Consider the following 63,855-nt stretch of genomic DNA (forward strand, 5'->3'; position numbering starts at 1 on the left):
CCACAGCAGATGTTGTCCATGTCTGAAGCGCAATCGACCACTTGGTTTAACTGCTTTTACAATCGGAGGTGCCTCTTTCCATGCATAACTCATCATTATGATGAGTTATGCCTCCGATTTACAATCGGAGGTGCCTCTTTCCATGCATAACTCATCATTATGATAGGCGTTTGCGCCCCAGATTCGAGTTACAGGTTACGTTAAACCAATACTAAGCCTATTCACAATTCCTTGAGCTCGCAATGATTAGCTATGCTCTCTTCATTCGCGCGTCTTTTGCCAAATGCAATGCTTTCTTGCATTATTATCAAGCATAAATTACTGTTAATTGTTCAGTTCCTTGGTACTTTCGGTATCCCTTAAGTCGTTACAGCCGTTAATTTATGATAGCATCACGCGTCGCGCAATCTTTGACAGTTACGGCTCAATTTGCCACTCAGGTAAACCGCTCTCATCTCCATACATTCGCCGATTTATTTCTAGTATTGCTCTAAAGTAAGTTGTTACTCGGACTCCTCCTTCGTGCCATTGGCGAGGCGAGTGGTCGCCCTCACTGCGGCAAGTACGCTACCATTCAAAAGCGAACTAGCAATTAATTAACTGGACGGTGCGTACGAGTACGAGAAATGCAATCAATGAGCTGACATTTAAATTTTCTAGAATTGATTTGTTTTCTTGAAACGGTTGGCAACCTCTTATAATGATCACAATGTAATAAAAGGGGTTAGTTAATTTCGTCCTAGACAAATTACGACTGGGCAGTAGATAATAACGACAACTTAGTCTTAGCATTCTACTGTCACATCAACCGACCTCAGTGGCCGAGTGGTTAAGCACTGGAACTGGGACCGGGAGGTAAGTGGATCGATACCCGCGGAGGGCGGTACGATGACACATCGCCGGAGATAGGCTAAAAAGCAGACGAGCAACCATCCAATTGATGGCCGCCCTGCCAACCCGCACCGAAGGTGTGTGATAGTTGGGTGGGAGGAGGCCCTGTAGCCGAAATTCCCCATAGTGTAATGAGGGGTGCGGGGTTCCAATAAGAGAACTTCGTCAAAATTGAATCTCTACTGTCACATCAGTTGGCTCATTTGGCTCGTGGTAAATTTTGGTGCTTTTGCAATTATTTTGGTGGTACACATTAATTGTTGGTACTTTGGGATTCAGCCTCGTTCGGTTCAAACAGACCTTCTTCCAGTAGCCGATCCAGTTCAGCTCGCACCCGGGAGAAATCGATTATATCATATTGATCGTCTACTTCATTTTCAATTGGTACAATGTCATCCTGAGCCACAAGAAGCGGAGAATTAGGAGGCGGGGACGGATATGCGATCGCTAATACATTGGGTATTTCAGATTTCGCGGAAGGTCTCGATAAAGCGTAGGCCAGCATAATCGTCGGCGAAATTTACTTGAACAGCGTAGTCTTGATCCCTACAAAAGTGGAATTGTAGTGATAGTTGTCGTGCAGGGAACATATTCCTTGTCAATATCTTTCAATCAAATGTGGAAAAGCGCTTATTGTTGTTTTGAAAAGCGATCTTGTTCTCACACTCAAGGCTTGACCCGCCTTAATTGAATGTTAAAAAAGCGAAGGTTTAGAACAAAATCTCTTTGAATGTTGAGGCATAAATTGCTAGACGGGGCTCGCTCAAGTCAAAATTGGGCTTATCTTATTCAAAATGTCATCACGCACATCTGTCATAAACTTGCTGAGAGGTCGATCTAATTGAAGTAGCGTCTGTATTTTTATTTATAAAGCTGTCCTAGCTGACAATATGTAATGGGGCACACATCGGTAGGTGAACCGTTGTTGTGGTACATTGACTTGATGGGTAAAAAAACCTTTTGTTCTCGGCCAAAATCTGTTTTAAATTAGATAAGGTAAAGTTATAGATTTAAAGGAATAGTAACTAAAATTAAGTTTCCCATTTGATCTTAAAGCGTTTAGTGCCTTCCTTAAGGCAAGGTGTATACTCTCGGGCACTAGTTGCCACTTGGTTCTACGAACCCCTGAATCCCTTGAACTAGGATTCACTAAACTTTAATATCTTGTACGACTCATTGAGTTGCCAAACCTATTATTTCTATTTCACTCGTAGTCAATCTGCGCCTGTGTCTTTATAAGACTAAGCCTTTGAGGTATAATGGAAACGTTTCCAGAGCTTTCAGAGGCGAAACGAGCAGCTTTTGAGAAGCTCAAAACATTGTTTGGGCTAGAATACATTGTGTAACGGGGCACTACGACTCGTACTGCTTCAGTACAAGTCCACTTCGCACTGCTTCAGTACAAGTCCACTTCGCATGGCTTCAGTACAAGTCCACTTCGCACTGCTTCTATAATGGGGCACACATCGGTTGGATAACCTTTGTTGTGGTACGTTTACTTTATGGGTAAAATACCTTTTTATCTAATTTTAAAATAGTTAGTTACTTAAGTCCCATTTATTATGGGTAACAAATGTGTCGCCGCCAGATATAATTCTGGCGGCCAAAATCTATTGTAAATTAGCTAGGGTAGGGCTTTTAGATTAAAATAATTAGATGTAGTGCACTCCCCCTTTTCATCTTAAAGCGTTAACTGCCTTCCTAAGGCTTGCGCATTGATCTGTAAGAGATAGTAGCCTTTCTAAGGTATATCATCTTGGGCACTGGTTGCCACTTGGTTCTACGAACCCCTGAATTCCTTGACCTAGGATCCCTTAAGCTTTAATAGCTTGCACGACTCTCTGAGTTGTTAAACCCAATTAGTTCAATAGAACTAAGTGACTCTCTCAGTCTGAAAGTCTTCCTCTAACATTAGGAGCGAGGTAGCTCCGCTACACCTGGTAGCACTCGTAGTCAATCTACGCCTGAGTCTTTACAAGACTAATTTCTCACGAAAATGGAAGAGGTTCCAGAATTGTCAGAAGTGCAACGCGCCGCTTATGACAAGCTCAAAACCTTATTCGGGCTTGAGCACGTGGTATTTATTATCTCCCAGGGACCAGAGGTCCTGCATGCAAGGCTTGAAGCCTTCATGCGGTATGAAGCCTTCCTGATCGGTCAGGTACAGGACCATTTAGCGGCAACTATGCCAACCCGGTACATCTCTGTACCTGGCTCAGAGCCGAGGGCTCGCCCTTTGACTGTAAATGTGAAGACCTTTGAGATAAAAGAGGGAGAAAATCTCCTTTTTGGATTAAGCAGATGGAAATGTCCATTGAATCCGCCTTGTTCTTAACAGAGCGGCAAAAGGTGGCTATGACCATTTCCAAACTTGGAGGTAGAGCCATGGAGTGGGCACTATCGTGCAGCACGTCCATGAACGACGCTTTTCCCTCATGGGATTAGCTGAAACAGCAAATGACCAGCATGTTTGCACCGCCTGATCAGGCTTTTTGCATGCGAGCTAGGCTCCTAGCGACTCGACCGGGTAAACGAACCCTAGGGGACTTTGTCCAGGAGTTGAGAACTCTCATTGCATCTATGCATCAAGACCCGGTGCAAGAAGCAATTGTAGCGACCATCTTTATGGGGGGGTCTCAATGAGGGCGTTGCCCGGACGGAATTGTTCCGATCTCATCCGGCTACGTTCGAAGAGGCAGTTGACATAGCGCTACGCGCCGAGTTTAACTTTAAGTCTGCTCGCGTTAGCACGCCTGTCTACCGAACAAGCTCTTTGAGCACATGGGTTCCGTCTAATAGAGCTAAACCTATGAATTTAAGCCTCGTTGAGGAAGGAGAAGAGGCTCTTCAAGCTGTGGAACAGCATAAGACCATCCGTAGATGTTATATGTGCGGAAACACGAAACATTTACGCCCTGTCTGCCCTCTTCGAAATTCGCGTATAGCGCGGAAGAGCTCCAACTTTGACCTATACCAGAGATCTGGTACGGTGCGGGAAACCGTCGATACCCAGTAGGTGCGGGGCCCTACTGGGGAAGACCTAGGCTCTGTTGAACCTCCAGGAGGTGAAAATTAACTGAACCTAGCCCGAATTATCTCGATGCTCAATGGCACGGGGCGGTAGTGCAAGCCTGGCTTGCTAGTCGCTCAAGCGACTGTAAAGGCTTTGATAAGCCGTGGTCAATTTTAATTGACTCAGGAGCGTCTTGCAATTATGCTCGACGCCTTTCCCTTGAAGGAAGTCAACAATACGTTGAGGCGCTTAGAGCGCATGAAGGTGATACAATCACTGTTCGCTTAGCGACTGGGACTCGTGTCACTGTTCCCAAAGTTCCATTGAACTTAGGTATAAAGTTTCTGGACTTTGACAGTATGGAACGCTGTCTCGTCCTTGATTTGAATCCGAGATATGATCTCATCCTTGGTATGTCCTGGTTAGAATACCATGAGCCATGAATCGATTGGAGGTCCAAGACCTTAGGCGCCACGCGCAATGTTCCTAGCAAAGTTTTGGAGAATCATGAACCCACCTTTGCTAGGCAGCAAAAGCGCTATTGGCGCGGATCATTGAATGAGTATGTCAGTGTTTTAGGCATTGGCATGTCTGAGTTTATAAACTGTAATCTTAAAAACATTGATTCTGAGCCCGACTCAGCAGAAATAAGTGGAACGGCACGTACTCCGTCGAGTGACACTCGTTATAATAACGATTCACTAAATGCTGAAAGCATTGTTGGCCTAAGGCCAAATCATCAAGGGTGCAATATCCCTGAGATACGTGGAGTGGCACGTCTAGTCCACCGAGTATGGTCGGCCGAGGTGGCATCATACTGAGGGTCAGTAATGAAACTGTTGGCGGTTCGGCAGGACCTCAAGGGTGCAATATCCCTGAGATACGTGGAGTGGCACGTCTAAGTCCACCGAGTGTGGTCGGCCGAGGTGGCACCATACTGAGTGTCAATAGTGACACTATTGGCGGTTCACCAGGGCATTTCGGGTCAAACCCTTTTAACGCTCGTGAAGTGACACGTAATCGGTCGCCGGACAAGGAAGTTGAGTTACCTAACTCCTCGTCGAATGTCAAATTAGACGCCATCTCTGGTATAGAACCAGTACATGCTTGAAAATTTGGGTACGTGGATGTCCCGGCCTCTAAGAGGCGTATTGTCTCTACTCCGCGACAGGGAAGACGCGAAGCGATTATAACCTCACCAAGTGATACGATTGAGCAAGTACATACGCTTGTATATGGTGTAACCGGTAACATTGAGGGGGAAGTTAGCCTTGCGGCAATCCTTTCCTTACATGCTCTTTTAGAGCTAGACGAAATGTCTATTGATGAGTGCGGTGGAGCTTTAAAAGCTGGTGACTTTTTCTGAAATGGTGGTCATTCGACCTATGGCTGAGTAAAATTCATCGTCACTTCTAGACGAAGCTGTCCTAGATGACACAAAAGCTGCACTTAGTGCGCGAAATAGGTCATCGATCCTTAAAGTTCCTACGGACCCCTTTTATTCCTTGATTAAGGAATTCCAAGATGTGGTATGTAATAACCCACCATCTGTTCTTTTTGCCTCCGGATAGAGATGTTCGTCATGAAATTGACTTGGTTCAGGGAATCAAATACTGTGTCACAAGACAATGGCCTTTACCAAACGAGCAGTGTGACGTCATTGACGATTTCTTCCGTGCTCAAGCACGAGGCTGGAATGATACGACAGAGCAAATCTCCTCATTCGACACCGACATTTTGTGTCAAAAAGCCAAATGGTAAATGACGCATTGTACATGCTTATAATAAGCTTAATGCTATCACTATACCAGCACGAAAACCCCATTCCTAGAAAGGATGTTCTTCAGAATAATATGGTCGGTTGTACAATGTGCAGTGCATTGGACTTAGTCGATGGTTACTACCAATTGCTCATGCGAGCTAGTGATATCCCGCTTACAGCGGTTAGTACCCCAGCGGCATGTTATTGGAGTGGCTGGTTATGCCACAAGGGCTTTCCAACGCCCGGCAACATTTAATCGTCTAGCGACGCAACTGTTTCGCCCTCATCGAGGTTATTCACAGACTTATTTCGATGATATTTTTGGGCCGGTCGAATATGGAAAACCATTTAGACCATTTGCGAGCAGTGCTCGAGTGCATGCGCACAAACAAATTGTACATCTCTATAGATGGGTGGCCAACTATATTCGCTCTTGCGAACAGTGTCAGCGCATTAAGCCTGCACCGTCCAGCAGTGCGCCACTGAAGCCGACCTACACCGATTTCAATAAAGTAAAAGGCCAAGGTCCCATTTTAATAATTTATGGAGGTGATAATTTTAATTTAATTAACAATGAAATTATTTTAAAAAATTAAAATGTTGTCAGCTCGTGTTGTGAAACGTTTGAATAAATCCTTTAACGAGCGCAACCCTTACGCGTTAGCTGTTGTGTCTAAAAACTCTGATAAATTAATAACAATAGTTTCTGTAAAAGTTAAATCAGTGTAAGGTTAACTTGTGCTGAACAGTACTAGTAAAAGGTGTCCCGTTACACTAAGAGCGGAAGCAGCTGGCTCACGACAAATCTCGCAGCAATTTTGATGCATCGAGCCGGTCCACGATCTGTAGTGCTTCGCGGTATAGCGCGCGCTGCCACCGCATCTGCACACCAGGTATGACGTGCCAGTGCATGAATTTGATATGACGCCGCACAAAGTCGTCGTCGTTCGGCCATTGACGAAAGTCACTGAGTGATCGAAGTACGAAGACATGTGATATATGCAGTCAAAATCGAGTTGTAGCTTGGGTACCACGCCGAGACACCTGCGCAGCACTTTTTTCGTTGTCGACCGCTTGCTCATTTAGAAGTGAGCTCAGTGTCCACGTGGCCCGAGTGGTTGAGAGAGACCATAGGCTGCTCATTCGTCCAACCACAAGTCGTGATCTCCCATTAATTCTCGTTCCAACACGTTCATGTTGCACGCCACCAGAATGTTGTTCGTCTTCACTCGAGTAGCTCGCCATGTCGAAGCGGGGAGGTTGTGAAAAACGCTAGCGCGTGACGTCTGTCGAGACGAAGTAGCACAGACGTGAGAAGCTCGGTGCTTGCTGACGTCCAGTTGCGCTCGCCCGTGACAATTGCCGCTTGAATATATTGCAACAGCACGTGAGTCGTTGTCGCTTAAACTGTATCAAGGCGCGGGATGATGAGGCCACCGACGGTGCGTCGTTGGTACAAAACCTCGACTGGGATCAATTGCACGTTTCGTGCGTCTCGTACATATTTGACTCAGAACGAACCGGCCAAGCATGGACTGTGAGCGCTTCTTAATTGCCGATGGGGCCGTCACGTATTGTGCGAAATGTCACAGACGCAAGAGGACCATCGTCTGCGACAAGAACTCGGCCGCGAAGTGTACATACACGCCTGTACCACGCCTTGATACCGTCGAAAATTGTTGATCAAGAGACTTAACGATTGTGTCTTTAGCAAGAGCCTTGCTAAACGGAATACCAACTTTCTTCACCGTGTCCTAGCGCATAAGCACTTGGAGACCAGGAAAAATCGGCAATCGGCGTTGTGGTCAGCGCCATCAGTTCCGACTTCGACAATTTTTGTTTTGATCCAGATCATTTAGAGTATTCGTCTACGATCTCGAGTGGTGCCTGTAGACGACCGACATAGCTCGCAAACAGCGTCGATTCGTCCGCGGAGAAACGTACTCGTTGCTGTGTGATCGGTGAGCATACATTCGCCGTGCTCTTCATGTGCAAGCAGCAGGTTAACGAGCGGCTCGATCGTCAGCACAAACAGCAGCGCCGAGATTGGGTCTCCTTGTTTGACGACGCGCGTTAGGAGTAGTGCCGGCTTAGTGCTTCCGTTTAGTTTAGTAAAGGTGCGTGCGGCCTTGTGCACATCAGCTTGATCCATTTGATGAGTCCGCGCCCAAAGACCATGCGAGCGAGCAGTCTAAGCATGTAGGTCCAATTCACGCGGTCGAAGGCATCTTGGAAGTCAAGGGTACAATGCGTACGTTTCTTCTTCACGACTTGTGACGAGGTCTAGCAAGTCGGCAACGAAGCGTAAACGATCGACCTTTCACGAACTACTTCTGATGAAGATTAATCAAGCCGAGTATCATACCTTGTAGTTGGTGAGTCCTATACTGTTTTACCAACTGAACTAGACAATGAACGAATCGGTAGTGACTAACATTAATCGGAACAGTATCACGAAATGCTTTGGGTGTGGCAGAATAGTAAGAAATTGCCTGCCGCACGCATTGTACGCATGCACTCACGCATAATAAGTCATGCCCAAAAAAATGAGAGCTCCTTAGCTGAATGATAAGAAAAAGAATAATTCATCACGCGGCAGAATACAATCACTCAGTATGAATTTGCGAGCGCTGGAGTCGAATTTAAATGGCTTTTGATTGTCTTTAGGCCAAGGAACTTTTCTAGTCGTTGATGCGTGTACCAAGGAATTAAAACATTACCCACAACTTCGCAATGAGGTACTGAAGAAAGCACACGCGGTATTCCGACCTTTAAAATGTTCGCATCAGCCCAATGATGTCTCTGAATTATCATAGCGCTCACTGCACACATCTTCAAAAGTAAATATGTCCTTGTATTGTATCCTTCCTTTACTTGCTGGCGATAGCATAGTCACGTAGGAGTGGGATGGGATTTTTAGGGCGGTTTTGAACTTCCTTGCAAATAGCAATATGCTGCTGGGCCCCTGAGGGAGCAAACTTTCGATGACAGCATGGACAGAGCACGAGCGTGGCTTGATGCTCCTTAAAGCTTTGTTGTAATGTGTGGTCTTTCAATTTTTGCCCTTTGGCGGTCATGGAGCCTACAGAACTTGGCACTGCACCAACTCGGGAATTCTTCGGCTTCAAGGGAGATGCTAGATGTGATGGTACGCCTCTACCCCAAGAACCTTCGTTACCGAACACGCGAGGGCATACAGCTTCATGCTTTGCAAGCCGACCTTCGGCAAAGCTTCGGCTGCAATACCGACACATTTCCATCGATTGAGTCGAAGGGCCAGACAAGAATGTATTGTTGGTAGCCTGGGAATTTGAATCCATAGAAGTGTTAATCTTGCTCAAATTGGCAACAGAAATACCACTAGCTTGGCGATGCGAAAAAGTGCTAAACCTTTCTTGATCCACTAGGTGGTCTGGTGACACTTTAAAATCGTTTCCGGATGTACCAAAATATCGGCTTTGACCTCTAAGCAGCCTTTGCGGTGTACTATCCGCAGAGCTACATTTTTTAGCAGTATTTCGCCGACGACGTGAACGCAGCAATGACAAGCTGTCTTGCACCGTTGAAGCCTCTGATCGCGGATGAGGAGTAGGATCTGGGAACGATGAGGCATAATGCAAGGCGCGTAGCGTTGCGTCCTCGGACATGACTACAAGTGCGCGCTCAAAACTCCTATACAATGGAGACTTTTGTCGCTTGTGAAAAGTTGCCGATGCACATTCTTGAAAGTGCGCCGCGAGTCGATCTGACGGTTGCTGGTCGCCACAAAATGTGCAATACAAAGCATCTTGCCGCTCCATCGTCGTGCCTGGCGACGCAACAGGTGAAGCAGATGCGTGACAACCATGACTTTGATGGTTAAGGGACCGCTGAAGGTCTAATTCGTCTATTTCAGCTGCGTGTGTGGGCTGTGAACTAGCAAAGCTCGAATTGAAATGCTTGGGCCTGTCATACCATTAGGGAAATAAAATCCTACCCGCATTTTTATCAACAAGAAACTTACCTTTTCCAAGACGACTCGCGTGTGCGTCGATTATAGTAGTAAACACGTCCTTTGGCTGTGTAGGCCTCTTGCCATTCATCTGGTTCCTCCATCTCCTGCTGACTATTTTCTTTCTTCATTCGGCTCTTCTCGACATCATCGTCCAATGGCTCTGCCGGCGTTCTCCAATGACAAAACTCATTCTTTTTATCTTTTTGCGTCCATCGCTCATTTAAAACCTCTTGCACAAAATCCATATAGCTAACGTCGGTTCTTCCAGCCTCTTTTTGGTCCCCCTCTCGCTCATCATCGCTCTTCCCACCATCTTCACCATCGCTAGAAAGATCCAGCATCCGCAAAGCCTCCCGAACGCTAGCCTCAACGTCTGCTTCGTTTTCTTCCATTAAATCATGAGATTTGTTGCAATATTCGGCCAACGGCGTGACCATCCAACCTTCGTCTTCTTCTTCCTCACTCTGGTGAGAAGCCCAACTGCGCCGTTCCAGCGTCGCATTGTCCAGCTTCAAGTATGTATTGGACCCATTAGTTTTCTCCATAGTTGGCGTAACCTTCAGCGGCGCTGGTTTGTTCGATCTCGACAAAGGCAAAGAGATATCGCCAAGACATGCATCGTCCTCCATTTTTAATTTCAGTAAAATGTGAAGTTAGGTAAAAGACACAATGGCTAAAATAAGTAGGGCTACTATAATTCATAGGAAAATTTAAAACTCCTCATAGCACAGTATTTCAATCAAAATTCACTAATTTTTTCGGTGAGCGGTTCTGTAAAACTCAGATCAAGCTGATGACCGGACAATTGTAATCAGTGCCAACACGACAATAAATGGCAACCAGGACTTTATGAATCCAGCCACACTTACGTACTTGCCACAAAAAAACATCCACCAGCAGAGTTCCACCATATTCCAACGCTTCCGACCAGCGTAGTTCATCTGCTCCAAACACACTGCCACGTGCGAGTGACAGTTGTCACAACACAGATTGTGCATTCGTTTCTCGTAAATTTTGCATCCCACAGCTATTGCTTCATCCCACTTGTCTGCATTTTCAGGCTCTACAATGCACTGCAAGTAGCGTGTGGCAGTGCCAAACGTGAAGTTATCGCGATTAATAGTATATGGGCCAGCAAAGTCAAAAATGGTCCTGCAAAATGAATATGAGACACACGTCGATGCAATTTGCCCTTTAAAAACAAATATTACCCTTTGCTATCAGCAAGGCCCATATGCCCGATAAAGGGCAAAAACCACGTGAGAATAGGGATCGGAGACCATACAATGCAGGTAGGAAAGCGCAGCGTAGACGGTTCGATGACATTGCTTCTATCCTTCCAAGACATCTGAAAATCATCGGCTTGGTCTGGTGAGAGAAGAAGATCATCGTCGTCGTTGATGCGCAAAGAAGCGACGTTAGACTCGACCATGCCAGGTATTTGTTTTTCGACAAATAAAAGCATCAAATATTGATGAGCTAAAATAATTATATAATTAAAGCGCAAAGCCTAAGCAGAAAAGCGCAACACCGCTCAATAAATTGTTAGAGGAAAAAATGTTACCGGCACTTAACGGCATCCCACCATTAAATGACTCCATGATGTTCATCTCCCGCCTCAATTTTTTTTACAAAGAGCACTCTTTCCGGCTAATTTTTCTACATACAATTGTGTTCTCGCTTCATACCTTCACGCATAACCATAGGGACTCCATTACTGCCAGTATGGCGCCACGCGCCTACTGGAGTTGCTGGGTTTTTTGGCGGGGTCTTACTGGGCACCTTTGCTATTTACTGACAACAGCACTAGCCAACCTACACTGATGACGATGAAGGTGAGGTGCCACGATAACTTCACGTACACGACGTGCAGAAGAAGGTTCTATGTAACGGGCTAAAGTTGCCCTAATATTACACAGTTCCCGTTAAGTGCACTTAGTGTCCTTCAGGGGATGGTCAACTACTTAATTAAGCAAGTAGACCCAGCACTCGGGTGTATATGTGATACACATAGGTGCATTCACATTAGGAGGGACGACGCCTAGCGTCATCCGTTAGTCGAGGTATCTAGAAAGATACGCTCGCAATGCATATTAGTGTTATCTATACAGAGGACATTTTGATTGGTAAAAATAGGTATTTATATTTTTCGTTATTAAATATGAATCAGTCTGAAAACTACTTTCTACTTAGTAAGTGCGCACGAGGAGCCGGATTACCGCTTCCGTGACGACACTTTGCGAGAGGTAATCGCGCTATCAGACAAAATCAGGGGTTAATTAGTGCGTTGAATGATGTCGCTATCGCGTCCACAACTACCTCACTGCATGCATGAGAAGCTGGTTTAATCGCTTTATCACTGTGCTAGGGTGTGTGTCTAAGTTAAGCGTGGCCGCATTACGACGTGCCCACCTACACTTGGTAGCACTAGAAATCCTTCTCACGATTCGCATCTCTGCGTGTGTACGTGAGGATGAGCCTCAATATTGATTGCGCTTATTTTGCCCCCCTCTCCGAACATCATCGGGAGGTGGAAGGGCTTATGGCGCAGGGACTTGGTGAACAAGCCCTGGCCAGGCTCCGGGGTAGTCCTCCTGAGCAACATGCTGCTCAGTTGGAGCAGTTTGAGGCATTCGCGCTCGGACAGCGGAGGGCCGCGTCCGAGGCACAGGCCATGCTGCGGCGGAGTCCGTCACTCAGGCTGAGGATGAGCTGGGGCATGAGCAGGCTCGGAGCGAGGCTTTCACCAGGACTGTTGAGATGTTCTCTGCCCGGCCGCATCAGCCGACGCCCATTCGGATGGATTTGCCCAAGTTCGATGGAACTGCAGTGCACACGAAAGTCAGTGGACTTTGAGCCGTGGAGCAATGCGGTGTCGCGCAGCTCATCGAGGACGACAGCGGGATGGTGTCGTACGCCATGTCGCATCTGCGCGGTAAGGCCTCTGAGTGGGCTTACTCGGCACTTATGGCGGACAGAAAGGCGTTCCTACATGGGCGATCTTTAAGACAAAGATTCGCGCCATGTACCAGCCGCCGAACAACAAAGTGTTGCTTCAGGCGCGCTTCTTTGGAGCGCGACAGGCGAAGCGATCTCTGCAAGAGTATGTGCAAGAGATGCGCTCGCTGTCGGCGTCCATTACCGTAGGTCCGATTCCGGAGCACATTAAGGTGCCCACGTTAATGAACGGACTACGGCATGGCCCATCGCGGCAGGCCCTTTTTAGAATGGTGCCGTCGAAGATGGAAGAGGCAATCCAAATTGCCTTAGTTGAGGAGCAATCCTACAACAGTGCCTCGGCAACAGCTTGGTATAAGCCGTCGGCCGAGAGGACAGATGCCACTCCCATGGAGTTGGGCAATGCAGACGTAGTCTATGCCAGGGTCCCTGCTGGAGCGAAGACGCCCAGCAAGAGGACTCGTTACCCAAAGGGCGATGGCAAGAATCAGCGTGCGAGACGCATGAGCTCTGCATCGACCACTGAGGGGTCAAGAAATGCAGGAGCGCAGTAGGGGCGGGATGCTCTACTGACGCGGACTCTGAAGCTACCCTTAAGGTCAGAGTTGTGGAACAAATGGGTAGCATAGTCCTTGAGGTCTCGAAATTTTGGACCTCAACCCTGCTGGTCTATTGCGCTCTAGTACGAGGCTATGACCATTCTTGTGGATTCGGGTGCATCACAAAATTTTGAAAAACTCGCGGCTCTAAGAAAAAGACCGGCGATGTTTGAGTCGCCTTGCCAGGATTGCAAGCGAGAAAGAGACGACCGTTCGTTTAGCGAACGGCGCGCTCGTTAAGTCTGAGGGAGTTCAGGTTAAAGTCGTCTTCAGCTTTAGTGACTTCTCATGTAAAGAGAAGGTCACAGTGCTAGGTATGGAGAGTCCGTATGACGAAAAAAGACGAAATTGCGGAAGCATCCTCAGTTGAGGTGCTCCGGCAAGTCTTTCAATCTGACGAGGAGATAGTAAATCTCCCGGAGCTGTCGTGGGATCTGATGACTGTTCCTTGCCGAATTAAAGGAAGGAAAGATTCACGAAATAGTCGCACCAGTTCCAGAAGATAACTTGGTGGACTGTTGCTCGTCGTCCGCAATGGACGAGAGCGCTCTAGAAACGAAAAAAAGAAACGGTTCGCTGCTCAAGGCTGGGATGCCTTGATAGACAGTCCGTTCTTTGAGGTTCTGTGGAAAGATCGCTATGTGTTCCCCGAAGAAGTGCCGAGCCGCCTATTATCAGATAAGGGCATCGGCCACGAAAAAGACCTCGAACCTGGCAACAATTACTGTGTGACCAGGCAATGGCCGTTGCCAAAAGAACAAGTCGATTATATCGATGAGTTCTACGACAAGTGAGCAAAGGCGGGACATATGCGTGATAGCAAATCGCCTCACTACATCCCGGCCTTTTGTGTGCGTAAAGCACAGGTGGATGGCGCGTCATTCATGCTTACAATAAGCTGAATACGGCGACCATACAGGCGCAAACGCCAATCCCGCGGAAATATGTCTTGTTGAATACCATGGTAAAGTCAACTTTCTTTCCGCATTGGATTTGAAGGATGGCTACTGTCAGGTACTCATGATGGAGTCCGATGTAACTAAAACAGCGTAAGCACTGTAGCACCCCAAGCGGTTTGCTGTGGGAGTGGCTTGTGATGCCCCAAGGGTTGAAAAACGCACCGGCGACATTCAACCGAGTGGTGGCTCACGTAATGTGTCAGCACCGTGCCTACGCGCCCCATTACTTTGACGATATATTCGTGCATAGTAGGGCCGAGGACGGGCAGAGCGCAATAGAGTTGCACAAGCGTCATTTAGACGCTGTGTTGCAGACTTTAAAGGACGCCCAATTGTACGTCAACTTGCAAAAGTGCGTCATAGGGGTCCCTGAGATACCTGTGCTGGGTTGCATCGTAGGTACACATGGTTTACAAACAGACCCAGACAGGGTAAAATCAGTAAAGGAATGGCCAATCCCACGGCATGTGAACGATTTGCGCCAATTACTAGGGCTCGCTAATTACTTGAATAAGTATAGCAAGATTATGCGGAGCAAACTAAACCATTATCTGATCTCCTTAAAAAGGACACAGAATGGGTTTGGTTGAAAGAACAAGAAGATGCGTTCACATCAGTAAAGCAATCTCTTGTAGAGGCACCGGTCTTGGCATTGACAGATGCGGATAAGCCCTTTAGCGTCGTCTGCAATGCAAGTAATTTTGCAATCGACAGCGCGCTCATGCAGAAGGATGACAACGGCGTTGACCGCGTCATCTCTTTTCAGTCCCGGCATTTATAAGCCGAGGAACTAAATTACCTCGTGCATGATAAAGAGCTACGATCAATAAAGTATGCTCTTGTCAAGTTTCGTGTGCACCTACTAGGCACCGAGCCATTTGTAGTTTATACGGATCACGCATCACAGGGGACCGCAATAAACTCACCGCACCTGTCGCCTAGAATGGCAAGATGGCTTACATTCTTCTCTGAATTTAATTTCAAAGTTGAATACAAGCCAGGTAAGTAGAAGATCTTGGCTGACGCTTTATTGCGCAGACCGGACTTCAAGGTAAGACACCAGGAAAGTGTGTCTAGTGCAAAAGAACATTTTCAGCCGTCAATGCTGGCAGCCATGAAGGCATACCACGTGACGAGCTTATTAGCTCTGTAATAAAAGAGAGCTACAGTCAGGACGACCATTGTCGCCTGCTGTTGGATCCTTTTGGTGGACGAAAGGTAACCCTTCCGCCGCACCTGAAAGCTAAGCTTAATTGCTTTAGCTACAGCAGGGTCACTAGGCAAGTTTCTGTCTTTGACATGATACCCTCGCGGGTCATCGCCATATTAACGAAGCTTTGTCCCTCTTTCGCAGCGAGCATAGTGAGACCCCCTCACTAAGACTCGGGCTACGCACAAACGAGGCTGGCGTCCGAGGATGGTGCAGTCTGTTAATATAAAGCGGTGTCTTACCCGTAGTGGCGTGGACACTGTTATTTGTAGCGAACTCTACAAAGGGCGATTGCTTGCTCATTTCTTTTAGAGTTGCTATAGTGCGTAAGACACCGCCACGACACGATTGGCACGTTCTGTTTGCCCATTGGTCTGGGGATGATCTGCGGTCGACATGCGGAGCTTGCTACCTAGCAGCTCGAACACATGTCGCCAAAAACCAGACGTAAAAGTGGATCCCGGTCGGATACTATTGGACTCGGGCATCCCGTGTAGTCGGTAAACATGATCCAGGAGCAAGAGAGCTGCCTCCTTGCCTGTGATCGATGTCTTACATAGTGCTAAATGCACCATCTTGCTCAGTCTGTCTACAAAGACGACGAGCACCGTCCGACCCTTATGATCAAGCGGCATGCCAAACATGAAGTCCAGACTTACTGACTTTTAACAGTTGGTAGGAATCGGTAGCGACTTCAGTGGCGCACTGCTGGACGGTGCAGGCTAGTTTACCAATTGAGCTTACTATCCTTTTTCTTAATGCGCTGACACTGTTCGCAAGAGCGAATATAGTTGGCCCCATCGATATAGGTGCGGCCACCAAAATTCCTCTGACACACGTAAGAATGTCTTTTCACGGCCCAGATGCCCACTAGATGGCGCGTCATGGAGCTCGTGAAGGATCATCAGCTTAATATCTGTGTCATGAGGCACATATAATTCCAAGGGATCACAAGGTGACAGCTGATGTCATAAAGGCCATTGCAGGTTTGGCACTGGTCAGTATGTAGTAACGGCAAGGGATACCTGTCCTTTAAAATGATAACGATGTTTCGTTAATGTCAACTACGTCCTCTGACCGACCTCTCGATGGTTTCGTAGGCGAGTTAAATGTCACACGAAATGTCCGTGACGCGATGGCAAGCTCACAGGACAAACAAAAGAACATGCTGATCGAAATGTTGAAAATTGATGTGTTCATCGAAAGTGTTGCGCTTTACGCTTATGCTTGCATAGGGAAAATATAGCAAGGGATCATGTGACACGAATAATACGGAAAAACAATGTATAGAAAAAAATCAAGGTATGTGGCACAGTCAGGTAAAGCATGGCAGTGCCATCCCACAGTCCACCGGTTCGGCAACGTCAAATAAGAAATAAACCTTCGGATACTGGTGTTTGGAGTTAACCAGCGCTGTACTGCCAGACAGTGACGACCCCCATTTTATGTTGGTTCACATATGTAAGAAAGGGGCCAGCGAACGATAGGATTGAGATAACGGTAGGATAAAGGTAACGGTAAAATCGAGATAAACTCAGAATATTTCTTACTTTCCGGTTTGCAATTCTGACCGTTAGCCCATCTTCAAGCTTATTGGATAACGTATTTTACACGAAGCGATCGCAAAATCAATGACCGCTTTAGTATTGGAGATAAAGTACTATTAAGTACTGCTACTCTATCTAAAATGCAATTCCTTTACTACTTGGAGGTACTACTAAGTTATTGCCACGCTACATTGGGCCATTTACTGTGGTAAAAGAGGTTGGACCTAAATTATAGGCTCACCCTCCCGCCATACATGAAGACGCACCCCCCCCCGTCTTTTACGTGGGTCGTCTCAAAGATTATGTAGACCCGGGATATGAGGTCACATATCCCCAGCAGGTTCTGGAGAGGAGAAAGGCGAAAGACTTGCCTCCGATCTCCTCTTCCCATGCGAACGTAAACGACTTGGAGAGCAAAGGATACCATGCGCGTAATGCGGGTAACTCAGCATCAATTTCTCCAAGATGTCCAGCCGAAGTTTCAGGCGTTCATAACCCTGACGATCCTTCGGGCGGACATCATAAGGATTTGAAGTCAGTCGTAAAACTTGACCATCGAGATCCCATTACGTCGTTCGGCAGCGCTTAACGCCCGGAACTGAACGGACGAGGTAAGGCAGCCACGAGAAAGTGGGCGAATTTGCCACTCCTATCGGGCTCCGCATGCACCGATGGATGCAGGTGGGAATAAACGCTTTCTTGTTGGAAGGTTGCTTGCCCCCTGCTCCGTGAGGCAAAAGTATCAAATCCTCGTCCTGTGGAGAGGTTACCCGAAGAGTTTCGACTCTTGGGAACCGATCGATTCCCTACGTATTGATGTACCCGGCTTGGTGTCTGCATATGAAAAGGAGCACTAGCTGAGGCCTCTCCGCTAGCAGGAGTAGCGTAGTCAGAAGAAACAGGGGATACAATACCGCCCATAATTTTTTTCACACGCAAGTGGGCGAAATTAATTCGCTGCGACCGCTGGCTCATCGCATCGTTACGCGGTTGAAAGCGAAGCGTAAATTCCGCCTCATATTGGTCGGGCGTTTCATTTGAACGCAACACGGCCGGGATCGGCGAAATACGTCACAGCAATTTCACGCGAACCTTCCAAGAATTATAGCCGCCATAATAATTATGAGTGTCTACAATAGCGCGCTCTAGGAGCGACGCTTTCGGTTCGTTGGCACGGAGCAAGAGTGGTACGCCAACCTTCACATAGCCAAGTTTGGTACGACTGGCTAGTGACATCGATGATCACATTCACCTGCCGTCGGCGGAGCTTTAGGCTCAGTCTCCTCTATGTCAGAACCAGTATGGATAACGGTCTGAGTATAAGACGTTGAGGAGAAGCATCTGCATCGCTTTGGGCAGTGCTTTCATTAACGGTCACTGCGCTAGCCAGCGCAGACGATGAGACAGCGTTAGTAAATGTTTCTGTCTCAAAACTGGTTGAGATGGGAGACGATTGAATAGGCGTTAAAGTGCCAACACGCCTCATCATCACTACGTGGAGAAGGAGTCGACTCATTGTAATCAACAATGAGCGACGGATCTACGTCCGCACTGTGTAAGCGAAAGAATCCTTAAGCCCAGTTAACGCAACAGCAGCAGTAGCTGTCGGCATTTCAACTGAGGCACTAGGCCCTGGCGGCGTGTTACGTGGCGCGTGCGCTTCGCGCGTGGTTGAGTGGCTGACTCTGCAGACGACCCACCAGCTTTGCCCCATTTTAGTGGCATGTTCTGCACCGTGTGACACACATGTAGCAAGAGAGAATGAGAGAACTAGGCGGCTCGTAACGCAGCTCGCAGTTCCTCGGTCCTCTTTGACGAATTTGCAAAATGTAAATACGTCCTTAATGGGGGGGGATTAACGAAATAAAGTTGCCCTATGTTGCACAATCCTCGTTAATTTATTTTGTGTACTTAAGGGGATGGTCAATTTCTTAAGTGATGTAATCGTACCTACCACTTGGGTGTAGTTCACATTGTGAACCCACCCTTGTGTATGTGATGTCCCTGAGGGCATTCACGTTAGCGGGATGACGGCTAGCGTCATCCGTTACGCGAGATATTTAGAAATATACGCTCGCAATACAAATTAGTGACTATCTACAGAGATGGCATTTTAGGAATGGTTAAATAAATTTTTATATTTAATACAATTAAGTACAAATCAGTTCACAAGTTCGGACGTGGAGCCGGATTATCGCTCCCGTGACGTCACTTAAACAAAGGCACTTAAGTTGTAAGGCGAGGTCGCTTAGGCGCCCACCAACATCTTCACTGCACGTGACAAAAAAACATTCAAACCGCTTCCTCGCTGTGCTAAAGTGTGTGTTTAGTTGAGCGTGGCCGCATTAAGACATGCCCGCCTACAAAAAGTAAGTTTTCTTGGTTGGTTTTTTGTGCGTTTTTCCGGTGTATCTGATTCATCCGTACCTGTGACGTACGGGGTGTCCCGTTACATGAGTATTTCTCTAAAAGAGTAATAACTAATATTATGTTCTATGAAAGTAAATAAGCAAAGAATTATAAGTAATTATCTGTATTAATTTATTTATTATTTAACTTGATATTTCCAATATTATCAAATCTAATAAATTGATGCAATAAGTCATTAGTTCTATTTGTTGGTTGATCGAAGTGTAAAACCAACCCGCCAATCGTTATAAGACATTATTGTGCGGTGTGCAAGAAGGCGCCATACATTTTATGTTACTAATATCATAAGATCAGTAGTAGATAGAAATTCGTTACGTAGGAATCTAAATAAATTAATACAGTTTTACTTTTTCCCTATTCTACAACCTTAGTCTAGACCTTCAAAGCTAAGTCCCCTTAGCTTCATAGAAACCTTCTTCTGTACTGTTGTGAGACGTGACGTTATGAGGCACCTCACCTACACTGTACTCTGTGTAAGGCTAACTAGTACTTATCAGTACTAGTGAAAGGTGTCCCGATACATGTGAGGTCTACGTTTGAAATCTTCCCCGATTTATCCCCACTATCATTTCACCCTCACTAAGTCATGTGGGGTGAAATCCATACGAAGAGCGTCACATGGGGGTGAGATTAACATAATCGGGGGAGGGGCTATTCTAGTACTTATCAGTACTAGTGAAAGGTGTCCCGATACATGTGAGGTCTACGTTTGAAATCTTCCCCGATTTATCCCCACTATCATTTCACCCTCACTAAGTCATGTGGGGTGAAATCAATACGAAGAGCGTCACATGGGGGTGAGATTAACATAATCGGGGGAGGGGCTATTCAAAATAGTCACGTGAGAATGAAATTAGCAAAGCTGGGTGGTAGGGTGATATTATAAATGCCCTTAATATATTAATAACTAACTATACGATGCGCCTCCTTGCGCACCGCCTAATCGTGTCCTGTAACGATCGGCGGGCTTGATTTAAACTTAAATCAACCAATAGAACTAAGGTCTTTTAGGTCAATATCACCAAATTTGTTAATATTAGAACTATTATGTCATAATGTATAAATCATATTAGTTTTGTACTTCTTTGTTTATTTCCTTTTATAGGATATAATATTTATTATTCCTCGAATAGGAAAAAATATTTATGTAAAGGAACATCCCATTAGAACTCTACCCAAAACAACAGTCACTTTAGTGGCTGATTAGTGTGACAACGGGTATCTCTTTCTGTAAATTAGCACTCATTAGTTTTATCTCAATTCCAACTTTTAATTGCGTATATATCGAAACCCGTGCGCGTAGCCTGTGAAGCGGCAAAGCTGGCAGCTAGTCGGCTCCGTGCAGCTGCTAGTGATGCAAATGTTTCAGTAGACGCTATTGCGTCTACTGTGGGGAGTTCGCCACCTCATACTCTAATTGGAGGTGACTGGCACGAGTCGGCGTCATCGCCCGACTCGGTGACAACTATTAACGCCTCCAGTCCATCCGGGGCCGCGTCGGTTCAACCTACGGCTTCTAACGTGATATTTAAAGAGGTTCTGACGAAGGTTAGCTGCTCGTCCGACCCTTTTAATGCGGAAGCATCTTGTGATAACTTTATGGACGATAATAACTCTGGTGATGTCAGAATGCGTCACCAGGAACGAAGCAAACAACTGGTGGTGCTAGTATGCATCACCAAGAACGAAGCAATCGTAAAGATCACTCCGAGTGTTATGTGAGCGTGAGCATTTACATGAAACAATGGGAGAGGGACCGCGAATGCTTTGCGGCTCGCTCCCGAAAAGAAACCCTAATTGCCATCTTCGGGCAATTTAACGCGTTGGTCTAGTGTGACCAAAGACCGCTAAAAATATCCGTTATTCGACTCATCCAGGCTTCACAAGCCTGGTAAGGACGAAACGAAATCCTTCATCGATGCCTTTTTCAGGCATCGATGGTACATATACAAGCGTGCAAAAGAAGTCACTCCTTTGTTCCAATCTTGGGAATCATTCGTAAAGAATGCGCGAAGAATAGGCCGCGAATCCTATGCCGCGAGGCCTGGCTTTGCAAACTGGTTTCCGTGGCCGGTTTAAAAATTGGACCGTAGTCAGTGCACGCCACAAGCTGCATCGATTGTCCAGAGAGGCAGGATAACCTTGCCTCTCGTGTGAAGACCCATGTCCGTGCTGCTTTAAGGGTGTCATTGGAGGAAGTGCATCTCTTGCGAGAGCGTAAAGGGATTGAGAACATCCAATCCTTTTATGAGCGGGGGAAGCGCTCATTCTCTGATAGACCCTTTGTGGATGAGTAAGGGTTTTGACTTACTGTCGAACGAGACCCGGAACGTTCATCATTAGTTGGAAAAGAAGTTCCCAGATATTAGTGAGAGTGGATACTCTCGCCAATGAACGAAATAATCGTTCGAACTCCCTTCACACTACGGTGGTTGAAGATGCGTTCAACTAGGAAAGCTTCTCACTACTTTAACCTGTCACATGATGTGGAGGAGGAGGAAAGATCGAGCTCGCCTCATTCGCCGAACCCGAGTAATCACTGTAATAGAAAAATTGTCCTCCGGTAATTACCGGAGAACGTTGATCACACACGATTCCGTCATGGCGAGTTAGCGACGACGGTCGACGCTGTTTTTCTTCAACAGCTGCAAACCGTGCAAGTTGCGGTTGATCAACTGGCGTACGAACGAACGCATCAGTCTCTTCGAAATGGTGTGGTGACAGCTCGACAGGAGATTCAATCACTTAAGGTTGTAGTGAAACGTCTGATTCATGAGAACTAGACTCTGTCCCGAGACTATCAGGTTTAGGCTCGAGACCATCAGGATGTTGCGCTTGCCCTGGACCGCGAGTGCTTGATTCGAACCGGAAGAAGCCCCGTACTGATGTCAGGGCAAAGACGCCCGACATTAAACGTTGGATGCGTACGCATCCTACGAGACTGCTTGATCGTGCAATCAGAGCCTTGGCGATCCCATACACGAAACAGGCCGCTATACCTGAGTTGTAATTTTTTGCTGCTCGCATTTGTCACTACTTGTTTAGGAAGATTTAACGTAGACATCAACGGCTTAAATGAAGGACTTTGCTCTTTCGTTTAGTCAGATATCCGTTTCTCTCGGTCCACCGCATCAGCGATGGAATCCTGTACGAAACGAACCACTGCTTCTCTAGCCAGCAGGAATCCTCCTGCTGACTCAATGTTTTCTGTTTCTAGTGTGCCCGGTTCGCACTGCGTTTATATATTTCTCCTCTCAGTGAGCATAAAATCGGGCCGGTGCGAAAGGGCATCAGCGACGACATTAAGTTGTCCTCGTTTGTGTTCAACGGAGAGACTAAACTCCGCGAGAAAAAGACAACCATCTCGCCATTCTTTGCGAGAGGTGAGGACTATTTTCAGCCGTGGGTAATGATGCATGGTCCGTATAACCACGAACGATTTATCTCCCAAGAGACAACCCTAAGCACAGCCAGTGCATATTTCATGGGAAGGGGTTCGCTGGCATGCACTGGATAGCTGACGCGACTGATAGCAGACGACGCGTTCTGCGCCGTCTGTGTCGTATTGCATTGACGCACAGGCGATCGCAAAATCGCTGGCGTCTCAGACCACATGAAGTGATCTATCTTGGTCCGCCATCACCAGGATTGGCGATCGCATAAAGCTTTACTTGATAACCTCAAAGGAACGCTGAAAAATCAGCGTTCCATGACCACTTAAGTTTTTCTTTAACAAAGAAGACAGATGTATTGTCATTTCGGCATAATTGCGAGAGTACTTGTGTAAGTACGCCGCTAAGCCGAGGAAGTTTTAAAATTCCTTCGTATCGACTGTCACAGGCCAGTCGATGATCGCCTGGATCTTTTCCGTATCAGGGCGTACACCGTGCTTACCCACGATGCATTAAAGAAGTGGTATTTAGCCTGCAGCGAATATATACTTCTTGAGATTTACATACAACTCATGCTTACGCATTAGAGTAGGAACCTTTTGGACGTCGGTACGATGTAGTTTAACGTCCGACTTTCCGTTCATGTCTCTGCTATGAACGAAAACGTCATTAAATTAACTCAGTGCGAAATCCCGCACGATCTCAACAGATTCGTTGTACATCTTTTAAATGTCGCACGGGTATTACAAAGTCCCTCGGTTATAACTAGCCACTCCCATTGCATTCTGCTTGGAGCGCTGACTGCTGTGCACGGGATATCCTGTTCAAGCATAAGGATCTGATAGAATCCATTCATCAGATCTATTGATGAAAAGATGGTACTCTTTGACATACCGTCAGTGATTATGTCTTTTTTTGGTATCGGCGGTTGAGCCGGTACCGCTGCAGCGTTTAATATATTGAACGCATGCACAATCCGCCACCCTCCGTTTGCTTTACTCACAAAGAAGGTCGGAGAGCTATGTTGGGAGGTTGAGTCCCTCACATGGCTCGCTGCTAAGTGATCGACAAAGAACTTGTCAATCGCTAAGTTGCTACCGAGGCAATGGCCACTGCTTCATGACACAGTATTTCGAACCTGGAATCAGGTCCATTCCATTTCGAGTGCATTTAATTTAGCTAACTTGCACGGTATCGAATAAGAATTTGCATTCTCTAATTTGATCTATTACTTAAAGGATTTGTTTTTAACGACTCCTACGATTGAGACGTAAGCGTTCAATTCGAATTTTCTTATCAAAGACACTTTCGACCATCAATGAGCTGCTGAGAACCCGTTTGTTCTCAGGAAATACTATTGCCGGCCAATTATCGACCACGCAATTGTCATCTGTGACAAGTACGCAGACTACACAAAAAACGTTTTGGTTCTAGCGTTAGTTATTGAGTAATCACCAAATTTAATTATAGAGGCACTATCCGATTAAGTGAATAGGCGCCTACACTTGATTTGTTTGTACTAAGATATTCAATGTACCAGTTTCCTCTTAGAAGAAGGTTTCCGAAGGTACCTGGGAACCTTTGACCACAGGTTTCTGGGGATTTATCTATCAATTTTGTTTGGAGAGTAACCTCCCTAATTGCCTCTAGCTAGTTGCGCAATCACAGCGAGATCCTCTACCGTTGACTCTCCAATTGATCTAGGACTTTCGCACTGTCACTTCTAGACAGGCGTTTCAAATTTTCATGAATGTTGCTTTCGAAGCAAGCATCCTTATTTCGTTCCACTCAACATGTTTAAGGGGTCGAACTTCAACGCTGTATGTACGTGTCCTTAGCCGACGTTAACTATGTCCACGTCACAATGGTGGTGGACCTTCGACGCTGTATGTTCTTGTGCACAGCGTCGGAATCTAACTCCACTGTGTGATGGGTTGTAATTCTGATATCTTGTACAACCACCGTACCGCACGGGAGGCCATAGCACTCACTCGTAGGGCATCCACACGCTTGTATCAGCTATAAGACGTTCATCAGATGGCCATCTGATGAATGATAGGCAGGCATCGTCACCGCTTAATGCTGCCAGATTATGCATGGCTTGTACTTTCTGAGCCATGGTAATCCAAGGATGACATCACATTTGTCATCCAAAGCCTGAAAAATGAAATCACAACCGTACTATGTACCCTTAAACATGTATGGTATACCAACTACACGTTTCTAGCTATTACAGATGCGCATGTTGCTAGGCGCACTGTCATCCTCGTTAGAGGTATGTCGCGCTCAACGAACTCGAGCCTGCGATCTTCTAGCGATTGCGTCGAATGAAATGGTTCGACGCCCTTGCTGGTGAAGCAAGGCTACTTTTTCGGGCCCGGCTGATTTCAAGTTTGTATGAATTCGACTTTACCCGCATGCTAATCGTCTCTTCGTAGAGCGAACAATATGGCAGATGGCCCACCTTCGACCGAACTCATGTGTTGAACCGCTCTCCATTCAAGATCATTCAAATAAGTAAACCTTATACGAGTTGTGTGAAAGCCATCTGGAGTGGTTCGGAAGCTTCCTCCTTCTATAACACATCCATGTTATATGGACGTGAGTCTGCCGGTCGACGGACGACGAGGTGATACCAGGTGTAACGGGGCATCTTTTGCTAATATACTCGCCAGCCTACATTGATGACTATGAAGGTTAGGTGGGTCAATTTCTTCACGTACACGACGCGCAGAGAAAGGTTGTAAGCAGCAAAGAAATTTGCTCTACTGAGGGATAATACTAAGGCTCTAGTATAGCGAAAAGCAAAACTGTATTAATATTTTTATGACCCTTCGTAACGATTCACTATCTTCTAACTTTCATATATTAATAATTAACTATGCAATTCGCCTCCTTGCGCACCGCCTAATCGTGTCTTGTAACGATTGGCGTTGATTTTATCAAATCAACCGATTAATAGAACTAATGTCTCATTTGTCAATATCACCAAATTTGGTAAGATTGAAACTGTTAACTCAAAACTAACAAAAGATAATTGTTTTGTACTTCGTTATCTTTTTCCTCTTATAGAAAATAATATATATGCAGCGGGACACCCCGTTACACGGGACCATTAACGACAGCAACTCCTTGTGAGATGGCTGTATCAATGACAACGGCGCAGGCGTGCGGCAAACAGCCGTGTCTTGCCTCATCGGAAACACTTCATCGTATTTTCTGACTGCAAAAGTACCGGCGCAAAGGGTTGCCGCGACACAAAAGATCTCGATTGCGTCGATCTCCATTGGCTCTGGAGCAGATACCTGGTGACGTAGTGACGCTGCATGTAAGTATGACGACGCGACAACGTAATCATCACAAACCGCGAGGGCAAATGCTACTTCAAGGGTCTTCTGCTTAGCACGCGTGAGGCAGTAACGTGTCATGCCATTCTTTATACCAAAGACGAAGACAATGACTTGCGACGCCATGTATCGGCTGCGTGATGATACACGAAGCAAGGTGGCGTGTCTTCTACGCATAGACAGTTTGTCCCGTTAAAGGGAGAAGAAGTCTGCACGCAAACGAGACTCGTTTTGGGGGGCTCGAATGCCAGTCGCAAGTCACACTGGATGGCGCCCAGCCTGGAAGACGTGAACTCAACACGACGCGTTTCCTAAACGCTATTGCAATGTCAATATCGCGAGTCCATACATTGAGAGGAAGGCAATCGGGACCATCATCGGATTACGTCGACGTCTCCATCTTTGATAGCGTTGTGCTGCGAAGTGCGCGAGGGAGTCGATACTCGCCGATTCGTTACGGCAAGCTCGCGCATTATGCAGTCTTGGATAGCGACTCGCTGTCAGTCGGGCGTCGCTGTGCTCAGCAGCGAGGTCACGACGATCTCCCAAGATACCACCGCGAGGCAGTTTAGTGCCTGCCAATCCACCGAGATGAGGTGAAGGAAGTCGGCATGCTCCAGCAAAATCCGCCGGAGTCACTGAAGATTCGTCCATGCTCATCTTAATTCGGGTCATTCGAACTGCCATAAACTTAGACATTTTCTATATTTAAGCTTTTCGGTAGACGCGAATACTGCGGCCTGCTAGAAGCATTGAAATGCTGCTGTCTCAACAGCTCAAATTGTTGAAAACCTGTTCTCTCACCTCTGCATGTTGAGAGCCAACAATCGACTAGGATTTTAGTGACAATTTATTTTCCACAATAATTGTTTAGGTGATGGGGTTAGCCTCATTCCTGGGGGCACTTTCACACAATTTATGCGTTTGGGGAGCAACTTTCGTCAAAAGACCTGCAATTTGTTTTGACATTGCTGGATCAGTAGGGCGCTCCCCACCAACTGACCCTAGCCGTTTTTTACGCCTCGCATTGCGATTCTGCAACAGCGTCGGATCTGCGTCCTCCGCTTTTTAAGCGGGAGGTCGATCGGCTCGCTCAGTGTTTCTAGGCAGTGGGCGTGGGGCACTTCATTCATAGGTGTTGTAGACCGACTGCATTTTGCAATCGTTTGCAATTTGAAGAGCGTAGTTCCTCGCTCTCCATATACGAGAGGTCCATAGGTGCTGGACTCATGTTTCCTGTCGTCGATTTGGACGTAAACGAGTGGACGTATCGTCCAATTATCTCTTGGAGGCCATTTGCACATTCCGTCTTAACAATTATAATAGATTGTTCAAATGTTTACGTCTTTAACCGGGTTTCAAATGAACCAAACACGGATATCAAATTTGTTGGCGAAATTGGATTTCGGAAGTTTACCGGGAAACCTGTGGAGTTAAAATATTGTGTCCATAAAGACGCGAGCACATCCATCGGCTGTGGTCGACTTCGGGAGTGCAACAAGATAATCATCGGGCTCAATCGACAAGAATAGTGGCTTTCCGAAGACGAAGTCCATTGAAACATACTACCATCACTCTGTTAAAACAGGCTGAGGCGTTAAATGAGCGCGGGATTAAGGGCTAGGTTTCACCCGTTGCCAAACCTAACAAGCAGGTATGTATTTGCGTGCAAACTTATACTGGCGAGGCTTGTTCTAGTCGCGACTTACTGTGAAGAAAGTCTTCCCCCGTCCACGATGCCCCTTTATTGGAACATATGATGCGCAAGCGAAAATCATTGAGATCAGGAACGACGAGACGAGGTGTTTCGCCGACAATGACCGTGTAATACAGCAACCCATTGCGTGTTGTGAATCGATCTGGCAAAGATGATTCACTGTCGATAAACACTGAAGGATTATTGTTATGGATTTTGAGGCGTTTCATCGAATCTCTAGTAGTCTTGTTTTTGTATGCTCTCTTATCGGGCCAGTTGTTAGTAACGACAAACACTTATTAGTGTTGCAACTGTCGGCTTATCTGCATTGTTGATAGGCGCCGCCACTCAAAGTTAGGCCGGCGCGAAATCGCATCTGCGACGAAAATATGTTCGTCTTGGCTTACATTCCATCGTAAGTTTAAATTTCGTGAAGAAATACGACCACCTCGCTCTTCTTTGCGAGGGATGTGGATTGCTTAAGGCCGTGCGCAAATACGCATTGTCCGTGTAAATAATTTACGATCATTATTTCAAAAAATATACTCTACGCTTAGCCAGTGCATATTCATGGCAAGACCATGCATCGGATTTTTACGATCAGCTGGTTGGAGCTGACGCGACTGATAGCAGACGACACCCTTTGTGTCGCTTTGTCACTTTGTGTTAACGCAGCCGATTGCAAAATTGCTAGCGTCACAGACCACAAGAAATTGTCTGTCTTGGTCTTCAATCGCCAAGATCGACGATTGCATCAAGCGTTGCTTGACATCTTATATGGAACGCTGACGATTAGCGTTCCATAACCACTACATCTTTTTAAGTAGAGAAGTGAGATGTACCGTTATTTCGGCATGGTTGCACAACTACGTATGCAAGTACGCCGCTGGCCTGATACACAAACATCTAGCAGCGTCATCAATATATATATCGTGACCTCAATTCTAATGGTGCAACCTCAAACATAGGTATAATTACATAAGTATGTTTACTGCAGTATCCAATAGGCGGATGCTGCGAGTCATTAATTATCGGTCTATACTGTTGGAGTGTCAGACTCAATGACAATAGCTAATAATAAGCCCACCTACATTGAAGGGGCACCCAGGTGCATGGAAAAACAAAATAATAACCGTGTTGATTCAATAAAAATAGAGCGCTTTATCGAAGCTATCGATTGTAAGACGATAACGGGCTCTCACCCTTGACACCTGGTAGCACGCCTATGAATGGAGAGCGGTCCAACGCATGAATTCGGCACGTAGGCGGTCCAGCCATTAGCGCCATATGAATCGCTCTACAAAGAGACGATTATCATGCGAGTATAGCCGCGCGGGGCCCAAGAAAAGTTACCTTGCTTCACTAGGATGGGCACTACAGCTCGTATTTCAAGTAAAATTAACTAGTTCGTCAAGCCGGGCCTCGTAGCCTATGCTTTGCACGTTTTGAACAAATGCTTCCCAAGCTTAAGACAAAGGAGTAGCATCCTTTGCACGCTTGCGGGTGTACCATCGATTCCTTCTTTCGCCATCGATGAACTATTCAGTATCGTCCTTCCATGGCAACCAGGTTCTTTTCGGGAGCGAACCTCAACACATTGCAATCCCTCTCCCGTTGGTTATTGTTAAAATTCAAGCTAAAATTACGCTCGAAGTGATCTTACGATCACTTCGTTCCTAGTGATTCACATTAGCATCACCAGTAGCATTCTTTTCGAAGTGACCCTTAAGATAACTTCGTACCTGGTGATGCATTTGGCATCACCAGAGTTATCGTCGTGCATGGACTCATCACAAAATGAGTCAATACCAAAAGAATTTAACATGTTAAATAACGTCGACATGACGTCTTGGGTTGTCACGTCAGAACCGTTAGGTTTGCCGGGCGCATTCCAGATGAACGGAGACCTTAACAGTGGTCACGTAGTCGGACGATGACACTGGCTCTTACCAATCAACTCCAATTGGAGAAATAGTTGACGATCGCCCCACAGTAGACGCAAAAGCGTCTACTGAAAAATTCTTTTTACAAGCAGCTACCCTAGTTTATATAGCTGCCAGCTTTGCGGCGTCACAGGTTACGCGCACGGGCTTCGTCACCTTGCGCCAAACAACAAGTTAGAATTAAAATGAACAGTGCTATTACAGAGAGAGAGACACTACTACTCTCGGTCACTCTACATCAGTCACTTTAGTGACTGATAGTTAAGGGGTTAATGCACCGGGGTAGTCCGTTACATAACTATTATCTTGAATAATAGGAATATATTAGGAAGCACAAAAAAACATATTTTATTAATTTTGTTTAAACAATTCGAATATTACCAAATTTGGTAATATTGACTCAACAAGACAATTGCTCTGATGATTTTCTATTTTAACTTTTGATCAACCCCACTAATCGTTACAAGACACGATTAGGCGGTGCGCAAGGAGGCGCTTTACATAGTAAGTCAATAATATGTTAAAGTCAGTAGGTAGAAGATCTTTACGAAGGAACTTAATATATTGATTAGTTTTGCTTTTGCTCTATAGTAAAACCTTAGTATCGACCTCTAGTAGCTAAGAGTCGACCTCTATTAGCTAAGACCTCTTAACTCCTTGAAGCCTTTGCACGTCAGTGTACATGAAGTAATCGAGACACCTCACCTTCACTGTTATCAGTATAAGTTGGCTTGTACCGGTATCAGTCCTAGCGAAAGGTGCCCCGTTATAATTTGAAACTATTTTTTTAAGTCAGGTCTGAGGTACGTCGTAATTTTGTTAGATTAAACACATTTTTACTTTTTTCCTAAACAAAGCACCACGTAATTTTGTGTTGTTTATAAGTTTCGCTTATTAACTTATATTTTTTTCACACGTCGTGCACGTGAGGTATTCTGAGGTACTTTGCCAACATAGTTAACAGAGAAGGTTAGCAGGCTTTAAAAGAGTACCAGCTTGAGTGCTCCGTATTAATACTCTAATTCTTCTTGACTTTTAAATTTTGATGTGTGCAATTTCGTCGACAAAAATTTGAGCCAAAAACATTTTTCTTTTTTATTGAAAATCGAAGGAAAACTGTGCGTTTGAATTTGTGACGATGCGCATAATAACCTTTTGCCTTAAGTGTGACATGAATTACTCTTTAAAATTACACAAATTGTTGTTGCCTGCACGTATTTTGTATATTAGTTTTTAACTCTCTAAATATTGTACTCTAATGCACTTTCACAGATTCATTGCGCCTTTGATGACCGATCGAGCTATCGTCGTTTAATTCAGATACATGTACACGAACGTTTCCGTGATCACATGAAAAGAGGGGTTCAAGTAAAATAAGAAATTGATCATAATACGGTGTTATTCAATTACAGTCCTTTCTGTGATAACTTATAGCCATGATGGACACACTTTCCTATATGCTATCAGATGTTATTAGTTTTATTAAATATACTGTAGTAGCGTCAGACATATGCTGTAGTAAAATAAATTAATCAGGGGATCAAAAAAGCGAAAAACTACCAGAACAACCACTCCACTTCTACCCTTAACTCAAAATTTACCCGAAACCAGCAAAAAAGGCAGCCCCAGAGAACCCAGAGGTCGTCAGGCTACCAATACAGGCCCATTGTTTCCAAACCTGGTTCAGGTTGTACCTCAAGGTCTGAGACACGTAGCCATCCTGTTTTTTTTTGCTGGGGTTGGTGTTCTTTGTGGAGAACAAGGTATGACAATATTTTTGCTGACTTTTAATTTCACTCTTTGCGATACACACAGATGTCGGAAGCTCGCCTAACCAATGCTCAACGCCTGCAAATTTGCAAACTCAAGGATGCCAATCGCAGCATGAGCCAGCAGGCTTTGGCTGCCTGGGCGACAAAGGAGTTCAACCTCACTAAGAGCGTGACTCAGGCTTCTTTCAGCAACATCACCAAGAAACGTGCTGAGCTGGAGGCAGTGGCAACGCCACAATCTCCGTGCTATCCACATAAACCGATCCTCTTTCGCCGTGGATGTGGATAGCACGGAGATTGTGGCGTTGCTGGATTTTGATGTGGAGGCTTTGAACGAGGCTTTACATGAGCTGAAGACGGTTATTGCTGGGTACTCTCTCCTTGATGCGTACAACATGGATGAGACTGGTAATTTTGGTTTTGCCTTTGTTTCAAATGGTTTACCCTTGCTGACCTAGCTTTCGCAAGACTTTTTACACCATGACACCTGATTGGACGATCGCTCAGGCGGAGGTTGACGGGCACAAAAAGTATAAGGATAAATTGATCTCCATTTGTATTTCCACGCGAATTAAGCACTGATACCTGCCATACAGACACGCATCACCGTAGCTTTCACAGTGAATACTAATAAGTCTAATAAGCTCCAGCCATTCCTCATCGGACGAGCCAAAAACCGCTGTGAATTAACAAGAAGACAGGAGAGCAGTTGGGATTTCTTTACAGGAACAACGTGAAAGCATGGATGATCGGAAAGTTTTCAGGAATGGCTCCTCAATGTTGACGAAGCTATGAAGGTCCTTATGCCTAGGGATTTGCCTGTTAATCTTGCAAACATCCGGCAAGTGCTTTAGGATCAAGACAGGAAGGTCCTCCTCTTGATTGACAATGCGCCATCCCACATTGTGAAAGACCTGCAGCTGACCAACGTCAAGGTTCAGCCCCTTGCGCCCAACGCGACCGCGAAAGTTCAACCAATAGATGTCGGCATAATTGCCGCTTTTAAGAGGCGTTACCGGTGCTACATTCTTCGGTATGCTCTGGATTGCGACGAACACGGCGAGGTTGGCAAGACTTACAAAGTTACCAGCTTACAGCCAGGACACAGTGCAGGAGGGGAAGGGATCGAAGGAGCTGCAGCAGAGAAGGATGCAATTAAAACAGATTTACCAAGCCCGAGAAGATAACCACCTTACGTAGTGCCTCCAACTTGCTTGATCTTTCCCAGGAAACACTTCGTTCTGCCCAAAAGCTTCTCCGCAGCCTTCAGGCTCATATTCGCAGTGCCAACACCACACAATCCACCATTAACGCTTGGCTCAAATAGGTTTCCTCATTTTCTTATAAAATCTCCCTTTATAAACTTATATCTGGCTTGTCGTCTATTAGTTATAAGTTAGCGACCATAGAACGATCACGGTGAACGTTAAATCCTATAAGCTAGCGGAAGTTCTAAGTTTTCGGGGATAAGTTATCAGAGTGAGGACTGTACGACGAAATTTACGTTTACTCAAGAGCATGCATGTCATTTATTATTTAGCAGACTGCATTTGTCACATTTTAAGAAAAGAGCTTAGGACAGATCCAATTTTTTAGGTCTCTTCTCGCTCGTGATCTAGATAAAGGCTTGGATTGCATCATTGATCGTGGAGAAATATCAGACGGGGCCAAAGTACAGTAGAACCCCTCACATTTTATGCGGTTTGGCCCAAAAGCGTTTTGTAAGGTATAATGAATTATAAGGTACAAGGGTTTTCAAGGTTAAGCTGTTGAGACAGCAGCATGTCTGTTGTAATGGGGCACACATCGGTTGGAGAACCGTTGTTGTGGTACATTTACTTTATGGTCAAAATACCCTTTTATCTAATTTTAAAATAGTAAAAGGGAGTTACATTAATCCCATTTATTATGAGTAACAAAGGTGGTCGCCGCCAGATATATATCTGGCGGCCGATTTCTATTTTAAATTAGCTAGGGTAAGGTTTTTATATTTAAAAATTAAATAAAGTGGAATTCCCGTCTTGATCTTAAAGCGTTAAGTGCCTTCCTAAGGCTTGCGCATTGACCTGAAGGAGATAGAAGCCTTTCGAAGGTATAACCTCGTGGGCACTAGTTGCCACTTGGTTCTACGAACCCCCGAATCCCTTGTGCTAAGATTCCTCAAGCTTTAATAGCTTGTACGACTCCCTGGGTTGTTAAACCCGTTAGTTCAATAGAACTAAGTCACTTTCTGAGTCTGAAAGTCTTCCTCTGACTTTAGGAGCGAGGTAGCTCCGCTACACCTGGTAGCACTTGTAGTCAATCTACGCCTGAGTCTTTACAAGACTAATTTCTCACGAAAATGGAAGAAGTTCCAGAGCTGTCAGAAGCGCAACGCGCCGCTTATGACAAGCTCAAAACTTTATTTAGGCGGTGAGCACGTGGAATTTATTATCTCCCAGGGACCAGAGGTCCTGCATGCAAAGCTTGAAGCCTTAATGCGATACGAAGCCTGCCTGATCGGTTAGCCCTCTAGCTGTAAATGTGAAGACATTTTAGGGAAAAGAGGGAGAAAGTCTTCCTTTTTAGATTAAGCAGATGGAGATGTCCATTGATTCCGCCTTGTTCTTAACAGAACGGCAAAAGGTGGCTATGACAATTTCCAAACTTAGAGGTAGAGCCATGGAGTGGGCACTATCGTGCAGCACGTCCATAAACGACGCTTTTCCCTCATGGTATTCGCTGAAATAGCAAATGACCAGCATGTTTGCACCGTCTGATCAGGCTTTTCGCATGCGATCACGGCTCCTAGCGACTAAACAGGGTAAACGAACCCTAGGAGACTTTGTCCAGGAGTTGAGAACTCTCATTGCATCTATGCATCAAGACCCGGTGCAAGAAGCAATTAAAGTGACCATCTTTATGGGGGGTCTTAATGAGGGAGCTGCCCGGACGAAATTATTCCGAACAAGCTCTTCAAGCACATAGGGTCCGTCTAATAGAGCGGAACCTATGGATTTAATCCTCGTTGAGGAAGAAGAAGAGGCTCTATAAGCTGTGGAAGGAGAAGATGCTCTATAAGCTGTGGAACAACATAAGACCATTCGTAGATGTTTTATGTGCGGAAGCACGAAACATTTACGTACGGCCTGTCCCCTACGAAATATGCGTAAAGCTCGAAAGAGCTCAACTCCGACCTATACCAGAGATCTGGTACGATGCGAGAAAACGTCGATACCCAGTAGGTGCGGGGCGCCCTACTGGAGAAGACGTAGGCTCTGTTGAACCTCCAGGAGGTGAGAATTGACTGAACCTAGCCCGAATTAGCTCGATGCTCAATGGCACGGGGCGGGAGTGCAAGCCTGGCTTGCTAGTCGCTCAAGCGACTGTAAAGGGCTTTGATAAGCCGTGGTCAATTTCAATTGACTCAGGAGCGTCTTGCAATTATGCTCGACGCCTTTCCCTTGAAGGAAGTCAACAGTACGTTGAGGTGCTTAGAGCGCATGAAGGTGATACAATTACTGTTCGCTTAGCGACTGGGACTCGTGTCACTGTTCCCAAAGTTCCATTGAACTTAGGTATAAAGTTTCTGGACTTTGATAGTATGGAACGCTGTCTCGTCCTTGATTTGGATTCGAGATGTGATCTCATCCTTGGTATGGCCTGGCTAGAAGACCATGAGCCATGGATCGATTGGAGACCTAATACCTTGAATGTAACGGTGCACTACGACTTGTACTGCTTCAGTACAAGTCCACTTCGCACTGCTTCAGTTGCGAGTGGTGCCTTACGTTATTTCACGTACACTAGTACGTGCAGAGAAAGACTTCTCTTCAAGGTAACCTACTTTAAGAGGGTTAAATGAAAACTGTATTAATATAATTAAGTATCTCTTCTATCTATCTTGTAAATGCTAACTTAATTATAATCTAATACTAAACATGCAATTGAATTCTAATCTTATCTTATCTTATCTGTATCTCTCTTTTGTTTATCTCTACAGCTGATTAGTCTGCGGAATAAATAGATATAATGGTCTATACCTATTTATGGATAAGAATTCTGAACATTACTATATAAAGTGATATCCTCTAAATATCTACCTTTTAGATAATATATTAATTAACAACCTTTAAGTGGTAATTTCATGTAACGACACACCCCGTTACATCACCCCTTAAACGGCAATCACTCTGACTTTCACTGGATGGAGTGGTCACTATGTGACCACTTCATGTAAAAACGAGGTTGATTGATCAGACCCATCATTTTAAATTCCACCGCATGAAGAACCAGCTCATGCGGGGTGTTGATAGTTGATCAACGTTTCCTTGTGGAGCGTATCCAGAACCACCGTGATGTGAAGGGGCAGCGAACGAGTTATCTTGTTCGCTGGCGCGGTTATCCACCTTCACATGACAGCTGGGAGCCTCGTTACCAGCTGGTTGCTGACATTGAGGGCCTCGTCCGTCAGTATGACGAGACCCATCCGATGGTTTAGAAAGCCCATCGGAAAACACGCGCATGTAAATCGATTGCAAAACGTCAACCGCATCCCGTATCTCAATAGAGATGCGAGCCCTTCCCCAAGGCGAAGAAAGGAAATAGAGATTCCCTTTTACCCTCTTCGAGTTTTCAACACAACACGGACAGGGATCGCCCCACGTGAGGCATGGAAGCCCAGCCTCACGTGACAACCGAAGCAATTTATACTTCGCACTGGTTGGAGTTCGTTTCTCAAATTTAACGTGAATCGCGTTAAGTCTTTGAAGCCAGGCCTCGCGCCTAATATCTTTGACATTGCGAAGGAACGCGCTCCAGGCTTGCATAAGCGAGACTTTATCTCGCTTATTGTTGCCACTAAACCAGCGATGCTTAAGAAAATCGAGATGAAAATCTTCCTCAGCGCGAAAGTTCTTCGCGCTGGGATCAAGGCCATGTAGCTTTGTCGCAATAAATAAATAATATTTATTGTGAGGAGTAGTTTCTCCAGACAAGCTATTGATGAGCCTTTTGTGGCAAAAGCCACGGTTTCTTTTCAGGAGCGAGATTAGACTTTTTACTGTCTTCATTCCCCTGAGTGATACCCACTGAAGCAGGGGTACCACAAGAACTTTTATAACGATGGCTTACGCGATCGTCATCACCTTGCACATAAACACGTGCAGGTGACGGTACGGGAGACGGAACAGGCGACGAGGGATCATCCTCATCGTCGGAACCAAAAAGACTATTAACTCGTCGATCAGAGTGAGCCTTCTCATTCGAAGACTCATAGTCAGCCGCCTGACGGGTATCAGGCGACTGTTCCATTCTCCCCGAGTCGGCCACTTTATCCGACTCGCACTCGTAGTCGACCTCCAAAGAGGGGTCGTATTCACGTGGTGAATCACCAGGCGCACCCGCAACATCTAGTGTTGCGCGAGTGGAAGATACTACGGCAGACGGAACGTCTGCCGCAAGAGATAAAAGTGCGTCACCCGCGGCTGCACGAACCGCAGCCGAAGACGCAGCTTTCGGGCCCCTCCTGCGCTGCTTGATGCGTGAGGGAACCTTCAGTTTCACGTGAAGAAACTTTTAAAGCGACGTCGTCGTAATGGCCAATACCAGTATTTGGTAAAGTGGCTGGGATACCTCTCTTCTGAAAACTCTTGGGAGTTTGAGGTGCCTCTTCGGCAAGATTGCCCGTACGCTGTTGACGTTTTTGAGCGCCAAGATCAGGGTTAACTCGCGTCAAACGACGCTAATACCAGTATAATGGGATTTCGTGGATCTAACGCCTCAGTGCGGCTTGGAATTTATGGTTGCACGGTCAACCGAAGCAGTGAATATCGGCTAGAACTTTCTTCATTTTGTGGCATTAATGCCGAACGTAACTGGCCTTTGGCCTTAAGTTTGACGAAATCGAAGCGAAGCTTCCGTTCCAAACGAACATCAGCCACATCCGCAGACTCTCTAATATATCAAATCTTGGGGAGGCGGCGGGCCCGATGGACCTAGTTCTCGAACGAAGCGTCGCTTTCGCTTTTAGATTCGTTTGGAATCAAAATGATTGGAATTTCCCTTATTGAGATCACCAAAGCCCCACGGGCCTGATCAAGTAGACGCGCCAAATATTGGCTTCGCCTCACTATCTTAGGCGTAAGGTATCGCTGATGAAGATCGTTGCGAGCAGCGATCCCCTCCGGCGTCGTCGCCGGGTCACCTGAGGTCCAGATGACCAAACTGTGACCCGCAATCTCTTGAGGCGCTCTTCCGCACTAAGCGAAGGGAATCTATGTTCACTATGAGCTTTAGCTTTCGCAATCTCGGCAGCTCGACGACGAGCTTGTTCCTCTGTGAGGATTGCCTGCTCTTGCTCTCCATTGAGCGGATTCGTAATGATGTTGGACTCAGGGTCCTGTGTCCTGCTCAATGCAGACATCAGCTGCACCACATTCTGAGAACGAATTCGGGGCTTGCTGACGATCATTCGCAGAAAATGGCGAGAGAACGGCGCTCTTTCTCCTTATTCTCCGATTGAGAGTGGCTTTCAAAGTCCACCATTCCCTCATCGTCGAGGAAGGTGCTAAGAGTCTGTGACTCACGCTTGGTCGTCGAGGGACAAAGAAAAGAAAATCACAACCGAACGGTTAGCTGTTTAGGTTCCAACCTCAAAGAGGAAATTAAGCGAATGTTGTCACTCAGTGTCAGCAGTCTGATGGGGGAGGGTACACATCGGTTGGAGAACCGTTGTTGTGGTACATTTACTTAATGGCAAAACACCCTTTCATCTAATTTTAAAATATTAAGTTATATTACTCCCATTTATTTTTGGTAACAAATGTGGTCGCCGCCAGATATAAATCTGGCGGCCGAAGTCTATTTTAAGATAGCTAGGGTAAGGCTTTAGATTTAAATAATTAAATAACCCTCTTTTGATCTTAAAGCGTTAAGTGCCTTTCTAAGGCTTGCGCATTGATCTGTAAGAGATAGAAATCTTTTTAAGGTATACCTCTTGGGCACTACTTGCCACTGGTTCTACAAACCCCTGAATCCCTTGAACTAGGACCTAATTTAGCTTTAATAGCTTGTACGACTCCCTGAGCTGTTAAATCCATTTGTTCAATAGAACTAAGTGACTTTCTGAGTCTGAAAGTCTTCCTCTGACCTTAGGAGCGAAGTAGCTCCGCTCCATAAATGCTGCGAATGGACCGACACTTTCTCGTCGACCCGAAAGCTTAAAGATCGAAATTTTTAAGTTTAAGGCAGTCGAAGTCGACTCTTTTTTAGATGGTTCGTCGAGTTAGACGACGGCATTGAAGCTCGCAGTATCAGTGACGATGCGACGAAACTGAAATTTGGCATGTCCAACTTAGCCGGACGTGCCAAATCTTGAGCCTTGGGCTCAAACTTCACGACTAATTAGTCTTCAGGCTGAATGAGGTCTTTAAATCTAGGCTCAGACAAACATTTAAGCCGCCACGTGCTGAGTTCAGGGCTCGAGCCGAGCTCTTGGATTTGAAGCAGGGAAAGCGTGACATTCACGCGTAAGCTCAATACACACGATACCTGGTCAGTTGTATCGACAGTTATCCATTTGATGAACAAACACAGGTAACTGTGTTTATTAAAGATCTTGCAGACGGACCTGTTAAGACCCACCTGTTCCGGCTAGAATTAACGTCACTTGATTTAGCTATCTCTACAGCGGAACAGGAGAACTTCAGCCTGAAACAGGCTTTTGTCCACTCGGGTGCATATCGTCCACGAGACGACAAGAAAAAGGAGGTCAAGAACCGATGGATCTCTCGTATGTAGAGAGCGAGAAACCTCGCTCTCCAAGTTACAAATGATTACAAAAATGTAATCGTTGTCAGTGACGGGCCACTACGCCAGTGCCCAAAAACACTGAGCGAAAAGACAGACCTCTCACTAGGAACAGCGGTAGGACGCGGATCTGACGCTGTTGCAAAATCGCAACGACGAGGCGGCCTCGTCAAAAAACGGTCAGGGTCAGTAGGCGTAGAGCGCCCTACTGATCCAGCAACGTCAAACGAATTTGCAGGCATTTTGACGGAAGTTGCTCCTTACACACAAACATTGTGTGTAACTGCCCCTGGGGATGAGGTTAACCTCATCACCTTGAAAAGAAAGTGTCAAAAAATAAGTTAGGTTGCCACTTAAGTCCCCAGTCGATTGCGGGGCGTCGAACAATTTTATTCGACGCCAATCGCTAGAAGATCGCAGACTCAAATTTATTGAGCGCGATATCCCTATAACGAGGATGACAGTGCGCCTAGCGACAGGCGCATCTATAACAGTAAAGAACTGTGAAGTTGGTATTTAATACACGTTAAAGTGTAAACAGTACGATGAGGATTTCATCGTACTAGATTTAATTGAAAAATTTGATGTCATCCTTGGATCACCATGGCTTAGAAAGTACGAGCCATGTACAAATTGGCAGGCATCAAGCCGTGACGATGCCTGTCTCTTGTTCGTCAGATGGCCAACTGATGAATGTCTTGGAGCGCACAAGCGTGTGGATGTCCTACGAGTGAGTGCGATGGACTCACTTGTGGGTCGGTCGTTAAGATGACTGCATTAGACCTCATGTGTGAATACACAACACACTGTGGAGTTAGATACCGACGGCTGTTCACATGCACAGGCAGCGTAGATGGTCCACCATTGTGACGCGAAAATAATTACTGACGGCTATGCACAAGCACAGGCAGCGTCGAAGATTGACCACTCGAATAAGTTGAGTGGTACGAAACAAGGATGCTTGTTTGAGAAGCAACATCCAAGAAAGTCTTAAACGCCCGTCTATAAGAGACAGTGCGAAAGTCCTAGATCGACTGGAGAGTCGATCGTAGATGATCTTACTGTGGTAGCGCAATCACAGCTAGAGGCAGTTGGAGATTCCAAATATTTTCTGCGGGCATAAGCCCCCGGAACCTGTGGTCAAAGGTTCTTAGGTACCTTTAGAATAAATTTTCAAAGAAGAAACTAGGACAATAAATGTCGTAGTAAACTATAGATCAAGTGTAGGCGCTAATACACTTGATCTTATAGCGCCTCCGATGTTAGCTTCGGAGATAACTCAATTGCCAACCTTTGAACTGAAACGGTCCTTACGTGATCTGCGTTGTGGCAAAGTCAAGCAAATCTGCGTACTTGTCACAGATGACAACTACGTAGCCAATATTCGTTCGGCAATATTATTTAACGGGTTCTCAGCAGCTCACCTATGGACGAAAGTTTCCTCGATAAAAAGACTCGGATTGAACGTTTTACATCCCAATCCTGGGAGTCTTTGGAGACAAATCCTATCTATAAATGTAACGCGTTGTATCGCTACATGAAATTAACACTTAAAGGTTGTCAATTAAAATATTATCTAAAAGGTAGAATATATTTGGAGAATATTACTATGCATGGTAATATTCTAAAAGCTTATCCATTGGTAGATATAGACCGTTATATCTACTTTCTCCGCGGTCCAGTCAGCGCTGGACGCGCGCAAATAGAAAGTCAGCTAGGACTTTATTACATGTTTTGTATTAGTTTATAATTAAGTTTGTATTAAGTAGATAGACAAGAAGAACTTCATTATATTAATACAGTTTTTAATTAACCCTCTTTGAAGCAAGTGTTTTAAAGAGAGTCTTCCTCTGCACGTACTAGTGTACGTGGCACCACTTGCACTGAGGCAGTGCGAAGTAGACTTGTATTGAAGCAGTACAAGTCAGTAGTGTCCCGTAACAATAAGAATCTATTCCAATACATAAAATTTTTTCCTGGAACCAGTACCGTTCAAGTTGCCTCAGGATAAAGGCACTCGACACGAAATCGATATAATCCCAAGTTCGAAATACTGTGTCATGAAGTAACGGCCATTGCGTCGTGAACAATATTAGCCATCAACAAATTCTTTGCCGATCGCTTAGCAGCGGACCATGTGGGGAATCATTTTTCGTAAATAGCTCTTCGAGCTTCTGTGTGCGTAGAGCAACAGGAAGATGGCGGATTGTGCATACATTCAATAAATTGAGCGCTGCAATGGTACCGACTCAAACGCCAATACCACGAAAAGACATAATCATTGATGGTATGTCAAAAAGTACTATGATGGATGGATTCTATCAGATCCTTACGCGTGTACAACACATTCTGTTTACAGCAGTAAGCACCCAATGGATTCTATCAGATCCTTACGCGTGTACAACACATTCCGTTTACAGCAGTAAGCACCCAAGCGGTATGTTATGGAAGTAGCAAGTCATGCCACAGGGACTTAGTTATAACCCTGCGACATTTAAAAGATGCGTAACCAATCTGTTGAGATCGGCGCGGGACTTCGCACCGAGTTATTTTGATGACGTCTTTATTCAAAGCATATCCATGAACGGAAAGTCGAATGTTGAATTACATCGTACCCACGTCAGAAAGGTTCCTACACTTATGTGTAAGCACAAATTGTATGTAAATCTCAAGAAGTGTATATTAGCTGCAAGCAAAATAATACTTCTTGGGTGCATCGTCAATAAATACGGTGTGCGTTCGGATCCAGAAAAAACCAAGGCGATCACCGATTGGCTTGAGCCAGTCGATGTAAAGGGACTTATAAACATCCTCGGCTTAGATGCGTACCTGCACAAATACTCACGCAATTACGCCGAAATGACAGTACATCACATCTTTCTTCTTTGTTGTTACAAAATGTAAACGTCATGGAACGCTGATTGTCAGTGTTCCTTGAGGTTATCAAGTAAAGCTTGATGCAATCGCCAATCCTGGCGATTGCTGACGAGGACCGACTATTTCATGTGGTCTGTGACACCAGCGATTTTGCATTTGGCTATGCGTTAATGCAATTTGATACAGACGGCGCAGAGCGCGTCGTCCGTTATCAATCGCGTCAGCTTCAATCAGCTGAACTAAACTATCCAGTGCATGACAAGGAATGGCATGAAATACGCACGGCTAAATTTAGGGTCTATCTCTTGGGAGATAGACCTTTCTTTGTATATACGGACCATGCATCTTTACGCACGGCCGTGCACAGTCCACACCTCTTGCAGAATAGCGAGATGATTGTCTTTCTTTGCGGAGTATAACTTCATCGTGCAGTATAAACCAGGACGACTTAACGTCATCGCTGGTGCCCTTTCGCGGCGGCACGATTTTGAGCCACATGCGCAAAACAATAGTGAGCATAAGGCCATTGTTGCAGCAATAAGTGTTTCGCCGTCAACATTATTCGACGACGTTAAAGAGCTTATCAAGAAGATAAGGCACTTAAAGGGTTGATGGTTACCTAAGAAAATCATTTCAACAATCCTTAAAATGATCGTCGAAATTGTATACATCCCCAACAGATCAATATACAACACGCAATGGGTTGCTGTATTACACATACATTGCTGGCGACACACCTCGTGCCGTCATCCTTACCCATGATGATTTGCGTTTACGCATCATGTATGAGTGCCACGATGCACCAATAAGTGGTCATCGTGGACATGAGAAGACCTATTTCACGATAAGTCACGACTTCTACTGGCCCCGCCAGTATGAGTTCGCCCGCAAGTACATGCGTGGTTGCGAAGTTTGTCAACGGGTGAAGCCCAGTGCTACATCCCGTGCTCCATTATAACCTCTGCATGTTCCGGCAGAGGTTGGCCGTCTGTATCCATGGACCTCGTCTTCGGATATACGACGACAAACATAAGAACAATGACATTCTTGTTTTTGTTGATCGTTTCAGCAAAATGGTACATCTTGCTGAAGTATTAGAGTCGGTCACAGCCAAAGGCTGTGCTCGTGTCTTTGCTGACACGATATTTCGACTCAATGGGTTATTCCGCGAATTGGTCTCAGATCGAGACCCTAGATTCACAGCGGAATTTTGGCAAAATGTGGTCATATCAATTGATACACAGTTGAAAATGTTAACTTCTGATCATCCTGAGACAGACGGTCAGACGGAGCAGGCAAACCGTATTTTCGAAGAGATACTTCGCGGATATGTCCACTATTTTAAGAGTTGGAACGAGTTCTTGCCGATGGTAGAGTTTTTTATGCCATCAACAATTCAGTTCATGCTTCTACGAAGCATACACCATTTATTGTTAATGATTTACGCCATCCACACAAACCCACCTTGTTTGAGGGTGATTCTTCTTCAAGGAGGGGAGGGACTCGCTCGAGCAAAAAACTTCTGGCTCTTGCTCATCAGGCATTAGCACTAAGGTCAATGCGAAGGATACCAACGTTGATTTGATTAACATTGAAGTGGACAAACTCAGTAATTACAAACAAGCTATTACTGACTTTGATAATGATGCTGAAAGCCTCAGCATCGAAAACAATATTATTAATGAGAACGACAATCCTCTCAATAATAAAGAGATTGATATCTTCACAGTGCGAGCCGGTCGCACTTCAAAAAAATTAAAACGAGTCAGCAGGTGATTTCAAGTTGGCTAGAGAAGCAGTGGTCCGGTTCGTACAGGATTCAATCGGTGATGCGGTAGGACCGACATAAACTGAATTCTGACAAAAATGGCAGAGCAAACATACGTTCATTTAATGTTAATGACTTAGTCCTACTGCTTACGGTAAATTTATTAAAATACGTAGGGACGAATGTAAGCAGCAATAAATAAGGCCCCGATATATCGGCCCGTTTCGTGTACTGCATCACTAAGGCAATGCGTTCACGATGGAGCTGCCTCATAGTATGCGTACGCATTCTAGGTTTTGTTTTGGGCATCTCCGCCCGTACCATCAGTGCGAGACTTCTTCCGATTCCGGATTACACGGGAACGGTCTAGGGCATCCGCCAAAGCCTGATGGTTCCGAGCTAAAGCCTTATTGTCTCGGAACAGAGACTGATTCCCTAGAACCAGAAGATCCACTCTTTCCTCCAAGGAAGAAATCTTCTGACGAGCTGCCAACAGCTCGTTTTAAAAGGACTGATGTGTCCTTTCTTTTGCCAGTTTTTCAGTCGCAATCTCCGCGCAACTTTTCAACTGGTAAGGAGAAACATTTTCCACCGTCGCCGCTAACTCGAGGCGACGGGATCGCTAATGATCAATGTCCTCCCTTAAATAAAAAGTATGATCCAAATCACGATGTTGAATCAGATTCTTCAAACGAGGCAAATTCGAAAGTTCCTCACCCTTCACATCTATTGAAGGATTCGAGTGGGGTGAAGCATTTTCTTGTTGAAAGCTTCTCGAACCATCGTGAGATAAAGGGAATTTCGAAAGAGTTATCTTGTTCGTTGGCGAGAGTATACTCCCTCGCATTATGTTTGGGAACCTCGTTCCCACTGATGTTGGACGTTCCGGGTCTCGTCTTGCAGTACGACGAGACCCAACCTCCTCGACAGAAGGCTCATCATAGAACGAGCGCTTGTAAAAGGATTGAATGTTCCCAATCCCTTGTCGCATCTCGTAAGAGATGAGCGTCCTCTAAAGAGAATCTTTCAGGTAATATGCTTCCTAGGACTGACCTGCAACCTTAAGACAGCATGAGCATGAGCCCTCCCACAAGAGGCAAGGAACCCTGCCTCTCTGGACAAAACGGTGCAACTTATAGCGTGCACCGACTTCGGTCCGTTTCTCGAACCGATCACGGAAAGCATTTAGATTATCAAGCCAGACCTCACGGCCTACGCTTTGTACATTCTGCACAAAGGCTATCCAAGCTTAGAAAAAGGTTCGACATCCTTTGCCCGTTTAGAAGAGTACCACCGATGGAGGAAAAGGCATCGATGAAGAGTTCTGTCCCATCTCACCAGGCTTGTGAACCCTAGATGAGTCGAATAACGGAATATGATATCGATCGTTGGTCGTACCAGACCAACGAATTAGGTCATCGAACCGCAACGTATTGCGGTCCTCTCCTGTTGGCTCATATTAACGTTAACGTAACTTGGACCTTGGAGCGATCTCTGCTTATCACGTTAGAACCCAAAGGTTTGACGGACTCGGCCCCGAGTGATCCGGCGGCCTTTACTGTAGCCACTGAGTCGGGCGATGCCGGTGACTTGGTCCAGTCACCTACGGTTGGTGTAGAAGGTGACTTGTCACAGTCACCTGCAATGTCATCAATAGATGGCATGTTCCAGAACCTCCAGTGGGAGGAGTGGGTTGACGTGTTCTCCGAAGTAAACGCATTAACATCGACTGTAACATTTGCATTTTCAACAGCTGCATTGATCCGTGCAGCTGCCAGCTTGCGGCCTCATTGGCCACGCGCACAGACTTGTTAGTCGCCATGTTAATTTTGGTCAAAATCAATTAATGAAATCGTATCGATAGCAATTGAAGTTTTTCGTGTTTGTAAATCTAAATTCTCTTTTGTAAGATTATTTTTGTATAAAAGTTTAATTTTATGATTTGAAATCGGTATTTTAAATAAATTAATATTACAAAATTAAAGGAAAGACATAAGAGTATTTTCTGTCACCGGGGGAGGGGGGTGATGTAACGGGGTGTCCCTCTACATAAATATTATTTCTTATAAGAGGAACAATTAATATTTTTTCCGTTAAGAGAAATAATAAATATTATTTCCGATGAGAGAAATAATAAATATTATTTCTGATGAGAGGGATAATAAATATTATTTCCGATGAGAGGAATAATAAATATTATTTCCGATGAGAGAAATAACAGATATTATTTCAGATGAGACAAATAATAAATATTATTTCCGATGAGAGGAATAATAAGCATTATTTTCGATGAGAGGAATAATTAGTTTTATATTCGATGAGAGGAATAATAGACATTTTTTTGATGAGAGAAATAATAAATATTATTTCCGATGAGAGGAATAATAAATATTATTTCCGATGAGAGGAATTATAAATATTATTTTCGATGAGTGGAATAATAAATATTATTTCCGATGAGAGGAATTATAAATTTTTATTTTTGATGAGAGGAAATTAGTAAGTACGAAATTAGTGTCTTAATTAGTTTTGACTTAAATAGTTCAATATTACCAAATTTGGTAATAACAATGCAATAAGACATTAGCTCTATTGATTGATTAATTTAAGTCTAAATTAACCTCGCCAATCGTCATAAGACACGATTGCGCGGAGCACAAGGAGGTGCCATACTTAGTTAGTAATTAATTTAATAAGCTCAGTAGTAGATAGAAGATCGTTACGTAGAAAACTAAATATATTAATACAGTTTTCCTGTTTATCTATTTTAAAGACTTAGTCTAGACCTTTAAGCTGAAGACCTTGAGCATGTTGTGAACGTGAAGTTTCAAGGCATCTCACCTAAATTGTAATCAGTGTAAGGTTAAGTAATACTGATCAGTACTATGATGATAAATTGAGGTATATTTGGGTACACTGTGCGACCCACAACATCCGTCCATGCACATGCGTGCACGCCGCTGCAATTATGCGTTTGTCCCGCTCCCTAGCACTTCGGCGCGTTGTCGAATCTGCCTCGCTACAACTGCGCTGTTTTTGATGCTGGTTGCAAGAACGTTCGGTCCACGCTCATCGGCCTCTGTTGCCGTCTCGATCCAGTGGTTTATGTCGTTGTTTAGATGCTTGTTGAGTTCGGTGAACTCGGATTGCACTGATGTGCACGAGTCCATCGCGACGTTAGCCGCGAGGTCCGCCATCTTGTTGTGGCACCTGTAGTGGTGCGTCCAGCTTGCGACGTTGATCTCGTCCGCCAGTGTTCGTGCTTTATGGTAGAGGCGCACCAGATGAGCTTTGTGAGGCGGTCGGCGTTGCCGGAGCTGTGCAATGATCATTGCGCTGTCGCCTACGACGTGTAGCGACGAGACTCGGTTCGTCGACGCCCACCGCAGCCCATGGATGAGGCCTTGGTACTCTGTTGTGTTGTTTGTTGTTTTGTTGCTACCGTACGCCATCGAGGTGGCCCACGTGACGCTCGCCGAGTGCGTCGCGATTTCGAGAGTAATCACGACGGAGCCCGAGCCTCCAGGGCCGGGATTTCCGCGCGATCCGCCGTCAAAAAAGAGCACGTGGACTCGGTCCGGTCGATTTGGCGGAGCTCGTTGTAGCGCTGGCTCCTTAACGTTCTGGAGCAGTAGACGAGCGCAAGCAATTCGTACGCTGCCACTGATCTCGAAATCGTTGTTACTTGCAATAAACCCTGCTTTCATTAAACCGATGAGGCACTTGCGCAGGTGCGATTCGGCCAGAAGGCTATGCGTCGCATCCGAGCAAGTTGGGTCTTCCATTCTTCGTAGTCGTTCCAACCAAATTGCGTGTACAGTGACTGCGACGGTAAAGCGCCAGAGCTCGTCGCTCACCGTAGCCACTTGGGAGCTTAGATTGTCTGGCACTGAGGTGCCTGGAAGAAGGCAGCGTACTGCGCTTGTTGCTTGCTGTGGTCTGTCCGGGAGCTCCAGACCAAAGATCCAGAAGTTGTCACCCGTCCAGTCGTTCAGACCAAAGCTTCGCCATGCTTCTCGGAACTGTTGCCAATGTTGTTGAGCACGTGGGCATGTCCACCACACGTGACTTGCCGGTGCGAACTCGACGTTCGAGCAGCTCGGGTTCGGGCACGACAAGTTGTTCGCCACTCGGTTCCAAAGTGGAGGTCTATTCGACTTTAGGCGGTAGAACGATAGTGCTTTGGTGGGGAGAAGCTCTCGGATCTTGCGGATATCGACCCAGTCAACCAAGTCGGCGCCGTTGGCTATCACTTCGTGCGCTTTGTTCCCAGCAGACGCAATCACCAGTCGCACACCGTCTTGATTTGCTTCTGCCATCACGACTTTCATTATCGCGCGTCGAGGCGGGAGCCAGCGTCGTTTGCCAGACCGGATCACTACCAGACGTGTGAGCGCTGGGTGCGCACGGAAGTGGGCTTTGCTTTTTCGTGTCGCTGTGGCTGCTACGTCGCAACAACGCATAGACTCAACCATTGTTGTTTCGTACAGCATTCCCGCGTCAAAATATCGCATACGGCTTTTGCATTCGGTGAGGCTCCAGTCGTGGTGTTGGTGTGCGTTGGACGTGTATGCATCTAGTGTGTTCAATTCGAGCGGTCTTAGAAATAGTTCGGGATAGTTCGACACAAGCGCGACGCAGAATTTGCCGATGTGACGCCTTGTCGAGCTCGGTTTCGATCTCAAACTGCCGACCGGAACAAAGCGGATCAGCCCGTGCTCGATCCATTCCCAGAGAATTGCGTCAGCAAGCGTGCGCATATCACCGTTGATACGGATGCACGCGACGTCGTGCGGTAGACCATTTTTGTCCAGCAGCCAGCTCATGTCGTGCAAGGACGCGAGACGCAGCCACCTGCTGTCAAAAGCACCGGATGCCGCATTCGTCGATCGTATTTCGTTTCTTGTTGACATGTCCAGTGATAACCGACCATCAACGACGATGCTCCCGTCGGTGTCGTACCGCACCTTTGCCGTTGCGACGAAAGCGCTCAATCGTCGCAGAACCGACTGTGTGTCTAATCGGCTTGTCATCGCTGATGCTGCGCAGCGAGAAAGTGCGATCGCGCCTGTTTCAAACAAACTGTGGCGGTACTTGATAGCACGGGGCACATTCGCACCAACTCGGCGTGATGTACTGCGGTACCCCACCGCCCCACATCAGGCACCCAAAATAAACTCAAATGAGGACGATATCGTGACCCAGCGTCCGATTGCAGCTGCTGCCGTTGCGATGATCTCGGATTTCACGCAAGGCACAGACAGTCCGCCTTTTCGCAATGGCAATGACGCTTGATTTCTGGGCAGCCATGCTCTCGCGCGCTTATTGTCTCTTTCCCCCCATACAAAGTTCATCACGACGCCGTGCAGCCGCGACACAGTTGCTTTGTTTGGCTAGCAGTGCCGCGCCAGGAATGTGATCTTCGGGATCGCAATTGCGTCTGCCAGTTCGGCACGTTGCTCAGCAGTGTGCGTCTTTTCACGAGCAAGCGCCAGCCGGGTCTAGATCGATCGTACACAAGCGTCCCAGTTGACTCTTTCGTTATCGTCCCCTCCAATTAGCACTCCCAGATACCGACAGTGCTCGCCTTGCTGTAGGAGCGTGAGCCCATATGTGTCGATGGGCTCGAGCCGAGGGAGCGAACTGAGAGGAACGACGATTAACTTGTTACGGTTGATCTTCAAGCCAGATGCACTTCCAAACACATCCATGAGCACGAGCACGTTGTTTGCTTGCCGCCAGTTGTCGAGGAGGACTGCAGTGTCGTCCACGTATCCGGTTACTTTGCACTCGATCGACTGACCGCTCGTGAGCAGCGTGAAGCCGCGAATGTCGTTTGCATTGTCAATCGAGCGATAAAGGCAATCGAGCGCGAGAACGAACAAGAGCGGCGCCATTGGACAGCCTTGGCGAATGCCACACAGAACTTGTCGTCGAGATGACAGGAAGCCGTTCACCAAAAATCGGCACGTGGTGCCGCGGTGCAATGCAGCGACTATGCGGATGAACCGACGCGAGAATCCCATCCACTCCAGCGCTGTCATGCGTCCGAATGTCCTGCACAGAGCCGAGAGTCTATGGCAGAAGACGGCGAGCTGACAGGAAGTCATGCGTCGCATAAACCAGCAGAGTGCCAAGCGCCTGGTGCGGTTGGAAGGGATGCGTTAGCCAGGAGTGTTACGACACCCGCTTCCCAAAAAAGGGTCGTGGTAACTCGAAAAACGAGTACCCGACAGATTAGGACGATCCTTAGCACGTCTAAACGAGTAACCTTTGGATCAGTCTCTAATGAAGAGGACGGGCCTTCGAACGAGGTGTTCGAGGCCGTCACAGACGAAATTGCGGAGGCATCCTCAGTTGAGGTGATCCGGCAAGTCTTTAAATCTGCCGAGAGATAGTAAATCTTCCGGCGATGTCGTGGGATCTGTTCCTTGCCAAATTAAAGGAAGAAAAGATCCACGAAATAGTCCTACCAGTTAGAGGGGAGAACTTGGTGGACTGTTGCTCGTCGCCACAATGGACGAGAGCGTCCTAGAAATGGACGAAAAGAAGCGGTCTGCTGCTTAAGGCTGGGATGCCTTGAGAGACAGTCAGTTCTTTGAGGTTCTGTGGAAACATCGCGATGTGTTCCCAGAAGAAGTGCCGAGCCGCCTACCAGCAGATAGGGGCATCGGGCACGAGATAGACCTCGAACCTGGCACCAAGTATTGTGTGACCAGGCAATGGCCGTTGCCGAAAGAACAGGTCGATTATATCGAGGAGTTCTTCGACAAGCGAGCCAAGGCGGGACATGTGCGTGAGAGCAAATCGCCTCACTGCAGCCCGACCTTTTGTGTGCGTAAAGCCACAGGTGGATGGCTCGTGGTAGGTACGGCCGTTGAAGCGAGTCGTACGCTTTTGCGACATCGAATAGAAGAGCGACCGCGTCGCGTTTGGATTCGTCTGCCTGTGCCGCGATCTGGACGGCGGCGACGACGTCGAGTGCAGTGTTCATAGAACGGCCGGGCACGAAACCGACTTGGGCGTTTTGCATCGCCTTAGGCAAGACTGTGCGCAATATCGTCGCGAGAATCTTCGTTAAGACTTTGTAGCCAGTGTTGATCAGCGAGATCGGACGGTGGTCGAGGGGGAGCTTTGAAGATGACGACTTTTTCAAGCACTGAACCGTGGCGTCACCAAACGACGACGGGTAGCAGTCGGTCTCCATCCAGCGCGCGAGCAGCTGTGCGAGAATTGGTGCAATCTTGTAAGCGCGGTCGCAATAGAAGCAGTTGTTGAGCTCGTCTGGCCCCGCTGCTTTCCCTCGTTTCAGTTTGCTCATCGTCATTTCAATCAACGACCCTTCGATTGTAGCAACGATTGCGGCGTCGTTAACGTTTGGAGATCTTCCTGCCATACCGATGATGGTTGTAGTGGATGCCTGCGAGTGCTGCGAGCACTGCATAATGCTCGACCATCCGTCCGCCATTTCATTTGCGAGTTGCTGCGACAGGTTTGGACCTGGGACCGCGTTTCTACCAAGACTTGTGATGGTGTTGTCCTTGAACTTGGTCGAAACGCGTCGATACTTTTCACGTGTCGTCATACCTGGTAAGTACATGTGGCGTTGGAGGAGGCGTTCGTGTTTGGCTCGTTGCCACTGTATTCGGCAGTCAGCAACTCGTTGTCGTGCGAGTCTAAAGTTGTCGTTACTTTCACCGTGCTGTAATGAACCGGAAATTGATTCGTCCAGCGCCTTGTTCAGTCGTTTGATCCGCTGTCTGTAGCTTGCTGTGAGCGCTTTCCGACATGTGCGTGCTGTCGTCAACATCCCCACTCGCAGATCTGTCTTCCAGCTGAGCGGCCGCCGTGGCGTCGTTCAAGGGCACCTGTGCGTACTGCTCGATCGTTGCAGCCGCGCTAGCCAGCGCTTGCTCGACTTCTTTGGCTGCTTTGGTATTTGCGTACCTTTTTTAGTCATTTCTTTTGATGCCTAAAAATCTCATTAAAAATACAAATAGATTGATAAAATCAAGGTATAGAGTAAATGCTCCTTGTGGAGGTGGGTAGACGGATCGCTTGCGGCGGATCTTGACAAGTCGGTCCGGTGAGCTGATCCTAATCGTGACGCCGTTGTGATCTGACAGTGGGCCCGCAACTGACTGAGTCACGTTCTGGCACCAATCGGAAACGGCAGCAGTACTGATCAGTACTAGTGAATGGTGCCCCGTTACAGTTGCCGCGAAAGGTAGTCGGAACAGTAACTTGAGAGGCGGAAACCGATTCAGCAATTATAAAGATCAATTGTCCATTAAAACATTGTGCCATCGCATATTGGTATGCCAGTATAATGGGCTGGCCTACCACTTCTTCGGTACAGCAAGCTGATTATCATAATAAGTCACAATTGCGGTATCATAACACATTCTAGCTAATAGGCCGCTGTATTTTTTTCGTGTGATAAGTCTGTATGAATTTCGCGCAAAAGTGGCTGCGTAATCGTAAAGTTTTTACGAGTAAAGGTGCAACAAACAAATCTTTCTTTTTTGTAAATGCGGCTTCTACGTCTAGCTTTAAGTTTAAGAATTTTTTAACCTTGCATTAAATGCTGGGCACTGTCATTCAGCGTTACCAATCGTAATCACGTCTTTTTTGCAAAGGTTCGGCAAATACATTTCGCAACCAACAACAGTGGCAGTTCGACCTTTCTTCTAATTATTTCGATGGGACACGTCATTTTTTTGAAACAATAACAGGGGTTGTTGCGTTTTCTCTGGATCAAGCTGGCGGCATTAACTCTGAAGTCCGATTACGGCTGAATATGGTTGCAAACCCCCCAGTGGCGAGAGTACTGATCTGTAGCGCTCTGAATATTAGTTGATATTACATGCAGCCCCTTGCCATTTTTAAATTCGAGGCAGGTAATGATTGAAATTGCGACCCGTCATTTTTTTGGTAGAATCTAGCACCGCATATCATTCTTCAATCCAACGCGATACAATAATATATGGTGTTGCTACTTAATTTTCGAGCTTACATCAAACAGGCATACATAGAACAGGCAGGCGTTGCAAAGCTGCGCCACGATCGTGCATCGGAAACATGATTGAAGATGGATCAACGCGCTAATGATAATGACAGCCACAACTAATCGATAGTACACAGTGTGGCACATTGACGCTTCCTAAAAAATTAGCGCGGCTTGATGAACTTCTACTTAATGTTGCGGTTGCGATGCCTGTCTGATCAATTTCTTTTAAAGCGTTCATTGTTAAAGGCAAGCAATTAATTTTAAATAATGAAGCACTGCAATAAACAAAAGATTTACAGACTTAACAACAGTCAGCCCATAGCACGTCAAGGACACAATAGAAGAGTGTATGCCAGCCGCATAGACCCCATTTAAAACAATTCTGATGTGATCCTCTTTGAAAGAAAGGTAGCTTCAAAAGCGACAATATTATATCGATACGCATTTATCCAATGACGTGCTAAGGGCCGACAGCCATCAAGCCTGGACAATATTTTCAAATATTGCAGTGCGTCGTTATCCTTAAAATTAAACACTGCTCGATTCGTAAGCACCTAGCTCGCTCGATCCTTAGTGACCTTTAGCTCAACAAGAATGAATATTCCTTGAATAATTAGTTAAGAATCGAAACTTGTTTTTAATAAGCAAGAGCTGAAAGCTAAAATCTTTTCACCATTGGGATGTATATGTTTAATTTGAAGAGTGAATGTTGCACTCTGCCCAAGCAATAAACGTAACGTTACAATCGCTTCCTTAGACACCGTAAAAACGATAGGTGATTATCACTCCGGTTACAGCCTCTGTTTTTAGAAAAATCTCTCATAAGCCCTGTCAAAGTGGTTCGTTGTAAGTCACATTTATTTAATCGAATTCTAATAGCCAGATGTTAGCCGGTAAACCGTCTGTTTTAACGATATAGAGAAGGCATGAACGACGTAAGCCGTCTGTTCTGCTTGAGCCTAATAATCTGGATGAACGCTTTTGCTAGGCTAACACACATCTGTACGGATAAATTATAAACTTCGCAATTGAGGCTTTCGACAAGTCTGGCCCCCATCCCCAAACTTGCGGTCGTGCATTCCTTAGATTTGGTTTTAAGATGTGTTTTACAAAAGTCGGACATCCGGTCACAAGATCCCGCGTTCGAACTTTGCTCGTTCTCTCTTGCATCTTGCGCGACAAAACTCAAATGAAAAAACTTAACACAAAGGGACTTTTGCCGGCTCAGTGGCAAGTACAACAAAGCGACCTCCGCTTGTGCCAAGCGCTTTAAGGCTAGTTGATAGCCATGACCGAACATATTCCACCATTTCCCCACATCGAACTTACGCCGGAAGAGCAAGCTCGATACAATCGCAATGTGACATCATTCCTCAGCGACGCAGTGGCTGAGTATTCTGCTCAGGACAGTCAAACGAATGACGACGCGTGGATTCACGTCCGAACTCGCAAGCGGCTTAGTATTTTCAAAAGCGTCTACGGCACACGTGACCCACAGGTGACACTTCTGAAAGGAACAGGGATTATTCATGGACCCTTAGAGGACGTCATGGACGGCATTTACAGTGATTCGACGGAGGATCTACGTGCAAGTAAGACTCTCCTTAAGCACAAGCTGGTAAATGGCAGCATAATGAATGTATCGGAGAGAAGAAGTTTGGATGCACCGTACCGCTTTGCCGGCATCAAATGGTTTGCTGCCAAAGCAGCGTGGGGTTTGACAAAGCACCGTGACGTGCTTGCTTATGAACGCATGGGCACGACCACAGATGCCACTGGCAAAGAGCTGGCTTACCATGTTTTGCACTCGATCGACCACCCAGACTGGCCGATCGATGCAATCAAAGGTATCAAGCGTGAGCATCAAGTAACGTGCTTCCTGTATCGCAAACGCCATGACAACCATGTTGAGTGCTTCATCTGGTCTACAGTCTACAACCTAGACTCAGTGGTCCAACGCGTCGCTGCGTACGTTCTAGCCGGCTCACTCTTGAGTGTCACGGAATGCGTAAAAAGTGCACGGGCGAAGAAATTTTCAATCCTCATGAAACACGCCCCCCACGGCAAGTGGCCAGCGAGTTCACTGTGCCACATTTGCTACGGCCGTTCCATCATTTCGACGAACCGTCCGTGTGCAGGCTGCTTCCAAAGCGTGTGTAAGTCGTGCTCGGACTACCGCTTTATCTTTCACATTGACGCTAAGACGGGTCGACCGCACCAACAGCGATTCTGCAAGCTTTGCATTAACAACACAGTGATCATCAACTCTCATAATTTCGAAGCATCTATTAAGAAGACGGTGAACGAAAGTACTGTGGCGGATCCTGAGGCGACGCGTGATGCCCTTTGCGGTCCATCAAGCCACCTAAACGCACCTAAGCCTGATGTAAAGGCTAACTCAGGATCGCAGTCTGTGGCGAATACGAGTTTGAGATCGAACTATCTCGACTGGGGCAGCGACTGGAGCAGCCAGGACGACGAAGACGATGAATACGTTTGCGAGCGTGTTGCTGCTGGGCGAGACCATCCCAAGCGCAAGAAGTGTCACGTGTCACTGTCTGATCTGGATCCGGAAGACCAATTTTCTCCGTACCCGCAGATGCCTCAGTCGCACAAGCATCAGACGGAAGGACGCAACAAGCGCGTGCATGAGAATCGCGTGCACCCGAAGCACCAGACTCCATCACAACAGTATCAATCCCCGCTGGACCAATACGCCGCGCCTTCGCAAAAGCATGAGCCTCGTTACGTGGACATGCCCCAATCGTCGGTGTCTTCTTTTCGATTTCCTTACCAATCGCCGGGCCCAAAGACTCTCAGTTCATCTCGCAGCTTTACGGTCATATCAAGTGACAGCGAGGATGAGTTTGACGATGATACCGTCGCCTTCGAGGATTCTGGTTTGGGACTAAGTCGCTTTGATCTCGGCATCATGACCGCTGTTTCTAACGCTGATTGTGACAACCTCGAACTTAGTATGTACTCGGATGTAGGCAGCCGTACTCAAAATCGTCGAGCACCGCGTTTTGGACGCACAAGCCACGCAGATAAGGATGGTTTTTTATCGGATCTTTACTCAATGTCGCGTTCGAGGATTCATGGTAAGCACTGTTAAGCTGTGTAGTCATAGGATCACTTGTTTGAAATGTCAATGAATCTATTATTTGCTTCTCCTTCGTCAGTATTCAACGAAATGTTACTTGTCTAGATGTAATGGATTAAAAGCGAGATTTTCCTATCTCCCTAGTGGACAGACTCTTAAGTTTAAGCTGCGCTTTTTTTTAAATTGCCGGGATATAAGACGCGGCCAGCTGAAGGTCTCCAAATGCAGGAAGCATTCTATGCCCTGTTCGAGTTGACCCATAGTGGTTTAATGTAGGTTGTCCACGTGACCAGACAAACTATCTTCCTCTACACTAAACTGTATTAAAATACTTACAAAAATAGGCTTAAGCCGGTAAGGGCAACTTGTAGACTATCCAACAGAGTTAAGCTACGATGCGACACGATTATGCACATTGAAACGTGGAAAACGCATGTCGCTGTCTTGGTTGTAATTCGTGCGAATGCAACGTACACTTCGATCAATGATAATGACGCTTAGGTTTTAAGCATAAGGAGCTTTCAGTGTAGGCCATCAACTCTTACTGCTGCAAATGCATCGGCTTCGAAGTCACAAAGAAAAGAAGCAATAAAAAATACTATCATTATACTGTCGAAGCGATCATACTTCAATGTTTAGCATTTGATTAAATAGTTGTTCCAATCAAGGGTCAAGTGTAAAACATAGACAATTAATAGATACAAATATCGATTGCCACATAAAATTGAAGCATTATGCAAGGTGTAAAAATTTAGGCCTCGTATAGAAAATTCGGCCTTTCGAACAATACCTTTACAGAAATAAGAAAGGACAGCGACCACTACGTGATACTTTTTGTCGCTGCGTTGTTCGTCAGGTCGTGTAATTTATACGAATTGGCAACTCTGAAGAGACCGCACGTTTGATCAAATCGCTAAAAGTCGAAAGTCAGGAATCGGCTCTTTCGCTATAAAAAGAGCCAAGCTGGAGTGATAACGTTTATTATTGCTGCTGCCTAAAGTGTAGTCCTGGGCACGGGTAAAGTAAGCAGCATCATATCTTTGCAAAATGGTAACAACATCTTGGCTGAATACAGCATCGCAACTTATTTCTGCGTTCTAGAACAAATTAGTAAACATTCAATGTTATCACCGCTTAATGTAAGCAGGCAACCACGTGCAAACAGATGGTATTCAGGAACTGAGCACAGACTGAACCAATACTTTGACCTCGTCTGATTTTTCTCCACGAGATCAATGTTGCACACCAAGCCTTTATCTAGATTACACGCGAGATAAGCATTGTATGAACCAAAAAATTGGATAAGTCCTAAGCTCTTTTTTTGACATGCGACAAATGCCATGCTTGCTCTTGAGAAAAAATGCACTTTGTCGTAATTGAATAGCGCCGTACAATAAGTATTATTTCTATTGTTACCTACACCCTCTCTTTTCATGTGGTCACGGAAACGTTCGTGTACATGTATCTGAATTAAATGACGATGCTTGATCGGTCATCAAAGGCGCAATGAATCTGTGAAACTGCATTTTAGTACAAAATTTGGAAAGTATAAAAGAATATACAAAATACGTGCAGGCAACACGATGTGATGCATTTCTTAAGAGTGATTCATGTCACACTTTAGAGGCAAAAGGTTATTATGCACACAGTATCCCTCGTTTTTAAATAAAAAGAAAAACATTTTTTGAGTTCCATATTTTTCGACGAAATTGCACATATCGTCATTGCAATAAGAAATAGCAACCAAGTCGTACGTAAACGTCAAGAAGAATTAGAGATTTAATCGAAAACCTTGCCCTAGCTAATTTAAAAATAGATTTCGGCCGCCAGATTTATATCTGGCGGCGACCACATTTGTTACCCATTATAAATGGATTTAAGTAATTAGCTATTTTAGAATAGGATAAAAGGATATTTTACCCAAAAAGTAAATGTACCACAAGAACGGTGCCCCATGACAAGTGAGGTAGCTCCGCTACGTTTTTCCTAAGCAGACACTACGTAATTTTGGGTTGTTGCTAAGCTATCGCTTATTAACGTATATTTTTCTCTGCACGTCGTGCACGTGAGAAAATCTGATGTACTTTGCCGACACTGTCAACAGAGAAGGTTAACGGGCTTTAAAAGAGTACCAGCGAAAGCGCCCCGTATCCTTTTGATCTTATAGCGTTAAGTTCCTTCCTTAGGCTTGCGCATTGATCTGTAAGAGATAGCAGCCTTTCTAAGGATAAGGTATATACTCTTGGGCACTAGTTGCCGCTTAGTTTTTTTAGAGAAAATTGGACTATATAATTGGGTCGGAGACTTAATCATAGTCGGGATAATTTAAAAACCGAAAACATAGCCTTTTACCCATATTTTTATACAAACGATTTATTCGGTTTAATAACATTATTTTTTTTTCTTTTTATTTTTTTGTATTATCCTTACGGATAATCCTTCACTAATGGCCGGTCTTTGACCTTCATTAAATAATTCCGTTTCTAAAATTTTTGACCATCTACGAACCTCGGAATCCCTTGAATTAGGATTCATTAAGCTTTAATAGCTTGTACTACTCTTCGAGTTATTGTACCCATCAGTTCTTTAAAAATAAGAGACTCTCTGAGTCTACAAGTCTTCTTCTGACTCCAGGAGCGAGGTAGCTCCGCGCTACACATGATAGCACTCGCAGTCAAGCTACGCCTGAGTCTTTACAAGACTAATTTCTCACTGAAATGAAAGACATTCCAGAACTTCGGAGGCGCAACTCGCAGCCTATGACAAGCCCAAACTTTATTTGAGCTTGAACATTTGAGTTCATTATATCCCAAAGACCAGAGGTCCCGCGTGCAAGGCTTGAAGGCTTCATGCGATATGAAGCCTCCCTGATCGGCCAGGTACAAGATCACTTGGCGGCATCTATTCCAACCCAGTACATCTCTGTACCTGATTCAGAGCCGAACGCTCGCCCTCTAGCTGTCAATGTAAAGACATTTGAGGGAAAGAGGGAGAAAATCTCCCTTTTTGAATTAATCAGATAGAGGTGTCCATTGATTCCGCCTTTTTCTTAATAAAACGGCAAAAGGTGGCTATGGCCATTTAAAAACTCGGATGTAGAGCGATGGAGTGCGCACTATCGTGCAGTATGTCCATAAACGACGCTTTCCCTTCATGGGATTCGCTGAAACAGCAAATGACTAGCATGTTTACACCGCCTGATCAGACTTTTCGCGTGCGAGCACGGCTCCTAGCGAATTTACAGATTAATCCCTAAGGGGTTATCTTTAGGAATCAAGACCCGGTGCAAGAAGCAAATGTCGTAACAAAATATTTGGGGGGGTTAATGAGGGTGCTGCTCGGACGGAATTATTCCGATCTCTTCCTGCTACTTTCGAAGAGGCAGTTGCCATAGCGCTACGCGCTGACTTCGACTTCAAGTCTGCTCGTGTTAGCACGCCTGTTTACCGAACAAGCTCTTTGAGCACATGGGTACCGTCTGGTAGACCGGAACCATGGATCAAAGCTTCGTTTAGGATGGAGGAGGCTTTTCAAGCTGTGAACAGCATAAGAACATCCGAAGATGCTATATGTGTGGAAGCACGAAACATTGACGTTCGGCCTGTCCCTTACGAAATACGCGTAAAGCTCGAAAGAACACGAATTCCGACCTATACCAGAAATCTGGTACGGTGCGGGAAAACGTCGATACTCAGACGTGCGGGGCGCCCTACCGGGGAATACTTAGGCTCTGTTGAACCTCTAGGAGGTGAGAGTAAACAGGACCTAGCCCCAATAAGCTCGGTGCGCAATTGCACGGGGCGTGAGATCAAGCCTGGCTTGTTGGTCGCTCAAGCGACTGTGAAGGGCTTTGCCATGGTCAATTTTAATTGACTCAGGAGCATCTTGCAATTATGCTCGACGTCTTTCCCTTGAGGGAAATATACAGTACCTTGAGGCACTTAAAGCGCATGAAAGTGATACAATCACTGTTCGCTTAGTGACTGGGACTCGTGTCACTGTTCCTAAGGTTCCATTAAACTTGGCCATAAAGGTTCTAGACTTTGACAGTATGGAACGCTGTCTCGTCCTTGATTTGGATTCGAGATGATCTCATCCTTGGAATGGTCTGGCTTGAAAGCCATGAACCATGGATCGATTGGAGGTTCTAAGACGTTAGACGCCACGCGGAATGTTCCTAGCAAAGTTTTGGAGAGTCATGAACCCACCCTAGCTAGGCAGCAAAAGCGCTACTAGCGTGGATCATTGACTGTGTCTGTCCATGTTTTAGGCATTGGAATGTCGGAGTTAATAAACTAACATGTTAAAAACATTACTCTGAGCCCGACTCAGAAGAAGGAAGTCGAACGGCACGTACTCCGTCGAGTGACCTTCGTTGTAATAACGATTCATTGAATGCTGGAGGCATTGTTGGTCTAAGGTCGAGTCGTTAAGGGTGTAACATCCCTGAGATACGTGGAGTGGCACGTCTAAGTCCATTGAGTGTGGTCGGCCGAGGTGGCACCATACTTAATGCCAGTAGTGACACTATTGGCGATTCCCCAGGGCATTTTGGGTCAAACCCTTCTAATGCACGTGAAGTGACACGTAAACGTTCGCTGGATAAGGAAATTGAGTTACCTTACTCCTTCTCGAATGTCAAATTAGACACCAGCTTTGGTATAGATACAGTACAGGCTGGAAGATTTGGGGACGTGAATGTCCCGGGTCCCGGCCTCTCAGAGGCGTATTGCCTTTACTTCGTGACAGAAGAGAAGTGAAGCAGCAAATTCTTACAAAATGATACGAGCGATCAATTGCATAGGCTTGTAAATGGTGTAACTGGTAACAGTTGAGGGAGAAATTAGCCTTGGGGAAATCCCTATATTATTTACTCTTTTAGAGCAAGACGAAATGTCTATTGATGAGTGCGGCGGAGACTTAAAGGCTGGCGACTTATCTGAGATGGTGGTCGTTCGACCAACGATTAAGTTAAACTCATCGCCACTTCTGGACGAAGCTGTCCTGGACAACACAAAAGCTGCATTTAGTGCGCGGTGTATAAATCCTGCGGATTTATTTCATTCCTTAATTAAGGAATTCCAAGATGTCGTATGTACCAATCCACCATCTATTTTGCCCCCGGAAAGAGGTGTCCGTCATGAAATTGACTTCATTCCGGGAACCACATACGGTGTGACAGGTGTAAGCCATAATAAATTGGTTGGTTCCTAATAACCGAAAGGATTTGCGTAAGTGGTTGGGTCTCGCCAATTATTTACACAAAATAGCGAAAATTACGCTGATATGGCTTGGCCATTCTGTAATCTACTTAAGAAGGATATAAAATGGTGCTGGACTAGTGCAAACAAAATGCTTCTTAAACAATTAAGGATAGCCTTATTTATGCCCCGATTCTGGCACTGCCGAACTGGCCTTTCAGTGTCGTCTGTGGTGCATCGGATTTTGCCATTGGCAGTGCTCTGTTACAAACAGATGGTGATGGGTGTGAACGTGTAATTGCGTTTGAGTCTAGACAGCTTAAAGCTGCGAAAAAGAATTACCCAGTTCATGACAACAAGTTACTTGCTATGAAGTATGCTCTCGTCAAATTCAGAGTTTATCTGCTCGGCTCTAAGCTGTTTGTGACATATACAGATCGTGCGTCATTGCGCACGGCGACTAAGTCGCCCCATCTCTCACAGAGAAAGGCCCCATGGCTATCCTTTTTCGCGGAATACAACTTCGAGGTGAAGTATAAGCCTGGCAAACAGAATGTTTTGGCCGATGCGTTATCAGGCACGCCAGATTATGAGCTCTCTCATTTAACGACTATCATGTCACCTATTGCTGAATTAATTCGTTCGGCTTTCGCCAAGGATGAACAGTGTGTAGCTCGGCTACGAGCTCTAAAGAATTCTGCCTCGGGTTTTAAATTGTCAGCACGTTTGCGTGCAAGATCACATCGATTTTCTATAGATAACGACCTATTGCTTTATTGCACGAACGCTGCGGAACCTCTGCGCGTCGTTGTTCCTCATGATGAGAATTTGAAGTACCGAATCCTCTATAAGCTACACGATACTGTCCTTCGTGGTCATCTCGGTAGAGAAAAGACCTACGGCTCTGTAAGCCAGATTTATTGGTGGCCTAAATTTTACGATTGGGTAAGCACATACGTTCGCACATGCGAAACTTGCCAATGGGTTAAACCCTCGGCGCATGCTGCTGCACTATTGGCAAGTCTGCTCGTACATACAGGGTGTTGGGAGTCCATTAGTATGGATTTTGTTTTCGGTTTACCGCAAGTTTCGGCCGGAACACCAGCATAGTGGACTTTGTTGAGCGAGTAAGCAAAAAATGTCTCACTTAGCGGCTATGCCGGATGCCATTGATGGTGAAGGTACAGCAAGGCTGTTCATCAATCGCGTGTTTTCGACAACACAGTTTGCCTGTGGCAATTGTCGATGATCGAAACCCCTGTTTCACTAAAAATTCTGCAAACTGATTTTCCGAGTGCTTGGCGTCAGATTGGACATGTCCACCCCGGACCATTCGCAGACCGATGGTCAAACCGAACGTGTCAATCGCGTCATTGAAGACGTTTACGCAGTGTGTGCTTGACCAGCAAAGCGCTGGAGCAAAATGCTTCCAGTGGTGGAGTTTGCGTTGAATAACACTGTCCATGCCTCTACAGGCTATAATCCGTTCTATTTACAACGGTTTCACCCACCCACGCGTTCTTTTACCGATACCACTGTGTGGCTCTGGTCTTGGTGCAGGGAATTAGCCGATAGGCTTGCTAGTATCAGCCCTGTTACCGTTTGGATACAAGTAAGCGAGTCCTTTTGACGCGAATTAGTGACGTAAGACATGTAACGCACACGATGGCTGTTAGCCAAGATAAACAAAAAGAACAAGCAGATGCCAAAGGCAGAAGCTGTATTAATTCTTATATTATCGGAGACCGAGTTTTATTCAACGCAGAAAATCTACCTACTAACTTGGTTTCTGCCGCCTTGAAGACCAAATTGCGCCCACGCTTTATTGAACCACTTACGGTCGTGGCCAAGAAGGGCCTAGCTTACACGCTAAATATTCCTAGCAAGCTGCGTACACACCGAGTGTTTTACGTTGGCTTGCTTAAGCCATATCGGGGCCCTTCCCACGTGGACTTAAAGGAGCTTGCGCCGAGACAGGCGGTCGCGCCGCAGATTTCTGCATCCTCACCAGGATGTCTAGCTGGCCCTAAACGAGGTTGCCGACGCTCCAGCATCGAAAGCCGGTTTTGAATCGCCTCAAACGAACTCTCAACCCGAGCAAGGCTCTTACGAAGAAGTTTCACCTTATGTTTTATAGCATCAAATGCTTCTGTCGAGATTTCGGGCCCCTCCTGCGCTGCTTGATGCGCGAGGGAACCTTCAGTTTTACGTGGAGAAACTTTTAAAGCGACGTCGTCGTAAGAACTAATACCAGTATTTGGTAAAGTGGCTGGGATACCCCTCTTCTGAAAGCTCTTGGGAGTTTGATGTACCTCTTCTGCAAGATTGCCCGTACGCTGTTGACAGAGCGCCAAGCTCAGGGTCAACTCGCGTCAAACGACGCTAATACCAGTAGAAATGGCATTTGGTGGATCTAACGCCTCAGCGTGGCTTATATTCTTTGGTTGTACGGTCAACCGAAGCAGTGAAATATCGGCTTGAACTTTCTTCGTTTTGTGGCATTAATGCCGAACGTAACTGGCCTTTGGCCTTAAGCTTGGCAAAATCGAAGCGAAGCTTCCGTTCCAAACGAGCATCAGCCACATCCGCAGACTA

The 63,855-nt window shown here is 45.9% G+C and overlaps 6 protein-coding genes across 6 annotated transcripts; 1 reads left to right on the top strand and 5 right to left on the bottom strand.

Annotated features, from left to right (window-relative positions):
* Positions 1 to 1,144: 1,144 nt before the first annotated feature.
* Positions 1,145 to 1,396, bottom strand: CCR75_008401 (uncharacterized protein; the record flags this gene model as incomplete). The annotated part of the gene is made up of 1 exon (XM_067966453.1): positions 1,145 to 1,396. One exon carries the CDS (start codon positions 1,394 to 1,396, stop codon positions 1,145 to 1,147), a length of 252 nt encoding a protein of 83 aa, XP_067817761.1.
* Positions 1,397 to 8,536: 7,140 nt separating this feature from the next.
* CCR75_008400 (uncharacterized protein) lies at positions 8,537 to 10,556 on the bottom strand (the record flags this gene model as incomplete). Its single annotated transcript, XM_067966452.1, has 3 exons — positions 10,534 to 10,556; positions 9,670 to 10,450; positions 8,537 to 9,611 (listed from the first exon to the last, which is right to left on the bottom strand). The coding sequence occupies exons 2-3, from the start codon at positions 10,287 to 10,289 to the stop codon at positions 8,537 to 8,539; spliced, it is 1,695 nt and encodes a 564-aa protein (XP_067817762.1). The 5' UTR covers positions 10,290 to 10,450; positions 10,534 to 10,556.
* A 37,096-nt stretch (positions 10,557 to 47,652) lies between these two features.
* Positions 47,653 to 48,979, bottom strand: CCR75_008399 (uncharacterized protein; the record flags this gene model as incomplete). Its single annotated transcript, XM_067966451.1, has 2 exons — positions 47,653 to 47,769; positions 48,233 to 48,979. 2 exons carry the CDS (start codon positions 48,977 to 48,979, stop codon positions 47,653 to 47,655), a joined length of 864 nt encoding a protein of 287 aa, XP_067817825.1.
* A 2,004-nt stretch (positions 48,980 to 50,983) lies between these two features.
* On the bottom strand, positions 50,984 to 51,531 carry CCR75_008398 (uncharacterized protein; the record flags this gene model as incomplete). The annotated part of the gene is made up of 2 exons (XM_067966450.1): positions 50,984 to 51,078; positions 51,123 to 51,531. The coding sequence occupies 2 exons, from the start codon at positions 51,529 to 51,531 to the stop codon at positions 50,984 to 50,986; spliced, it is 504 nt and encodes a 167-aa protein (XP_067817826.1).
* A 109-nt stretch (positions 51,532 to 51,640) lies between these two features.
* Positions 51,641 to 51,906, bottom strand: CCR75_008397 (uncharacterized protein; the record flags this gene model as incomplete). The annotated part of the gene is made up of 2 exons (XM_067966449.1): positions 51,641 to 51,873; positions 51,894 to 51,906. 2 exons carry the CDS (start codon positions 51,904 to 51,906, stop codon positions 51,641 to 51,643), a joined length of 246 nt encoding a protein of 81 aa, XP_067817823.1.
* A 2,338-nt stretch (positions 51,907 to 54,244) lies between these two features.
* CCR75_008396 (uncharacterized protein) lies at positions 54,245 to 56,071 on the top strand (the record flags this gene model as incomplete). The annotated part of the gene is made up of 1 exon (XM_067966448.1): positions 54,245 to 56,071. One exon carries the CDS (start codon positions 54,245 to 54,247, stop codon positions 56,069 to 56,071), a length of 1,827 nt encoding a protein of 608 aa, XP_067817824.1.
* Between the last annotated feature and the right edge of the window lie 7,784 nt (positions 56,072 to 63,855).

The sequence above is a fragment of the Bremia lactucae genome, linkage group LG11 (assembly GCF_004359215.1).
Source record: "Bremia lactucae strain SF5 linkage group LG11, whole genome shotgun sequence".
NCBI classification, from domain to species: domain Eukaryota; phylum Oomycota; class Peronosporomycetes; order Peronosporales; family Peronosporaceae; genus Bremia; species Bremia lactucae.